At 37.1% G+C, this 72,089-nt stretch overlaps 3 protein-coding genes, 1 non-coding gene and 1 pseudogene across 4 annotated transcripts; 1 reads left to right on the top strand and 4 right to left on the bottom strand.

Moving 5' to 3' along the window:
• Positions 1-8,747: 8,747 nt before the first annotated feature.
• Positions 8,748-10,200, bottom strand: LOC132638276 (F-box/kelch-repeat protein SKIP25-like). Its single transcript, XM_060355221.1, has 2 exons — positions 9,974-10,200; positions 8,748-9,902 (listed from the first exon to the last, which is right to left on the bottom strand). The coding sequence occupies exons 1-2, from the start codon at positions 10,198-10,200 to the stop codon at positions 8,906-8,908; spliced, it is 1,224 nt and encodes a 407-aa protein (XP_060211204.1). The 3' UTR covers positions 8,748-8,905.
• A 26,061-nt stretch (positions 10,201-36,261) lies between these two features.
• Positions 36,262-36,368, bottom strand: LOC132638890 (small nucleolar RNA R71). Its single transcript, XR_009581950.1, has one exon. It is a non-coding gene; the product is annotated as a small nucleolar RNA R71 (small nucleolar RNA).
• Positions 36,369-53,496: 17,128 nt separating this feature from the next.
• On the top strand, positions 53,497-55,999 carry LOC132635533 (mediator of RNA polymerase II transcription subunit 28-like). Its single transcript, XM_060351965.1, has 4 exons — positions 53,497-53,652; positions 54,037-54,205; positions 55,360-55,472; positions 55,572-55,999. The coding sequence occupies exons 2-4, from the start codon at positions 54,046-54,048 to the stop codon at positions 55,704-55,706; spliced, it is 408 nt and encodes a 135-aa protein (XP_060207948.1). The 5' UTR covers positions 53,497-53,652; positions 54,037-54,045; the 3' UTR covers positions 55,707-55,999.
• A 7,622-nt stretch (positions 56,000-63,621) lies between these two features.
• Positions 63,622-65,631, bottom strand: LOC132635532 (polyphenol oxidase B, chloroplastic-like; annotated as a pseudogene).
• Positions 65,632-67,827: 2,196 nt separating this feature from the next.
• Positions 67,828-69,584, bottom strand: LOC132635531 (polyphenol oxidase E, chloroplastic-like). Its single transcript, XM_060351963.1, has one exon. The coding sequence runs from the start codon at positions 69,565-69,567 to the stop codon at positions 68,014-68,016; it is 1,554 nt and encodes a 517-aa protein (XP_060207946.1). The 5' UTR covers positions 69,568-69,584; the 3' UTR covers positions 67,828-68,013.
• Between the last annotated feature and the right edge of the window lie 2,505 nt (positions 69,585-72,089).

Here is a 72,089-nt window from a genome sequence, read left to right as displayed (position 1 = left end):
GATGATAATTCACAACATATTTCTTAGCTGCTTATTCTCTCCCCCTTATTTTAGTGACATATGTCCCCATTTTCTTTGGGAAAATCCATCTGTGTGCATCATGGTATATCCATTAATCATGTACCGCACATCAAATGCTAAAAGATGGAAATATCTAGTTCCTGACCCTGAACCAAATATGAGGGGAGAATTTATCAAAATTTATTGATCTGAAGCATACAAGTGCTGTTGTATGCAATATATCATATCTCAGACCAACATCTGAAACTCTGTTCTCATAAGCAATGTTTTAGCTGTATTATGGAGGCATCCAATGCCAAACCAACTTAGATATAAACCAGCATTATCAAGATGATTGTCTTGATTACATATTCTGAAAATTGTGCTTCCAACTCAATTATTTTGAGCAAGCAACTTTGTAAATGTCAAACTGCCAGTTGACAATAAACATACATGTGACTGTCTTAAATAGATGCATCTATTTAAGACATCACATTGTAGGTGAAGGGGCCCACATTCACCTTTTATATTTTTCAGAATTTTGAGGATTCAGTCCCAACATTAGCTGGTGTAATCAATTTATCATGAGAACAAGCAACACAAACAAATTCTTGAAGAATCTTCTAGTTCTTCAATATGTTTTTAATACTCAATTAGCACATCATATTTAAATCAGGACGATCAAAATGGTCTTGTCAACTGATAAAATTATCTGTACCCGTAAACTTCAAGTTTACTATGACGAGTGCTATTTCTTTTAATAAACTTCTGGTTTACTATTGCATGAAATTTTATGTCAAAACTTCTGGTTTATTGTGACATGCGATCTCATCATGCTCGGGTAACGCTTTACACACGTGTCCCTACCCGTAATAAGTTGGAGATATTCAATCTTCCAATCATCTGTAGTCTCAATATGATGATCATTTTTCTCGCTAGTAAACTTCAGGTTTACTATAATTTATTTTCCGATCGAAATAATTATGATCTGAGATGATTGGTACTATCATATATAAGCTCTTCGAGAGACATCAATTTGTTCACCTTAATCATATATTATTTGGACACTGCTAGTGTCATGATACTTGTAAATAAATAATTAGCTCTTCTGGAGCCTTTGATCATTAATTTCTATTACCAAATATTTCTTAAATACTTCTGGTACCATTAAAGCAAATTTCGACACTACTGGTGTCACGAAATAAACATTGAATTCTAAACTTCAATATTTCAAACATCTCCTTCAGGGAGATTCATCATTAACTGAGTATTTTGTATCTAAGCTCAAACACATAATAATCAAATCCTTCATAAAGAAATATATTAATTGTTATTTCCTTCAAGGAAATCAATAACAACTAACCATAATGTATTAATGTGGTTATAGGAGAAAGCATTCTACTCTACTTCCTTTTGCCTTAGAAATATGTTTCGACGTACGACAGGTACATGTAGCAATGTCTGAATTTCATACCACCAGAATATAACATCTACATTCCTTGTATTTTATCCCTCCAGGAGATAAGTTGTGGTATTTGTTCATTCACTTCGGGGAATGAAACCTGATTATTTAAATGTGCTTGAAATACGACGCTCATCAATAGCTCGTTATTTTTCTCAAACACAAGAAAGCATTGCTTCAAAGTATTTCTCAGATATTTTGGTAATTCTTTCTGCTTCAGGAGTAAAGTTTCAGAGTTTTACTGCTTCGGGAGTAAAGTTTCAAGTTTTACCACTTCAGGAGTAAAGTTTAAAGGTTGACTAATTCAGGAGTAAATTTCTGAATTCTACTACTTCGGGAGTAGATTTCAGAGTTGTTCAGGAGTAGAATTAAAAACCTTACTACTTCAGGAGTAAAATACATAGGCTTACTACTTCTGAAGTAGAATTCAAAGTTTGCTACTCGTGGAGCAAAATTATGAGTTTAGTACTTCGGGAGAAAAGCATATAATATTCAGAATATTTCTTCTTGTTGTGAACTTGAAGTTCCCACATCGCTCGCACACGGGATTGTGTACGTGCTTATAAGCTGGGCCTGAAGCCTTTACTTGTATACGCGTTTGAAAACCGTGCGGGGCCAGAAGTTCCCAAAGCGGACAGTTTATACAAGTGAGCTATGGTGCCTGGTGGCCCTCCTCCTTCGTATACGCGTTTTAAAGCCGTGAGGTGCGCCAAAGCGGACAATATTTACAAGCAGTTTATAACACGTTATCAGCACGATGCTCGCGATGAGGGGGTGTGTTGTGAACTTGAAGTTCCCACATCGCTCGCACACGGGATTGTGTGCGTGCTTATAAGCTGGGCCTGAAGCCTTTACTTGTATACGCGTTTTAAAGCCGTGAGGTGCGCCAAAGCGGACAATATGTACAAGCAGTTTATAACACGTTATCAGCACGATGCTCGCGATGAGGGGGTGTGTTGTGAACTTGAAGTTCCCACATCGCTCGCACACGGGATTGTGTGCGTGCTTATAAGCTGGGACTGAAGCCTTTACTTGTATACGCGTTATAAAACCGTGAGGAGCCTGAAGTCTCCAAAGCGGACAGTTTATACAAGTGAGCTATGGTGCCTGGTGGCCCTCCTCCTTCATATACGCGTTTTAAAGCCGTGAGGTGCGCCAAAGCGGACAATATGTACAAGCAGTTTATAACACTTTTCAATTATTCTACCTCTTCTGGAGATGGATCATGATATTTTCACAATCAAATGCACGTTTATATTTATAGGCTTTACCACATATTATCACATTCACTTCAGGGATTGGATCTATATTTATAATATTTATCAAAAGTTTTAATTCTTCAGGAATAAAACATAATTATCTGAACGCGCCTTAAGCATATCAAATCGTGATAGCTTATAGCCTCTTTTAAGATATTGCTACTTCAGGAGCAAATCGAGGCATACATTTAATGTGGAGAATTTTTCTCTAACACATCTTCAATCATAAACACAATAAGCCCGTAAAAATATTACCACTTCTGGTGTTCACGGATATAAACTCATTTAATCATTTCATATTTGCGAACTAACCTTCCAGTAGAATATTGGCATAAGGCCTTCAGCAACTTTGGTTTCAAGATATTTTGGCAAAAAGAGGCCGAAGTGTTATATTCCATAGTAATATTTAAAAAAAGAAAGGCCATGTTTCTTACTACGTTGATGGTGAGCTTCTCCCAAAAATCAGTTTAAAATTTTCGTAGTTGTTAAAGTCAACAACAATCAACCATCAAAACAAAGATAGAAAAATACTTGGAACATGTTACCTGAACTGTTTAGACTAAATAAGTACTGCAAGTCCTTTACTTTATCTCCAGTGAGGCAACGACTTGTACTCAGTGTAATTCCAAGAATTGCACCTTCGAGGCTTTCAAAGTATTTGCTCAAGATGGCTGAGGCTCGTGCTGATAACGTGTTATAAAATAAAACTATGAAGTAAATACACAGAGGAAATATGTAGAGAGAATATGTAGAGGGATATCAGATTATATTACTTCTGCTCTTTCAACATTGCATCTGTGCATCCTATTTAAAGGAGCAACAGGACATGGGATATTTTGAGATATTTTGGGATATTTTGGGATATTTATAACTTAATGGATATCCACTACTTAGGATATTTATAACAAGTAATAAATTGTAGAAGGACCCTTTTTTTTTAAAAAAAGGGGGGAGGCCCACGGTCAAACATTCCTTTTAGGAATCCAATGTATTATTTCATCAAAATGAGCTATATCCATAAAGGATTATGGAGAAAGCAACGTGTACATACGTTGCAATCAACATGAATTTCCATTTCTGGAAACAACACGACCTCCCTAAAGAGAAAGCAAAGTGTAATATTTGTCGAGAACTTTTTAATCCCGATTTTAATAAGTGCACGATTTTCTTGTAAATTATAATTAGTGTAGAAATATTAGTGGAGATTAGGGATTAATTAACTCTGATTAAATTATTAAGTGGGATTCATAATTAATTAAGCTAATTGGAGTGCTAAATGGACCCCATCACAACATGGTCAAATCTAATTGGTCCATGCCATAGTGGGACGTGTAGAATTAGTGGGCTGCATATATATATATATATATATATATGTGTGTGTGTGTGTGTGTGTGTGTGTGTGTCATTTGAAGACTAATGATGTAAGTGAATGAGTGGACATCGTCTACTTGGGAACAAAGGGACATTCATCATTGAACCTTATTAATATTCCATGTAAAGTTACATATGGAAAGAAGTATTAAATATATAGCATCAAACCATTTCATTTCCACACAATTCCAAAATACACAACTTTGGAGACTCTTCTAGAAAGTAATAAACCTACTTATTAAAGTCATAATAATATATATGTTTTAATGGAAAGGAGGGGCAGCAACATACAACCCCATTAGCTATTGTACATTTCTAATTTTTGGAGGGGCATTAATGTGCTTCCATTTACATAACAAGAACACAACTTTGAGTTTCTATATTAGCAACATGGTCTGCAAATCTAAGGGTGCTTCACGTGTGCAAAGGGGCAGCAACATAAGGAAATTTAATTAAGGAAGAAGAAGCAGTGTAATTGGTGCAAGTGATTATAGGATCTGTCCTAATTAAATTAAAACTTTGTCCGTTCGGAAGCACTTCAGAAGGAAAAAGCTTTGGCGTGGAAGTTCGTGACACCTGCTCGGCATTGAGGTAGGTTACAGCTTACTTTATGTCTAGACTCCGGTTAGCAAAACGTATGTAGATAGTAGTGGTTGACGGGAAAAGCATGATAGGTCTTCAGGCATGGTGTAGAGGTGAATTCCATCTAGGTTGGTATTGTCAGTTGTTATGTGGGCTTGTCACCATGGTTGTGATTTCATGTACTTGATATAATTCCCTCTCTCTTGTTATCTCACTGGTCATATGGAACAGGAAGGGTTTAACTGAGAATTGAATATTGAATTGCACTTCCTAATATGAATCTATGGAACCTATGACTGCGGTGATTATTGAGGTTGATTTCATGCGAGGCATGCATCCCATATTCTATGTGTTATTTGATGTAATTATCACCTAGTTGTATCTTTATCACATACTAGCTCACTCACCTTATGAAAAGGAAGGGTAATATTGATTATTGAGTCATGGACAATAATATGACTTGTACTTGTTTATTGCATAATGGTGATATAGTTGAGACTGATATCATGCATGACATGCTTCCATACTTGTACTTGTTTATTGCATATTGGTGATATAGTTGAGACTGATATCATGCATGACATGCTTCCATATTACTTTTATGTTGTCCTAATGGTGAGGAGAGTGACAGAGAGACTCCGAGGTCTTTGCCGGAGATTGAATATGATTGAGAGACTCCGAGGTCTTTGCCGGAGATTGAGAGTGACAGAGAGACTCTGAGGTCTTTGCCGGAGATTGAATATGATTGAGAGACTCCGAGGTCTTTGCCGGAGATTGAGAGTAATTGATAACCTCCGAGGTTTTTGCTTGAGAGCACGAGTGGTACATGGACTTTGCGGGTCCCCTATGGGTCATGACTATGAGACATTGCCATAGCATGTGTGTATGAGCATGGAGCGTGAGAGGTGACTACTGCATTGCATAACATTTACATAGCACAACATTGCATTGCATAACACTCCATTTGAATTGCCATTCATATCATTGCATGGCACATTCTCTGATTGATTCTTGATTTGTGAATTATTGAGTTGTTGTTTGTAAGTATTTATTTTAGAGGCTTGATGGACTCGAGGTTTATAGATTTCTCCCTAGGCTTATAACCTGAGATATTGAAATCCCTTTTGACTATCGTTACTGCAAGACTTTCATATGTGCTAGAGTTGTGACTGTGTTTGATTACTTATCTGTTTACCTGTTAGTTGCTTCCTGTTTATATGCATGAACTAACCATTGTTGGCCTATGATACCTACGAGCCTTGTGTTGTGCTCATACTACTCTTGCTACACTCCTTGTGGAATGTAGAGTTATTTTCAGGTGATGTTCGGAGTCTCACGACCGTTTCGAGGCATTCGTCAAAGGCGTTTGGGTGAGCTATTTGAGATCTTGCAACCCAGAGTCTCTCCTTAGATTTCTGTTGTTCTCTATCCTTAAACAGAAGTCGTATCCAGTTTGAGTCTGCTATCTACTTCAAATTGTAAACTTCTTAGAAGCTCTTGTATGAGTCTAGACCAGATTTTGGGAATTTCTTATAATAAAAGTATTTATTCCGCATGTTGTATCAAATTAAGGTAGTTACCTGAAGGGTTCGCCCACCAGGGAGGGTTAATGTGGGTGCCCGCATGATCCATGATTTGGGTCGTGACAACTATTTGCAGGTATAACCAAAAAACGCTCTTACTTCTAAAAAGTAACAAATAAATTGCACTCAATTAAAATAACGATGGGCCAAAAAAAAGGAAAAAGAAAAAGATTTTTTCATTAATCATGATGTTTATGTACTTAAATCGAAATTAGAGAGGAAGAAAAACTATTCCTTTAGACCTGTCCATCTTTTTTTCTTTTTCATATTTTTAAGAAGTTGCACGAGGAAGAAACTCATTCTGCCCTGAAATAATTATAGATTATTCTTCGGGTTGAACAAATTCTTTCAGATTTTGCTTTCAAAAACCTTTTCAGAAAAGATTATCCATATGAATATTGAAAGATAAAGCTCGGGGTATCAATGGAATTATTCGTTAAACAAAAAATAGAATTGGCTTAACATTTACTATCAAGTATTCGCTCTATCTTAATTTATGCGACATACTTTCCTTTTTAGTCAGTTCAAAAAAGAATGATACATTTTCTTATTTGACAACAATTTAACTTTAAACTTTACCTTTTACGTTTAACGAGATAATTTATGACTACACAAATATCTTTAACTTGTTTTAGACCACAAGATTAAAAAAAAAAACTATTATTTTTTAAATTCCGTGCCAGTCAACCAACATCACATAATTTGGAACGGGAGGATATTCAAATTGCTACACTTCACGGAATAAACTAACTAATCAAGACTTTATTCAAAGTATGTTTATGTTAGTTCGGCCAACACACTGATTCATGTGTGGTCATGGTCCATAGTCAAATCTTCAAACATTGCGCTAGGTCAATAGAACCTCGCCAATTTCTAAATCACAAACACAAGAAAAAATCTAGATATTTTTATTAGATTGCTTCTTTCTGCAATCCCTTTTTTATTGAATGCAATTAATTTATGTTTTAATAACTAAAAGACTTAAATACGTTGTATAGAGAAGTCATAGGAGAGACTAATCCGCAGCTTTCAAGAACTTCTCAAAAATAACAGTGAAATCATTCATATCCCAAATTAACGATACAAGAAAAATGTTGTAATTTTCGTGTAATGGTTCCTTTAGTTGGTGTTGGAGAAAAAAGTATCTAGACATGTTATAAAGGGTACTCACCAGTTGCTAGTTTGAGAACATAAGTAGAAGATACAAAATCGTTTTTTTTTACGACTGTGGTTTTACACGGGCATTTCACCTAATTATTAATTAATGAGCTAACTAATGATGATACACAAGATGAGATCTTTGGTGTATGAAATTTGCAGATAATATTGTGTCAGTTGACGAAATGACTGAATGTGTTAAAGAACTTGAATTATTGAGAAACACTCTACGGAGAAAGTATGATAAGTGGAGATAGTATATAGAGAACTAGAGGTTACTGTAAGATTCGCCGAGATTGTGGTGCGTAATGCAATATTAAAGTATCTATGCTTAATGTTGCAAGAGAAAGTATGATAAGGGAAGTTGTTACAGAAATTATAATCAAAGTTAGATGGGTGAAATGGAAAATTGCTATCAAAATGTTATGTGATAGGAGGATATATACTTAAATCACAAGTTTCTATATAACTGTTAAAAAATCGGTAATATTATGTTCGAGTGAATGTTTGGGACAAATTCACAAAATTGGATGTCGTAGAACTATAAATGTTAAGATGGATATATAGCCATATAATATTTAAGAAAATCTGAAATGACAATGTTCAATTTAAGCTGAGGAAGCACACAGTGCGTAAATTAAGAGAAAGTTGCTTGAGATGATTTAATTACACCCTACGTGAATCAGTCCATCGAAAAGATGTTACTTCCAAAGATCTACAGATTCATTCACGCAGATTTGGCAAAAGAAATTGAGAAAAATGAAAGAAGACAATCCATATATGAGATAATAATTCGTTGAGGTTAAGATTTATTTTGATATACTCTTGTTAGAAATTTGTATAAAAATGTACTCTGATCTAATTGACTACATATCTTAATCATCAAACACTGAATTGAGAGATATTGAACAAACATAAGTACTATTGTCATTTGTCAACATAGAAGGAAAGAGCATTGGAAATTCACCGGGAGGCGGATGGAGCACTATAACTTGAGGTTCAATTGAACCTCAAACTTTCGATGGGGAACATAAATTTATGTGTAAAATTTTTACTAAAATTACAATAAATATTATATATGAATCTATAACTTTAGAAATATAATATTTTAATACTAAAAATTTAAGATATTGAACCACTAAAATTTAAATTCTAGATCCGCCTCTGGATTCACATGTAATGTAGAATCTCATGAAGAATCACGAGCTAGGCGCAATGATCTTGAGGAGAATATCATATGGTCATTATGTAAATATGAAATTCACACATCAGCAGTGCCACTAGATTTATTTTTTCAATATATATATATATATATATACCAACCTAAAAGAATGTTCACATTTTTCTATGGCGAGAATTTATGTCAAATTGTATACATATATTTTTCCCCATTAAGAAAGATATTCATGTAAAGAGACATAAAAGAACCAACAAAAAAATTGACAAGTATCCCAAATTTACCTGAAAAAAATTGAAAGAAAAAAAAAAAACTAGTCAACATTCATCCTTGGCAAAATATGTACATCCAAAACCTGAAACCCTACCGGAGTTTCCACCACCACCAAACTCGGAGGCTCTGCCACCACATTCACCACTACTAGCCCATCACCGCCGCCATTAACGACGCACACTTTACCACCAGCAGCAGCCATATGTTGTTCACCTTTAAGCATCTCATTCTCAAGAATCTCAATCCAACTATCATTTTCTTGATCATATTTCCTCAATGCTCCTTTCGATTCATCCACCGTGTAAATTATTTCCTCCTCCATTGCAGCCGTTGGACCTCTCCAACCTACTAACATTCCCTCAGGCATCTCCTGCCACGTGTCGCTTTCGATGTCGTAGATTATTCCTTCCTTTGCTGCATCGCCTTTTACGTTTACCATACATAGCTTCTCTCTCCAACCTATTGCTTCAATCGCTTCCCTACTGAATTTCCCGTCTTTGAGACCACTCAGTTTTTCCCATTTCCATCCCTTGTTTTTAACCCCACATGTGGGATTATTACGTTGTTGTTGGTGGTGATGGTTACTGTTATTTTTTACTTCGCTTGTACAATTACACTGAGTATGTTGTGGTTGGTTATAACTGTTATAACTTTTGAGGTCCCACTTTTCAACTGTTCGAGCTACCTCGAGATTATAGTGGGACCCAATCCCACTCGCGACGTACACCACGCCCTGCGACGCGCCTGCAACGCACCAGCGTCTTGGGGTCGCGAGTGGGGGGCCATAAGTCCATTTGTGGGTGAGCGGGTTGAACACAAGGGGACGGAATAAGGCTCGGAGCATATGGTTAGTTGTCGCGATGAGGATTATTAAATTGCCAGAAATGCTAACCGATTGAATAGGAAGGTGGCGGAGAAGGAGACGTAGAGGTGGGTCAAGTGGTGGAGGAGGAAGCAACTGCCATTTTGCTGAAATCGGATCGAAATTCGCAAACTCAACAGAATTTTTCACTAGAGTCGAGGGTCTTTCAGAAATAGTCTCATCATCTTTCAAGATAGGAGTGAGGTTTGCGTACACTCTACGTTCGCCAGATCTCACGTGTGAGATTACGCTGGATAAAAAAGGGGAAAAAGAGGAGAATAAACAAGCCGGCGCCACGATTGACAAACGGAGTAAAGAGTCAAAGGTTCTTGAACAAGAGATAGACAAATTTGAGCTATATTATCAGGAAGTCCAGGGATCAAGGACTGATACTGATTATATCGGTGGAGCTTTTTACGGCATTTGACGGCAGCTTCGGCGGCGGTGCTAGTTATGATGGCGGAGTTATTCATTTGAGGGGGAAAGGGTAAGAACTAAGATGTGTATTAGTGAGAGAAAAGGCCATAAATAGTCTCTTATCTACGGGAGTAGGTCTAAAATGGTCCCTTAACTATAAACTTACCGGTTTTAGTCCTTTAACTATCCAAAAACTTATCAAATTTGGTCTCCGTCTATTTTTTTATACAAACAGCGTACAAACTCATAAACCTTCATGAGATTAATCGTTAAATCATTCCTCAGACCTATATTTCTCTCTCCCTGCTTCTTTTTCCTCAAGTCCTCTTGATAAAAGAAAAAAAGAAAAAAAAAAAGCATTCTGGCACTGATATTACTCTCGAGTCTCTAAAATTCGAAAAGACAAACTCAGGCACAAAATTTCTGCAACCATTCTTCTCAAACACTACTAAAAAACTGGTAAAAACCGACGAAAAAAACCCAATGGAAAAAACCGACGGAAAGACCGACGAATTCCGTCTGTTTTTTCAATAATTTTTTTAAATATTTTTTTTTAAGAAAATCGAAGGACTGCTTCGATTATTTTTTGCACAAAAATGCGCGAAAAAATATAATTATTTTTATATTATTTTATAAAATAAACCGATGAATTCCGTCGGTTTTTTTCCGTCTCTGTTTTTAGAGCGAAAAAACAGTATAAATTAAATCAATGTAAGTATATGAACAAAAAATATCAGTGGTCTAGTGGTAAAGCCCTTTAATGTCAAGGAACATACTCGGGTTCGATTCCAAGTTCCCACATTTCATTCTTCAATTTTCAAAAAAAAAAAAAAAACTGACGTGAGACTGACAGTTTTTTTAATTTTTTTTTTTTTTAACAAAATCGACGGACTGAGTCGATTTTCCGTCGGTTTTAACCGACGCAGACCGTCGATTACGAATCGCGAGAGAGAACTTGAGGAAAAAAGTTGAGGTTAAAGAATGAACTTGAGGAAAAAGAAGCAGTGAGAGAGATATATAGGTCTGAGGAATGGTTTAACGATTAATCTCACGAAGGTTTATGAGTTTATACGTTGTTTGTATAAAAAAATAAACAGAGATCAAATTTGATAAATTTTTAGATAGTTAAAAAACTAAAATCGATAAATGTATAGTTAAGGGATCATTTTAAACCTACTCTCACAGGACTATTTATGGCCTTTTCTCGTATTAGTGAGATAGGGCCTTAAAATAGGCTGAGGGATGGTTGAAAATTTTGACTTGTATAATTCATCACCAAAGTCTTTGTACTGTACGTCATTACTTTAATTGGCCAAAAAGCTAGTATGTTGTCATTCAAGGAAGTATCCCCAAGTAAAGAGAGAGAGAGAGAAGGATCAGAAATAAAAAGGCCAAAGTTGGATAGGACTTACAAATGTATATTTTATTATCGATAGGCGTATTCCGCATATTAAGTGTTACTTTAATTAAAAATATATATATTAAAAAATAATAATGCAATATAAAAATGATTAGATTATTTCTATGTAATAAAAATTAATTATTTTTTCTCTTGATTAGAACATGCACAAGTAGCAATTTTTTTAACTTTGAAATTCAATAATACCAAATTATTATGTGGTTTTTTCAATCACCATTTAGAAGTTACTTTAACTTATCAATTTTTGTATGAGGATATGGAGTACTTTATTTTTGTATGAGGATAGCAGCAGCTTGCAAGTAGCTTAAGCAGTCAGCTTGTCAATAATTTTCGAAAAGCCTCGCTGCAGCTTCCTAAAAAGCCTTGCATCAGCTTCTTTTCTTCTATAAATATGAAGTCAATTCAGTTCATTTGTACATCAAATGAAAGAGCAATAAAACTTCTCAACTTCTTTGACTATACTTTTTATTATCTTGTACTTTTAATATTATTTCATAAGAGTATTAATTAATTGTGTCCAATTCCAACTATGTAGAATGGTAGACAAGAAGATAAAGTAAAATCTAGAAAAACAAAAGAAATGAAGGGCAAGAAGGTAAGTTCAGCATGAGAAAGGAAAAGGTTGAATTGGAGTTTTGCAATCAATGCGTGGTGGGTGAAAAGGCGTGAGACAGAGATGCAATAAATGGATGGACGTAATGGATGAGATAATAGATATGCTAGAGCTTGCCAGGATCTTAGGGGGGTGGGCAATGGGGCCTCATTAGGGATGCATAGGGGATAGAATCATAAATGAGAAAAGGTGGTGTATATTTAATTCAACATCATCATCGAAAAGTATATGGAATGACTAAATTTCATATTATTAATAATAAAAAAAAAATTGAGCATTGAGAATAAAAAACCAGTAAAAAAATGTGATGCAACGGATGAACTGCTTCACCTATAATCAGAGTTTCTGAGCTGTGAGTATGAAAAAATCTTTAATAAGGAGTGCTTCCCCCAGAAATGAACCTTATGCGGCAGGTATTCGAATACACCCAGGCTCCAATCTGAATACCAGATACTGGGGGAAATCCAAAACAAAAAAATCTTGATAAAAATGCTTCTTCTTTGATATGTCATGTGCCGTACGAATTCAAATTATCACCAATACACGACACATATAAGAAAATAATCTTTTCATATCTCATGTGTGTTATTATCACATCTCTTGTTTTAAAAAAAAAAAAAAAAAAACTTAATGCATATGCGGCCCCCTAAATTTGTTTTTTTTTTTTTCATTTAGGCATCTCAACTAAGTATTGTTCCTATTGAACCCCTGAACTCGCCCTCAAGTGTGTCTATCCTCCTAAATCTGATTTTTATTAGAAGTAGAAATTACATTGGGGAAATGAAGGTGAAATAATATTTTAGACATGTGATAAGCTATTCTTTAGGTCATGGATGTGTCGGTTTCTGCTCTTCCACTGACAACTTAATTAAAAGTCACTCTTTTTTTTCTCTCTCAATTGCTGCTAATCTTAGCTAAAAGATAACATAATTAAATTAGAATATATATTAGCATGTTACTACATTGAAGATGAAATACTATGTCAGTCATATTGTGTTTAATAGACACACTTGAGGACGAGTTCAGAGATTCAATAAGAACAATATTTATTGAGGTGTCAAAATAAAAAAAAAAGAATAAATTAAGAGAGCCGCATATACATTACAAAAAAAAAAGACATAAAACTAATTTATACGGGACTACAAATTTAATTGACCCCCCAAAAAAAAAGGGTTGATGAGGGGGAAAGAGAAAATAGCACCGAGTGGCTTATAAAAGTAGCCTTTTTGGTACGCCATGCCAAATATTCTCACACACTTTTAACCTCCTCTTCATGTCTTTCTCTCAGGGGTCGTTTGGTTTAAGGACTCATTAGTCCCAGAATTATAATTTCGGGACTAATTTACTCCACTTATTGGATTATTTTATACCATCTAAAAGATGCTATAAAATAATCCCAGTATAAGTGGGTTAAGAAGGTATAAGCTGAGCTATCCCAGCACTAATGTTTATACCATATTTGGTACAAGGTATAAATTTATCCCAACAATAATTTATATCTTATATTAAAATGGTATAAAAATTAGTGCTGGAATAACCCAACTTATACCTTAAACCAAACCACCCCTTATTGTGCAAATTCCATGTTTCGTACCTTTCTTGACAACATATAAACTCAACCAACTTGTTATGTTCTATTCTTTTCTTTGGCTCTCCACTTCAAATTCCCACTTTTCTAATGAGTCGGTTGGGCTCACTTTCTCGTCGTCCGTCCCAATTTAATAAAAAAAAATATGGGCCCTATATATATTAAATAATAATTAATATTAAAAAAAATGTGGACCTCATAATTCTAATATATATATATATATATATATATATATATATATATATATATATATATATATATATCTGTTCCAATTTAATTTAAAAAATTGTGGGTCCCATATATATTAAACAACAACTAATATTAAAAAAATAGTGTAAATTAATAATGTCAAAAAAAAAAATGCATCCCGTATTAAAAATTAAACAATAATCATGTAATTTTCAAAGTATCTCATTAAGTCAATAATGATGGATTCATTGCCACGTGCGTATTCGTAGCAAACACTAATATTATAAAGTTTTAAATACGGAGCACAAACTACAATGTTATATTAATCGTGTTTTGAACATAGTATCCCGTATTGACAAAATCAAGCAATATATATATATATAAAAAAAAAGTGACTCTCATATTAAAAAAAATAAAAAATGTCAAAAAAAAAGTGCAGACTTTGTATTCGTAGCAAACACCAATATAATAAAGTTTTAAATACGGAGCACAAATTACAATGTTATGTCAATCGTGTTATATATATATATATATAATGTATAAAAATAGTGCAAACTAATAATGTCCAAAAGGGTGGGCCCCATACTAAATAATACCAAGCAATATAGAAAAGAAAAAAAACTAAACCCATGCTTCGTCGTCCATTGTCCCTTAAAAAAAAGGGTGGGCCCCATACTAAATAATACCGAGCAATAAAAAAAAAGAAATGAAACTCACCATCTCCAAACTCATGGGAAAAAAAAGTGGACCCTATATTATCAAAATCAAGCAATATAAAAAAAAAAAAAAGTGAACCTCATATTAAAAAAAATATAATGTTAAAAAAAAGTGTTGGCTTTGTATTCGTAGCAAACACTAATATAATAAAATTTTAGATACGGAGCACAAACTACAATGTTATATTAATCGTGTTTTGAACATAGTATATGTATATATATTATATGCATAAAAATAGTACAAACTAATAATGTCCAAAAAAAAAAAAGTGCACCCCATAAAGGGTGAACCTCATACTAAACAACATCAAGCAATATAAAAAAATAAAAAAATAAAAAAGTGGAACGCACCATCTCCAAACTCACTGTAAAAAAAAGTGGACCCTATATTAACAAAATCAAGCAATATCAAAAAAAAAAGTGAACCCCATATTAAAAAAAATAATGTAAAAAAAAGTGCATACTTTGTATTCGTAGTAAACACTAATATACTAAAGTTTTAGATACGGAATACAAACTACAATGTTATATTAATTGTGTTTTGAACATAGTATATATCTATATGCGCATAAAAATAGTGCAAATTAATAATGTCAAAAAAAAAAAGTGCACTCCATATTAAAAAATCAAACAATATTCATGTAATTTTTAAAGTATCTCATTAAATCAATAATGATGGATTCATTGCCACGTGCGTATCAATCCATTAGTGGGAGCAAATAAAATTGATTTTCTTCAAAAAGTTAAGTAGTCTAACCATACAGTTTTTTTTTATATTAGCCTGAGATCTAATCTAGATATTAAACTGTTGTATTTGCTATTCCGCCATGTCATTTTATTTGTTATGTTCACTAAAATAAATATACTTAAAGTATTTATATTTTAAAATAAGATAGAATTTAATTAATTTTTTATTTTTATTCTTACTCTAATAAATGTGAAAAGAGATTAATGTCGTAAAAAAAAATATATCAAATGGAGATCAAATAATGAATAAGGTAAATTAGTCAAATTATAATTTTAATCGACGTTTTCTTAAAAAACCATGCAAAAAACAACATGACAAGTAAAATGAGCTAAACCGAGAATATTTACCAAAAATTAAAAAATAGTATTTCTTCGTTTAAATAGAAAATAAATTTCTACTTTGTTTCGTTTTAAACATGTAAAATTAATTTAATAATTTGAATTAGAATTATCCAAATCAAAATTTGATAAAAAATAATAAGTATTTTACACCTTTAAATTAATCGAATTAAAATTGAAAGTATCAACTGATGCTTAAATATTGCTATTGTTTTATCTCAAAGAGAGGAAAATAGTTTCCTTTTAAACAAGTCTTCTCTTTTAAAAAATATTAATAAATTTGCCGATTTTGTATTCGTAGCAAACATTAATATAATAAAATTTTAGATATGGAACACAAACTATAATGTTATATTAATCGTGTTTTAAACATAATTTACTCTCTCTCTCTCTCTCTCTCTCTATATATATATATATATATATATATATATATAATCACTATTCAAAGACAATTACATACACATAGATGCATTATAATTTAAAGTGTTGGGCCCGTGCTGCTGTCTAGTATTATTAATGGACTTGATGTTTTCCCCTTTATTTAGGAATTTTGTGCTAATTGTCCTGTTCCAGAATTCAGCCTCAGCTTTTGCTTTCACGTCTCGCTCAAATTAGATTCATGAAATTTATAATATCCAAGTAGTTTTCCTTCAACTTTAGCATAATATTCGTCAACTAACAATTCTCACTATTTCCATCGGTTAACTTATTTTATATTAATAAATTAAAATCTTTAAACATTTTCTGAAGTCGAGCCTTCATGTCATATGATAAAAATGTTGCGCAAAATGCTTGGCAAAAGTTTAATGATATAATCCATCATCAACAAGCAAATGGTGAAAGGCGAAAAGCGATTACAATTAAAATAATAATTTAAAACTATAGATAATAATCTACCATGGAATTTAATGTGTCATATTAGAGGGACCTCTTTGATTTATTAAACCTATAGTTATAAACATCCCATCTAGTTTATGAAATTAATGCTTCCTGAAATCTTTTAACTTCCCTATGTTCATTCTCAAGTAAACATAACAAGTACCACTAAGGCCGTTGTAGGATGGATGGATCTCTCCGGTCTTAACAGATATTTCGTGTTTGAGTTGGATTTTTTTAGAAGAGAGCGCTTTTTGCATTAATGAGTCTTATACAGGCCAATTCAAATAAGTCGAAGTTCCAAAGCGAACACCAAAAATCGGATGAAAAAAGAAGAAGAGTAAACTCAAGAAGTGTTATTAGAGGGATTGAATGGAAAAGAAGTAGGAGTACAATGAAATATCTTCAAAACTCAAAACGAACAATGTTTTTTTTTTTTTTTTTTGTTCTGATTTTCAAGGGTCGAACAATTAATCTATATACAATGAATTAGGTCATTGTATGGACGGCGGGAATATCTTACAAATAACAAATGTACCTCAAACGATGTGATCTTCAATTCTTCATAAGTTAATACAACTATGTGAGATTAGTGTATTTTATTGGAGGAACTGCTATCACTAGGACTGGTGCCAACAAGATAGTCTAAACAAATAAGGATGCGACAAATTTGCCCTTTTCTTAACTAGATCTGGTTGGTCATCATTCTCATTAATATATTACGTATTATTGTTAATATATTATTTACCATCCATATATTGTTATATATGTAGATTTGACATTCATTAGAATATAGTTTCATTTGGCATCAAGCACGTTATTGAAATAGTTTCTTAAAGCATTTTAGAATCAGAAAAGAACTTGTCTTTCTCGAAACTTTCTGAAGCAAAATTAGGTAAGATTCCATACCATGATAGACTGGTTGATAAGTAATAACAAAATGATCTACATTATATATCGTAATAGTATACATTTTCTTATACGATCAGTGAATTTTAATATGTGATAACAAATTTGTTACATATTATTTTTGGTTTAAGAGCAGTTGGGGTTAAAATAAAGTTCTTTAAAGCAGGTCTTTTAAGCAAACCTATCCAAGTAATGCTTTAGTTAGTACTGGATGACGAAAGCCCGTGCTAGCACAAAAAATAGTACAACACTTTTTTGTTAGTCTGTCTAAAAAAGAATGATATATTTTTATGTTTAGAAATCATTTAACTTGAAATTTTCTCTTTTACCTTTAATGAAATGATTTAAATCCACACAAATATCTATGACTTGTTTTAGACTACCAGTTTCAAAGATTTTTTTTAAAAAAAAAAAAAAAACTTCGTGCCTAGTCAAACTATGTCACATAAATTAGGACAGAGAGAGTATCTTTTAGTAATATAATTATGGAATTTTTATTATAGAAAGTATTATAATTCAATTAACTGAAAATATCAATAAATTATTTTACATAATCCGCTTCTCCCATATATGACTTTCCTGGTTTGGTTCTCTCCTACCGAGTTTCATGCCATCATCTCTTTCTACTCAACAACACTGAAAAACGCTTTTATGTGTCAGCATTTGTTGTAGTCTTAAATTTTTAAGTATAGACCAACTTCATCATTTTAAGAAAATATGTGTAAACGTTTCTTGACCGTTTATATTTCGTCTTCTTGACGTTATTCCTCATTATTTGTGTGAGACGTATGTTTTGGGTATAAGTTTTAAATCTTTTGGTTTTATGACTTCTTTAGCGGTTTTTGTGTTCAATTTAAATCGTTTTTTTTTTTAATTTTCTCTAAGCGTCCCTTTACCATTTTATGAACTTATTATCATTATTTAAATGTACTTTTTTTTTGTTGCAATTGTCTCCTACTTTTTCACGTGGATCTCACCTTATTTTTGTTTATTTCCACTATTATAGAAGAGTGGGGCCCACCTTAATTTTTTTAATTTACTATTATAGATTAATTTAAATCGTTATTTCTTTTTTCCTGAATTTCTCTTCTTTAAATTTTCTCTAAGAGTACCTTTATCATTTTCTGAACTTATTATCATTATTTAAATGTACTATTTTTTTATTTTTTTGGTTATTGTCTCCTACTTCTTCACGGACCTCACCTTAATTTGTTTTTTATATATATTTTTACTATTATAGAAGAGTGCCCCACCTTTTTTTTTTTAATTTACTATTCTAGAAGAGTGGGTGGACGACGATCCAACCCACACTTCCAGTATAGTAGAAAAATCCCAAAAGTGGAAACTATATTACTGTTACGATTTGCTATTTCTATGTTGGTCCAGAACATAGTTGGAGGACAAAAGTTCTTGTGCCTAACTAGATTTGGTTAATTTCCAACTAAAAGAGAAGTTGTTGTTGACTAGATAAATCGTCCCATTAACAATATTAAGGAATTTATCCGGGCTTTGTGTAACGACCCGTTTAGTCGTTTAGCACCTGTGAACTCGTTTTCGCTAAAATTCCCTTTTCGTAGTTTAAAGGGTATTCTTGACTTGCGGGGATTGGTGGCACGGTGATTTAATTGGCGGGTATTTTTTTAAAATATCTTTTTATTTAATATGTGTGAATAGTTTATTTACAGGAATATGAGTTTCACACATATAAGGTCTAAGTTAGTAATTAACGTATTTGGCGGAAGAACTTTATTTTCCACAGGTGGTTAAATGAATAAGTAAATTGTAAGAATTAATGGGAATATTTGCACAATATATATAAGGCATGAGGTGAGAGTATTTATTTTATTTTATTTTATTTGGCTAATATACTAATGGATTGGTAGACTAAAGTGAAATTATTTGGTTATTAAATGGTAAAAGATGTGGGTCAAGCCCACCATTCCTTTTTTTTTTACGTCATGGGTATGTATTGGGATATAACTGAGCTTTTGTTTTGGCTTAATACCTAGATGAACCCTTAAACTTGGCATGTTTTGTAAGATAGGCATATAAACTTATAAGGTGACCAGATAGACACTTAAACTTACTCAAAGTGTATTTTTCAAGTTTTTCAGTTGTTTTGAAAACAAAAATTATATTTTTCAAACACTCACAATTTTCATGGCCAAACAAGCCCTAAATATATCACAAAATATTTTTTTTTAAATGCAAAAATAAGGCAAATGCATATACATGAGACTATAAATGTGCACTTAAACCAATAAATACTCGCTAATCGCAATTTTGCAGCTTTCAATTAACTTGGATTTTTTTTTTTACACTTGAATAATTAAAAAACAATAACTTTAACCAATAAAAATCCTTAAAAAAAGAAATTTCAAATTAAGAAATTTCTAAGTTCAGTATTTCAAGTGTAAAAGAAATTTCAAATTAAGAAAACTGTAAAGCCGAGAAGAAAATCCTTAAAAAAAAGAAATTTCTTAATTTGAAATTTCTTTTTTTAAAGATTTTTATTGGTTAAAGTTATTGTTTTTTAATTATTCAAGTGTAAAAAAAATCGAGTTAATTGAAAGCTGCAAAATTGCGATTAGCGAGTATTTATTGGTTTAAGTGCACATTTATAGTCTCATGTATATGCGTTTGCCTTATTTTTGCATTTTAAAAAAAAATATTTTGTGATATATTTAGGGCTTGTTTGGCCATGAAAATTGTGAGTGTTTGAAAAATATAGTTTTTGTTTTCAAAACAACTGAAAAACTTGAAAAATACACTTTGAGTAAGTTTAAGTGTCTATTTGGTCACCTTATAAGTTTATATGCCTATCTTACAAAACATATCAAGTTTAAGAGTCTATCTGGGTATTAAGCCTTTCGTTTTCTTTATACCTAGTCTGCTAATCAAAAAGAAAACCTACACATATTCGGCTAGGCTATAGAAAAATAGTACTTCAAGAGAGAGGGACCACCATTGCATCAGGTAAGAGAATCTTAGTAATAAATCTAAATTTGGGTCTAGATTAATGCTTTGAGACAACTTTCTTGGCTTTAAATATTATAATGTTTTATTGATGGGGAAAGAGGTCAACTCCTACTTATTTGACATTCCATGATCTGTTTGTTATTGGTATCATTCTTGAAATTAAATTTCATAAAAAGAAAGCTTTCCACACTTCATGTAATCTAGGAAATTTATATGACCATGTATGAATTCAGAGATGTTGCTATTTCGTGGAAAACTAGCAGTTACCTCAATTATAGGCAAATGAGAACACCTTGGAAAAATTAGAAGTCAATTTGATTTGGGGCACTAGAATATTCTTAATATATTCATATTGTTTTCACACTTTTGGATGTCATGATAGGGTAATAATTATGAGATGATTAAGAGTAGGATGCTTTTTAACAAATATTGTAGCCATGACCATTAATTTATAAAACTCAGTAGCAAAACGTGAAGAAATTATTGTAGTATACAATTTCTATTGTTGGCTACTGACGGAAACAATTAATGGCAAAAACGATCTGCTATAATAAAATTGTGATGTTTCTCTTGAGATACATGTGTATTCTTAAATTCATGATATTTGGGATTTGCAAGTAGGATTAGGTTGCAACTTTGGTTAACCGATCATTTGCGGGCTGACTTTGAATTGTCCGGAATGATAATATTTGGAAAGTGGTTTATTTAATGTACTTAATTGTTCCGAACCCATGATTGGTAGATTTCGATCGTTCAGAGGCTCTCCGCAAAGGGAAGGCGTTGGTTTGATAGTTCGTGGCACCCGCTCGACATTGAGGTAGGTTACGGTCTACTTTAGTTAGAATCTGATTAGAGAATCGTATGTAGTTGTAGAAAGTGACGGGGATAGCATGATAGGCTTTCGGGCATGAAGTGGAGGTGAACTCCAATTAGGTTGGTTTTGTCAGCTGTTATGTGGGCTTGTCGCCAAATGTGTTATTTATGTGATTATCACTTCTTTGTATCTCCGTCACATACTAGTTCACTCATCACATGAAAAAGAATGGTAATATTGATAATTGAACAGTGGACAGTAATACGACTTGTACTTATTGATTTATATTGTGATATTGTTGGGACTGATATCGTGCATGGCATGCTTTCCATATTATTGTTGTGATGATTGGTGAGGTGAGTGATTGAGAGACTCCGAGGTCTTTGCCGGAGATGAAGAGTGACAGAGAGACTCCAAGGTCTTTGCCGGAGATTGAGAGTGATTAATAGCCTTCGAGGTTTTTACCGGAGAGCACGAGTGGTACATGGACTTCGCGGGTCCCCCATGGGTCATGGCTTTGAGGCATTGCCCTTAGCATGTGTGTACGAGAGTGGAGTGAGAGAGGTGACTATTGCATTGCATTGCATTCATCCACTCATATATTTGACTGATCATTTAGTGAATTATATCTGTCTTGGTTGATTTCATGATTCCGTTACACTTTACTTGTATATGATACGTGACCATACCTGTTTGCTCTATATGCTACTTGTTGTTTCAACTTCTTCATGCGTTATCTAATCATTGTCGGCCTATGATGCTTACCGGTACAAGTGTTGTACTGATACTACTCTTGCTGCACTTTTGTTGAGTGCAGAGTACGATCGAGGCTCCAGTTCTACACCCCGTGGCTGATACGCGAGGGTGACATCTTTCAGTCATTCAGGGTGAGCTACTTGGTCATCCGTGGCCCCTGAAGGACCTCCTCTATTTATTTCTGTTTTTGTATTCGACAAACAATATGTAGCCTTTAGGTATTTTCAGACTTCTATTCCATACTATGTTAGCGCTCTTGTATCCTTTGACCAGATTTTGGGGTTGTCCTGACATTTCTAGTTTGATAAGTATTTAAGACTTGATAACTTATTCTTATTTAATTTTCCGCTTATTTAACTAGTTTTTAGTAATGTGGTTCGCCTACTTGGAGGGATAGTGTAGGTGCCACCGCGACTCGCGAATTGGGTCGTGACAAGTTGGTATCAGAGCTTCTAGGTTAATTGGTCTAATGAGTACAAGAGCAATGTCTAGTAGAGTCTTGCGGATTGGTACGTAGACGTCCGTACCCATCCTCGAGAGGCTATAGGACACCTAGGAAACACTCCACTTCTTTTTCTCTTTTCGTGCTAGTTCAATCCGATTGGTATCTGGTTTATTCCTTTCGTACAAGATTATTCAGATTGGTATCTTAACCTCATTTCTATGTTCTCTCACAGATGGTGAGGACGCGATCGACTACTACTGGAGGCCAGGAGACTGCACCTGCACCTGCACCCGCACCCACATCTATACCCGTGGCCCGAGCAACTGTCCGTGGGCGAGGCAGGGGACGTGGCAGGGGACGGGGCAGGGGCAGGGGCAGGGGACGGGGCAGGGGCAGAGGCCGTGCAGCTATTCCAGATAGGAACCAAGCACCAATACCTGCTCAGGACCCTGACATAGGGTTGACTCCGGAGCTTGACGACATTCCGGAGGAGGATATTAGGGCTGCTGAGGCAAGACCTGGGGTCACTGCTACTCCTGATTTTCAGGAGGCTGTGTTTCGAGTGTTGGGGTACTTTGATAGTTTGGCGCAGGCGGGCATGATTACAGTTGCTCTAGATGGCTCGCAGACTAGAGTGGGAGGTCATACTCCCGATGCTACAGTTGCTCCAGGATTTCGTACATCGAGGGTATTGCCGGCAGCAGCAGTGGCTCCCCGTATTGATACTACTCCAGCGCCTGATTTTGCTCTAAGGCCTATGGATGGACCAGTGTTGACTAGTGAGGAGCGAAAATTATTCGAGGGGTTTACCAAAATGTCTCCTCCTTGGTTCTATGGTACTTCCAGGGAGGATGCGTATGAGTTTATTGCTAGCTGCCACGAGATGCTTCATAAGTTGGGTGTAGTGGAGTCTCACGGGGTGGATTATGTTTCTTTCCAGTTAGTTGGGGATGCAAAGCAGTGGTGGAGATCGTACATGGAGTGTCGACCAGTTGGCTCGCCACCTTTGACCTGGACCCAGTTCTACCAGTTGTTTCTGGAGAAGTATGTCCCTCGTACTCTGAGAGACAACAGGAAGGATGAGTTTTTGACATTGGAGCAACGGGGTAGGTCAGTTGCGGAGTATGAGACTAGATTTCTCGCCTTGTCCCGTTATGCGACGACATTACTTCCCACAAAGGCTGAGAGAGTGAGGAGATTTGTGAAGGGTTTGGACCTTCCGCTTCGGCTGACGACCTTACAGTTGGAGGCTTCTGGGGCCTCATTTCAGTCAGTAGTAGAGCATGCCAGGAGGGTTGAGTCAGAGATGGGTCGGGCATACAGTGGGGGTGGCGACAAGAAAGCTTGTAGATTTGACAGTTTCAGGGGTCCTATTAGAGGTGAGGGACACCATGACAGGGTTCGTCATCATCCCTACAGCCGCCCCATCCAGTCATCACTACAGGCTTTGGTAGGTGGTTCTTCGGGTTATAGCGGGCACAGTTCTGAGCAGATTTCCCGAGGTTCTTACTCTCGATCGTCAGACCGCGAAAGATATTCTGGATCTTCTATGACAGTTCAGCAGCCTATGGCCAGAGGAGCATGTTTTGAGTGTGGCGAGACAGGGCATTACACGAGAGAGTGCCCTAGATCCAGGCAGGGTTCTTGTCACGACCCAACTAGGGGCCGTGACGAGTACCCGATACTTGTACCGAGCACTCCTTATCTATCATTTTACCCTTACCTCTTAGCGAGTCGTATGAACAGTGCCATTTTTTTTTGTTACTGAACATTTACATTAGCAGCGTCATCATAAACATAGGTAGTGAGCTTTGCTATCGCGTTATACAGAGACGCGGGCGATTCAAAATACAAGACATCTAGCTGTACATATCTGTCTACGAGCCTCTAGACATAGTACACATATACATAGAAAGGGCCGAGTACTGCCGTGCCCGAATATATACACAAAATAGTACCAAGGAAGTAAGGCTCCGGAACAACTGGAGCGCTGTCACATGCTGCTGGTAGGTCTCCTAAGAATCAAATCCGCCTGTCTGCTGACCTCCGCGGCATGAAACGCAGCGTCCACAAGAAGGGACGTCAGTACGAATAGTGCACCGAGTATGTAAGGCATAAATGATAATGCAAGCAGGAACATAGAGTATGATTAACAATATCATGAGGTCGTAGGACATATAATGAGGCTAGGAAGTAACCTGTGCGTAGGAACGCCCCTTTCAGGTCGGGTACCGTACCTGCTTGTCTTTCCCTTTTTAAAACGTTTCTTTTTCATAGGCATAGAAAATAGGATTTATATCATGTCATGTTTATCATATTATATAATATTACATCATAGCGTGTCGTATCATATCATGTCGTAGCATATAATATCATAGTATATCTTGGCATAGCGTATCATGTCATAGCATAGCGTGTCATGGCGTGTCATGTCATAGCATAGCATGTCATAGAGTATCATGTCATAGCATACCCTGTCATAGCGTATCATGTCATAGCATACCCTGTCATAGCGTATCATATCATATCATATCATAGTATGTTGTATCATAGAATGTTATATCATAGCATATTATATCATAGCATGGTAAATCATAGCATAGTATATCATAGCATGGTATATCGTGGCATGGTGTATCATAGCGCCGAACGATGTCGGCTCGCCCACATAGCGCCGATATATATCGGCTCGCCCATATATCCCGCGTCCGGGATAATAAGCCAGCTGACCAGGTGGCAATGAAACATGTTTCCCTTCCCATTCCCCCATATATCCCTTCCCCCCATCCCAGGTTCATATACATATCTTATATATATATATATATATATATATATATATATATATATATATATTTTATATACATATACATATCTTATATACGTATACATATTTTATATACATATACCTATCTTATATACATATGTCATGTAAGCACGCAAGAGAGCCCAAAGAAAAATCATGTAACCATCGGATTGACGTAAGGTCGGTGACCTCCGATTACATTATGGAACAATCGTGGTCGCTTTGTCTCTTCTTGAAGGGACAAGTATTTTAAGGCGAGACTACCAACGGAGAATAACATTAGCAGTAAGCATAGAATACAATCATGGGCATCATAGACGTCAACTCATAGGCTTTGGAATCCTTAGGAAATAGTGTCACAGCTAGGAGATAGAAATAAGGTTCAAAAACTAGTTTATCACTTTCATATTCACGTTGAATCCTTAGCTTAGAGATCTTAGCCGTAGAATTGTTCCGGTCGTACTTATCATAGGCATATTCTCTTGTCTAACATCGTCATTATCATTACCATCATAGAAGTATCCTCGTTAGAGTAGTTATAGTACTTATCATTCGGTAACGAAATCGGGATCAAAGGTTCCCTTTGGATTCAACCTAAAGTAAGTCAAACAGAACTATAGGGAAAATCCGAGAACAGTGGGCCCACCTCGGGCCAAATGAGGTAGCGTATACGATTTGCATATGTTACATGTAATGGCGTTACTTGTGAGGGTTTTAGGGTATTCGGGTCCCATTTATGCAAGTTCTAGGGGTTTAGGAGGTCTTTCCAACATTTCGCACACTTTCTAGTTCAATTCTACTGAAGGAAAAAGGGGAAACTTTAGATGCGGATTCCGGGGAATAGAGTTGTCCCCGAGGCTCGTACCCAACTTATTACGTCTAAGAGATGCCATAGAAGGAAGGGTGAAGCCTTACATACCTCTTTCTGCTCCTTACGCTATTCCAAATTCACGTTGCAATTCCGTCAAAATCTGCAAATTGGTCACATTTACCAAAACTTTTATTAGGGCATTTAGGATTGGATTCTTAAAGTAGCACTTGGCTACCGAAATTTCGGCAGCACTTCCTCTGTAAATATACCATCCTCGACATTCAACTTAGTCAAATTCTAATCAATCACAATCCGGGAATTCAAACCCGGCCAAACTATCAACATAACTCAATAACCACACTAGCGATTCACATATCCAATTCAAGGTACATTCCAACACTTCAATTAGCATTCTACTTCCTTCAAGACTTTCCAATTCCAATAAAACAACAATAACCTTATAATATATATTCCAACAACATCATACTAATATCATTACGTACCATCCACACAAGAACATTATTTTCAATTTACACAACTTCCAACTACTAACACTTCACCAAGCTTATCAAATCTTTATTTGCATTATAAAATCCACAATACAACGGCGAACATACTAAATAAAACTTGCTCACTATCCATTCACCATACATCACACATATACGGCTATATACATACCACACACTACACAGCTTCAACATGCATGCACAACTACAATCTTTCCAAAATCATTCAACTTCCATTATAAACATCTCACTCACAACAATAATAACCAAACACTAGATAAAATAATTGAAACATGATTTCTACACATACATACACATATTACACCTCACAGCCACATCCCATATTATTGTTCTTCATGAATTTTCACTCACTTTTGCATACCACAACATGCATAAACATCTATAACATGTAAAAGAACACAAGTTCTCACCTTGCTTCTTCTCCACTTCTTCACTTAGTTAGGACTTGAAACTTGCATGAATATGGATTTCTCTTGTTCCAATGACCACTCTACCTTGTTAAGGACCCTCTACTTGGTATGAAATGATTTTTGAAAGAATTTTTGTCAACTTTTCTTGTGGAGTTCCTCTATGGCCGAATGGCCCTTAGGTTTTGCTCCTCTCTCTCTTGTTCTTGCTTTTCTTGAAATTTCTAGAAAATTATGAGATGAAGATGACTTAGTCATCTATTTAATTGGTGAATTAAATCTCCACATGGGCCTAGCCCATGCCATGGCCGGTTGGGCCTCATTTGTTTTGCTTAAAATTTCAAGCCCAATTATATTGGTTAGTTCTTGTAATTCATGGAAGGTATTTTTCCAATTTCCAAATTTGCCCTTCGTCTTCTTCCATATCCCCACGAGCCATATTGCAAATTTCCCTTCATGCTCTTGACCTTCCTCATTATTTTCACTTCTAAATTTTTCATAAGCAACTCATGTGCCAACCAACATAAAATATGGCCTTGCTTGTCGTCTTCCCGCGATTGTCTTGAATTATCCGATCGCACAAAATGCGGGATATAACATCCTCCCCCCTCCCCCCCTTTAGAACATTCGTCCTCGAATGTTAGACTGGCCTCATAGCGTAGTATAATACTTCGGGGAGGTCTCCTTCATAGATACCTCACATGTCGCTTAGCATATCCATTTCAGGAGCTTAGGTTGCCTTTATGTCATAGGTCATTTAAGTTAGTTCCGAATACTGGCCTTACGTTAATAAATCCCCTTTACTGGACCTTGAATCGTCATAGTCCATCTTGGGTCTATCATGCTCTCCCCTCCTTTATTAAGGGGTCAACGCACGCCTACGCCCTTTAAATAACTGTCGCCTTTTGCGATCTTTACAGTTGTTATTCCTTCTTCGTGGAGTCTGCCTCGTCTATCCCCTCACTAGACGTGTTCCCGCATATCGCCGTATTAGGGCCTTCTAATATCATCTAGTACGGATTCAACATCGGTCTTACCTTGTAACTCCCGTATTTGTTTCTTCATCCCCAAAGCTTTGGCATGCCTCCTCCCTTTCTGCTAGTCTAGTCCGTCTTCACTTACCCGACTTCTATGGGGTTTCCAACCACTTCATACGCTATAATTTACTTTAGGATACCTAATTTCGCATTTGTCTCTTGTTCCCGTTCTTATGGAATTTTCAACATATTTCTCAGGGGGTCACCCATCGTGATATTGCTCTCACCCTAGCACGCTTAACCTTGAAACTTTGGTGCATTTTAATACGTGAATGCTGGTATAATTATATCGACTGCCCCGCACGACCTTTGTCACATCATTTAAAGTAAGTCGGGGTCTTAACAGCTCCCAAAACGTCCTCATGGCGGGTCCCACCCCTATCTTCACTTCCCTAACCATGCAACTTCCATATTGCCTCTGCTTAAATCTCCGCTATTTACTCCCATCCATACATATAACTATCTTTTATCGGGGTTTCTAAATTCATACTGGTGGCGGGGACATCTCAGTCGCCATTACTTATAATCGCAAAGTCTTTGACCCCTTTTGAATTTCTATCTGCCGTTATTAATTAGTATTCCTGCAGAGATTACGTATACATAGAAAGTTTTAAAGAAAATCTCATATACCTGTAGCCGATCAATCTCGAGCCTGGCCCGGGGAGCTACCATGTGGAGTATGTTCTTCATTCTCGTCTGTCTGCTCATCGCTTGTTTGGCCCCCGTCATTTCTCGCATCCGAATCCGAAGAGTATAGATAATCAGGCGATTCCTGGTTCACTGATGGCCAGGACAAGGTACAGGAGTAATCCGTAGCACTCTCCGAGGTGGCCGGACTGGCATGGTGCTCCATCACGGGAGTAACTGGCGTATCCCCGGAAGCCTCCTCCTCCGTCGTCCCAGAAGAGTGCTCTGACGGGTCTGTGCCATAACTATACTCCTCCCTGGAGGTAAGAAGCTCTGGAGGAGTCATCGTCGGATCTTCTGAGGGATCTGGAGGCTCAGGTACTGGAATCTCAGGAGCCGGCGGTGAGGCCGCCCCCTGATCTACAGCTGCGGCTGCTCCAATCTCCTCCAGTGGTGGCGGTGTAGAAGAGCCCTCTGACTGGGGCATACGCTCGGGAATAATCAGCGCATGGGCCCTGGTAATCCTCTGGGCCTGACTAGGCTCCCCTGCCGCTACTGCCTTGCCCTTCTGGGCAGCTGTTGCCTTTTTTGGAGGCATGGCTGAAAACAAAACAATTCGTTAGGGAAGAGTCGTCCTGACAATACCGCTCTATCGCATGATCTAAGATAGAAGAAAGGGTAACATCCTAAATGCCTTGTAGCCTCCTGTTGATAGATGTGGTGCACAACACACCGATAAACAAGACTCTACTAGACACGGTCTGTAGACATTCCGAGAACCCAAACCGCTCTGATACCACTTTTGTCACGACCCAACCCCGTAGGCCGTGACTAGTGTCCGTGCTGGACACCCAAACGTACCCAATAACCCAAACGAGCATATTTGCAGAATATATCAATATAAAAGTCAATTGGCGCTACTAGATATTGCAGGTGAACAGATATAGCACGTGGAAGCCGATAAGGCCGTCACAGATCATAGTAACCCAGAAACATATACAGAACCCACACAAGTATATCTCCAGACCTCTACAAATCATAACAGAATCATAAGACGGGACAGGGCCCCGTCATACCCCTGAATAGCGTACATATATACAATAGTAGAAGACTGTACCAAAAGATGGGCTCTGGATAAAAGAGCGCTCCAAATGGCATAATAGATGTCCTAGGCGGGCGGGTCAGCAAACCTGTCGTCAGTACCTGCGTGGCATGAAAACGCAGCCCCCGAAGAAAGGGGGTCAGTACAAAATATGTACTGAATATGTAAAGCCTGAATCACAGAAATAAAATCATAACCGGTACAGAACGTACAGAAAAGTGAGTGTAAAATCCAAAGTATCAAATGCATATTTTCAAAAACATACAGAGTGTGTACGGAAACATATGCCATATCATATCCGGCCCCTGCCAAGGGACTCGGCAGACAGAACGTGGCCACCCTCCCGACGCTGGTGCCACAGCACAGAGGAATCAGAACAAGGGTATAACCCCGTAACATAACATATCGTATCAGATGGACATATCATATCATATCATATCATATCATATCATATCATATCAGAGTGTGTACATGGCACAGCATACTCCACAACCCATGTACATGTATACCTGCCCCCTCACATCGAGGCACGGCGAACAATGCAGTGGAATACGCTTGACAACATATCCTGGCCCGGGCTCAGTTTGGGAAACATTGAGGCATCCACGAATGGAGTAGTGAGAAACTAAATGCAATAAAAATACCATCTATTTCCAGAGACTCAATGAAGCATATCGAATAACAAATCGAAATGATAAAACTGGGCGGAACTATAGTAAGCATATTTCGGATGTCATAATGGATTACAGATGTATAATCTTTCTGAAATCATTTCCAAGTTTCAAAACAATTTGCAAGACTTAACGGAATATTTAAAACGATACTTAATTAATAGTTAGAGGAGTAGTTAAAACATTTCCTTTAAAGCTGCTCGTAGACAAGTCGTAAACATAAAAGGGTAAAATCGGAAATAGTGAGCCCACCTCGGGACAAACGAAGCGGTGGGCTCAAATTACGTATTTTAAGCTTATAAAGTCACATACGGAGGTTCTGGGGGCATTACATAATTTTCTAGACAATTTGCGAGAGTTTGCATAATTCTTTCAATAAAGCATACTTATAGGGTTCAATTCCATTGAATGAAAAAGGGGTATTTTCAAATGCGGATTCCGATGAGCTGAACGCTTTCCGAGGCTCAAATCCAATCCTAGTACACCTAGGGCATGCCAAAAGAAGAATCGGGATAGCTTTACATACCTTGTATGCTCTTTACGCCTTTCCAAATTCAATTCCCATTTCGCCCAAAATCTGCAATTGGTCACATTTACCAATTCTCAATTTCCAATCTTTAAGTATTCAATCTTTATTCATAATTGCCTACAGAAATTTGGGCAGCATCTCCCCTATACATATAGCATCCCCGAGAATTTAACTCGGCCAAAACAATCAACAACAACCCAACAACAACAACACCACCACCAACAATTAATATATGACACAATATAACACAACTAGCCTTCTTTCCGACATAATGCAAGAACTTTCATTCCGACTTCCTATTTCCAAACCAATCTCAATGTTTTCATATTCATTATTAATCTAGATTATCACAATATAATTTAGAAGCATTTCACATCATTTCCACAAAATATTCACAAGATATACAAAATATACAAACTTTCCACCAAAGTCATAATTCATCCAAAACTTCTAATATTCAACCTACATATCCATAACATATTTCCATCTTCCAATTTCATCAACCATAATCATAATTCACATCTTAACAACTTCATTTCCATAATATCACAAAATCATTCTAAAGTGACATAATCTTCTACATTCCAACTTCAACCAAAATTCATTCAACTTTCATTCCCAATATAATATTCATCATAACCACAACTAGAATACAACATAAAATTCAACTCATATCAGATATACAACAATATACACACACGGCTACATACATATATACATACCCACTTTGCAAACTTTCATATTTCCATAATTTCTACTCATTTTCACATACCACAACATAAACAAACCTTCATAACATAAGAAAAATGAATTGATTCTTACCTTTTTCTCCAATCTTCTTTACTTGTTCAAAGTGTGAGATTGATGAAACTAATGCTCAATCTTCCAAAACAACTACACCAAGTTGTAGAGGACACTTATTCAACAAGAAAATAATTTTAGAGTCAAGATTTTTTAGGGTGATTTTTCTATGGCCAACCCGAAATGGCTCTTATGTTTGCTCTTGGTTTTCCTCCTTTCTCTTCTTTCTTTGCTTCTTGAAAATTCTATTAGATAATGACCATTTATAATTAATTAGCACATGGAAATATTCATTAAAGCCATGGGTTGGGCCTCACTTGGCCGGCCACCCCTTAAACATTGGGCCAAAATTTTCATTTTATTTTTTTGGGCCAACTCGGTTGGTCCCGAGTTGGGCCTAGCCCACTGACCTTTCGACCTTAAAACGTTCATATCTCCTTGTACCGACGTCACCTGGGAACCCACGACCTATGGATGGAAAGCTAATTCAATTATCTACAACTTCTATTTCTTGGTCTTTTTCCAAATTTCTAACTTATAATACCGTTGTTGCCCCTCAAAGTCAGGTCACCCGAAAACGTTTTCTTAAAAATATTCGTTTGGAGGGCTTCCACTTTGATTTGGCCCAAGGGTACTTCATGAGTTGTGTTTAACTTTATATATGTGATTCGTATGACTTTTTAGATGTTCCAAAATAATCTCGGTGTGTGGGCCCCACCTCAGCAGATACTCCGAGGTTCAAAAATACGAGATATAACAGTTTATTGATGACATCTGGGTGTACTCTCGGAGTAAGGAAGATCATGAAAAGCATTTGAGGATCGTGCTTGGGCTATTGAGGGAGAAGAAATTGTATGCCAAGTTTTCCAAGTGTGAGTTCTGGCTCAGTTCCGTGGCATTTTTGGGACATGTTGTGTCCAAGGGCGGGATTATGGTTGATCCTAAGAAGATCGAGGCGGTTAGAGATTGGGCCAGGCCTACTTCGGTGACTGAGATTCGGAGCTTCGTGGGCCTTGCGAGTTATTATCGCCGATTTGTGAAGGGGTTTTCATCTATTGCTTTCCATTTGACTAGGTTGACTCAGAAGAATGTGCCTTTCCAGTGGTCCGATGAGTGTGAAGAGAGATTTCAGAAGCTCAAGGCTTTATTGACTTTAGCCCCGATTTTGGCTTTACCTGTGGAGGGAAAGGACTTTACTGTTTATTGTGATGCTTCTCGAATTGGCTTGGGTTGTGTGCTAATGCAAGAGGGTAGGGTGATCGTGTATGCTTCGAGACAGTTGAAGGTTCACAAGAAAAACTACCCCACTCATGACTTAGAGTTGGCTGCAGTAGTCTTCGCTTTGAAGATTTGGAAACATTACTTGTATGGAGTCCATTGTGAGGTGTTCACGGATCACCGTAGTCTTCAACATGTTTTTAATCAACGGGACCTGAATTCGAGGCATCGTAGATGGATGAAGTTGCTTAAGGACTATGATATCACCATTCTTTATCATCCAGGAAAGGCAAATGTGGTAGCTGATGCGTTGAGCCGAAAGGCAGTGAGTATGGGTAGCTTGGCGCGTTTGATTGTGGGAGAGCGTCCTTTAGCCATGGAGGTGCAGTGTTTGGCTAATAGTATGGTGAGACTCGATATTTCAGAACCTGGTAAGGTTCTATCTTGTGTGGAGGCGAAGTCGTCTCTTTTAGAGCAGATTAGGGCCCAGCAGTTTGAGGATGTGAAATTGTGCAAAATTCTGGATAAAGTGCTAAGTGGAGAAGCCAAAGAGGCTATTCTTGATGATGAGGGTGTTTTGAGGATTAAGGGGCGCATTTGCGTTCCTAGAGTTGGTGATTTGATTCTGTTGATCTTGAAAGAGGCTCATAGTTCCAGATACTCCATTCACCCAGGAGCAACAAAGATGTATCGTGATTTGAGGCAACACTATTGGTGGGGTAGAATGAAGAGAGACATTGTGGAGTTTGTTGCGCAGTGTTCGAATTGCCAGCAGGTTAAGTATGAGCACCAGAGACCAGGTGGTGTGCTTCAAAGGATACCCATTCCGGAATGGAAATGGGAAAGGATTGCTATGGATTTCGTGGTTGGTCTTCCGAAGACTTTGGGCAAGTTTGATTCGATTTGGGTTATTGTGGATAGGTTGACTAAATCTGCACACTTCATTCCGGTTCAGACTACTTATAACGCGGAGAATTTGGCCAGGATCCACATTCGAGAGATAGTGCGATTGCATGGGGTTCCTATTTCCATCATTTCCGACAGAGGCACTCAGTTTACTTCCCATTGATGTGCCGTGAATTTTGGCACATTTTATGCCTTTGTAACTAGAAATGTTGCTTGATTTTAAGTGTTTTTATATTGTTTCTTATGCTATTTTTGTGTTTTATAGGGTTGATTAACTAAGGATCGAAAATGAGAAGTAATGCTGGAAAAACGGACAAATTTGAGCTAAGCGACGGTCCGTAACTCATGTTACGGACCGTAACGGTGTCCGTAACTCATGTTACGGACCGTAACGGTGTCCGTAACTCATGTTACGGTTCGTACCTTTGAACCGTAACAAGGCCTGAATTTCCAGAAAGTTTCATTGAAACCATCAGTGTTACGGTGAAGTGTTACGGTCCGTAACTCATGTTACGGTCCGTAACATGTCACCGTAACATGAGCTAAATTTCCAGAGAGTTTCAATAAAATCTTCAGTGTTACGGTTTAGTGTTACGGTCCGTAACTCATGTTACGGTCCGTAACCCTTCACCGTAACATCATCCAAAATTCCAGAGAGTTGCCAAGTAATTGTCACCACTTACGCTTCAGAAGGACGGACCGTAACACGGGGTACGGTCCGTCGCATGGTGGTCGTAATGTCGAAGTGGTCAAATGACGAAATGAAGGACGGACCGTAACCTGAGTTACGGTCCGTAACAATGCGGCGTAAGGGCATTTTTGTCCAGAAACTTGGCGCGATTTTTGGCTCTATAAATACATAATGTAGGGTTTTAATTCATTATTCAGATTTTATTTTGAAGGCACAAACCCTAGTTCTTAATCTTAGAAGTGGTTGGAGCATTTAAGGCAACAACTTCACTCTCATTCCATCTTGTATTAGCATTGTAAGTGTATTATGTTAATCTTTAAGCTTTTTCTGTCAAGAAACATTATGAGTAGCTAATTTCAATTCTAAGGTTGTGAATCCCATGATGGGTATTATGTGAATGAGTTTCTATTATTGATATATGCATAATGGTTGTTGTTATTTATTCTATCTTTGTGTTGTAACGTTGGCTAATGATTGCAAGAATTAGCCGAAGCCATTATATTGACTTTTCTTGGGAAAGAGAGTCAATATTGGTAAGATTGAATAACAATGACTCGAGGCGTTAACCCTCGTTTAATAGACTAACTTAGGAATAAGAATAAGTCTAAATTGGCATTATTGGTCGCTCTTCGATTGTAACTCTTTTATATTCGGAAGAATCATAAAGAGGAAATACTACTTAACTGTTGGGAAACATTAAGAAGTCTTTAAGAGATCAAGTGCATATTCTTAGAACAACCATTAGAAGTATATCACATTGAAACCCGAAGCATAATATCTAATCAAATTAGGAAACACAACCTTAGTCTCTCTCTCACATTAATTACATTCTAAGTCAAAGTATTCAATTACATTATTCAACAATCAATTCAAACTATCCGGAATAGGATTAAAGCATTTAAAGATTGGTATCGCATACGATTAGTACTCTTTTCTCTCCATATTCCCTGTGCGATTCGACCCCAACCTTGTTAGGTTACTATATTTGACAACGTCCGCTTTACGCCATTAATAGGTGTAATTTGAGCGTATCAAATTTTGGCGCCGCTGCCGGGGAATACGGTTTAGAAATTACTAATTGTTGTGTACTATTCTTTAAAACTTTTTCTATTCCATCACACCTCGTTTGCTGTTTCGGTGAAACAGATAAACATGGCAGGAAGACCCCATCGCAATCAAGGAAACCAAGGGGGAATCCAAGTGAACCATCCTGCACCAGAAGAAGAGGATGATGAGAATGTATTCGCGGAATTCATCGACGAAGCTGATTATGCTTCTGCTGTAGTTCCTCCTAGAACAGGAAATGCAAATTTCAAAATTGATAGTTCTATCTATCAGCTATTGAAACTTGAAGGCTATTTCAGAAATTCTTCGGAGGATTGTCCACTTCGACACCTGAAGAATTTTGTGCATGTATGTTCTCAACAATCTCAAGGTGTTGTTCCTGTTGATGCACTGCGATTACGGGTTTTCAAGTATTTCTTGGCTGGCCAAGCGAGGGAATGGTATGAAAAGCTACCCAGCAATAGTATTCACACTTGGAACGAGTTGGCCAATATATTTTTAAAAAAATGGTTTCCACCAAGCAAAAAGGCTGAGCTTAGGGACAAGATCTTTGAGTTCAAACAACTTCCGGGGGAACAATTATATGCAGCGTGGGAGCGTTTCAAATATTATCTCGCTCAATCTCCGACTCATGGATTTCCGGATGCAATCCTCACCGAGAAGTTCTACAAGGGGCTAGATACCATGAATCAAATAGCTGTCAATACTGCTGCTGGGGGATGCTTCACGGACAAATCTTTTGTCAACATAATCAGATTGCTTGACAAGCTTACTACCCACAATCAAGCCTGGCATTCGAGTGATAGCGAAGTCCTATCATATGGTAGTCCCTCTGCTGCCGCGGTGGCCAAAGAAAATCATGAGCGAGATCATGCATTCGCTCAATTGCAAACCACCGTGGATTTATTATCGAAAAGGCTTATGGAGAAAGAAGCCAAAGGTGTGAATGTTGTCGATGAGATGCCACCTCATGTGCTCGGAATGTACCAAGTCTCTGACGAAACTTATCTAGAAGGGCAGCCACAATATGAGGATGCTAATTATGTCAATAACTCGCAAGGGGGTTATCAACAGCAAAATTATCAAGGTCCCGGTAATCACCCATGGCAAAAACCTCAACAACAATTCCAAGGGAATAATTATGGAAGAAATGATCAGGGCAATCCTAATCAAGGGAATTATAACAACTATAATTATGGCAACAAGAGCTCCAACCCCTACATTCCACCTAGGGGGCAATCATCCAATTCCCAACAATGGAGAGATAATTCAGCTAGCAACTCTGCTGGCAACATATCTAATGACTCTGCTGAATTAAAAAGTATGATGCAGAAAATGTTGATGAATCAAGACAGAACAGAGAGCACAATCAAGGGAATGTCTCAGGTCCAACTATCTCATTCAGCCTCCATTCAGAAGCTTGAAGCACAATTCAGAGACCTTTCCCGAGAAGTGCATACTCCTCAACGGGGACAACTACCGAGTGATACAGTTCCAAATCCTAAAGGTAGTGGAGTAAACTCTGTGGAGAATGTACTTGCTATTAGCACCAGAAGTGGAAAAATACTTCAAGATGCTAATAAAAAGGTGATTGAGCTTGAACAAATTGTTGAAGAAGAAGGGCAGCCTGATGTATCTAATGATATCGTGGAGAAAGAGGCAGGGGAGGAAGTCCCTATTGTAGCCGAAGAAGAGCAGAATCTTGATAACCCCAAGGTACCGGTGGAAAACCAGGAAAAGGGGAAGGCAAAACTTTCCGGTGCTCTTCGCCCTTTGAGCCAATTGTTTAAATCTTCACCGCCTTTTCCTCAAAGGCTGGTGAGAAAAACAGAAGATAAGAAGTGCTTGAGATTTTATGATCAACTCAAGCAGTTGACGATGAACATTCCTTTCATGGATGCTGTTAAAGAAATGCCTGGCTTTGCTAAGTATTTGAAGGATCTTTTAACAAAGAAGAAAAAGCCATTGAAACACGACACTGTGGGTATCACTCACCGCGTTAGTGCCATTCTTTCCAAAACCACTGTGCAAAAGAGGGAAGATCCTGGAGCATTCACAATTCCATGCACCATAGGGCAGCAAAATTTTGCCAGGGCTTTGTGTGATAACGGGGCTAGCATAAATCTTATGCCCCTGGAAATTTTTAAGAGATCGGGGCTAGCTATGCCAAGGCCAACTACCATGAGGTTGCAGATGGCTGACAGATCGATAAAAAGGCCAGTTGGAGTAGTTGATGATGTGCTGGTTCAAATCGGGAAATTTCTACTGCCGGCAGATTTCGTGATTCTTGATTGTGCTATTGATCAAGAAATTCCTATTATTCTGGGAAGACCTTTCCTTGCCACAGGGAGGGCTCTTATGGACTCCGAAAAGCACGAAATAAAGTTCCGGGTGAACGATGAGGAGGTGACTTTTCACGCTAGTAAAGGCATGAAATTACCTAGTCCTTATCAAAGCATTTCAGTCATAAACTCTGTTGACGAGGTGGATGAAGCAGTGGAATTTAAAATGGAGGAAGAATGCTTGAGCGAAGCATTGTTGGCCATCTTGGTGAATTTTGATGCCGACCAAATGGAGGGATATAATGAGACAGTGAATTCACTCACAGGTCTGGGGTCTTACTCTTATGAACCCAAGAAATTGTCTCTTGATCTAGAGAAACGAACAACTCCTCCAGCAAAAACATCAATTATTGAGCCACCGAAACTGGAACTCAAGAAACTGCCATCACATCTTAAATATGTATTTCTTGGAGAAAATGCTACTCTTCCAGTTATTGTGTCATCGCTTTTGAATGAGGGCCAAATTCAAAGACTCATCGTAGTCTAGAGAAAGCATTTAAGAGCTCTGGGTTGGACTATTGCAGACATCCGGGGGATTCCCGCCGGAATTTGTGAGCACCGAATACAGTTGGAGGAGGAAAGTTCGCCGAGTGTTGAGCATCAGAGAAGATTAAATCCACCGATGCAAGAGGTGGTGAAGAAGGAGATCATTAAGTGGTTAGATGATGGGGTGGTTTACCCGATTGCCAACAGTCCATGGGTAAGCCCTGTTCAGTGTGTGCCAAAGAAAGGGGGCATCACTGTTGTCCCTAACTCGAAAAATGAGTTGATTCCAACAAGGACTGTCACCGGTTGGAGAGTGTGTATGGACTACCGGAAGCTGAATACCGCATCTTGCAAGGATCACTTCCCTATGCCTTTTATTGATCAAATGCTTGATCGGCTAGCCGGAAGATCTTATTACTGTTTCTTGGATGGGTACTCAGGATACAACCAGATCAACATCGCCTTGGAAGACCAAGAAAAGACCACTTTTACTTGTCCCTATGGGACATTCGCTTTCAGCCGGATGCCATTTGGTCTTTGCAATGCACCAGCTACCTTCCAACGATGCATGATGTCCATATTCTCTGATATGGTTGAAAACTTTCTTGAAGTTTTCATGGATGATTTCTCTGTGGTGGGAGATTCATTCGATGAATGTTTGGGTCATCTTGATCGGGTGCTACAACGGTGTGAGGAGACCAACCTCGTGCTCAACTGGGAGAAGTGTCATTTTATGGTCAAGGAGGGCATTGTCCTTGGCCATAAGATTTCAGAAAAAGGGATTGAGGTTGATCAAGCTAAAATCGAAGTGATTTCACAACTCCCTCCGCCCGTTTCAGTAAAAGGAGTTCGGAGTTTCTTGGGGCACGCCGGATTCTATAGAAGGTTTATCAAAGATTTCTCCAAAATTGCAAATCCCATGTGCAAACTCTTGGAAAAAGAGTCCAAATTCAATTTTGATAAGAAGTGCATCAAGGCGTTCAACGAGTTGAAGCTGAAATTAACCTCCGCACCTATTGTTGTGTCCCCAGATTGGTCACTTCCCTTTGAATTAATGTGTGACGCCAGTGGTCTTGCAATTGGAGCTGTGCTTGGTCAGCGGCTAAACAAAATCCTGCACCCAATTTATTATGCCAGCAAAACATTGAATGGAGCTCAGCTGAACTATACAGTAACGGAGCAAGAATTACTTGCTATTGTTTATGCTTTTGAAAAGTTCCGGGCTTATTTGTTGGGTGCCAAGGTAGTGGTTCACACTGACCATGCTGCATTGCGCTATTTGATGGCGAAGAAGGATGCTAAGCCCCGGTTGATAAGATGGGTTTTGTTGCTACAGGAATTTGACTTTGAAGTCAAAGACTGAAAAGGGTCAGAAAATCAAGTAGCTGACCATCTTTCCAGACTTGAAGCACCAGGGAGACCGAGTGATGTGCTAGATATTGATGACACTTTCCTGGATGAAAGAGTTTTGGTCATTTCCAATGATGTGGCACCATGGTATGCCGATATTGCCAATTATTTGGTAACTGGCATCGTTCCTGAAGAGTTGAAGACATATTAAAAGAAGAAATTCTTGCGAGACTGCCGACAGTATTGTTGGGATGAGCCTTACTTATTCAGAACGTGTACTGACAATATGATCCGGAGATGTGTGGCGGAATCTGAGGTGATGGACATTTTGAAAGCGTGCCATGATTCTCCAGTTGGTGGACATCACAGTGGAAATCGAACAACAGCCAAGGTGCTAGAGTGTGGCTACTACTGGCCAGCCATTTATCGTGATGCAAATATGTTGGCACGCTCTTGGGATAAATGCCAACGCCAGGGCACAATAGGTCGGAGGCATGAAACTCCGATGAACTTTGTTCTTGAGGTGGAGCTATTTGATGTATGGGGAATTGATTTTATGGGGCCCTTCGTGAGCTCCTACGGCCTGAAATACATTCTTGTCGCAGTGGATTATGTCTCCAAATGGGTGGAGGCGGTGGCCTTGCCTAACAATGGTGGTAGGAGAGTCAATGCGTTTCTCAAAAAGAACATCTTTACTAGATTTGGCACTCCTAGAGCTATTATTAGCGATGGTGGATCTCATTTCTGCAATAAACCATTTGCTGATCTTCTTGAAAAATATGGCGTGCATCACAGGGTTGCCACTCCATATCATCCTCAGACGAGTGGTCAGGTTGAGGTCTCAAACAGAGAAATAAAAAGCATCTTGGCAAAGACGGTCAATGTGAATCGCACTGACTGGTCTAAAAAGTTGGATGATGCTTTATGGCCATATCGCACGGCATTCAAAACGCCTATAGGGACTTCACCGTATAAGTTGGTATTTGGGAAGGCATGTCATTTGCCTATTGAGCTTGAGCATAAATCCCTTTGGGCATTGAAAAAGCTGAATATGGATTGGCATAAAGCAACTAAGCTGCGGTTGTTTCAAATCAACGAGATGGATGAATTTAGGTACAATGCCTATGAAAGTGCAACACTGTACAAGGAAAAGATGAAATACTATCATGACTCGAAGATCCTAAAAAGGGATTTTCAGCCAAAAGACTTGGTCTTGTTGTACAATTCACGCCTGAAGTTCTTTCCAGGCAAGTTAAAGTCTCGTTGGTCTGGTCCTTTTGAAATTGTGAGTGTGTCCCCAAATGGAAGCGTCATTGAGGTGAAATCCGAGGATGGCACTCGGACTTTTAAGGTGAATGCACAAAGAGTGAAGCATTACTATTGGTGTATTGATGATGGTAAGGTCGTGGATAGGTATCGTTTGAAATATGGCTCCTGAACTCGAAAATGAGGTACCACGTCGAGCCGTGACATTAAACCAAGCGCTGTGTGGGAGGCAACCCACATTTACCGCTTTGTAAGTAGTTTAAAGTTTGTATTTTCCTTGTATTCTTTTGTGTTGTTGATGTGCTAATGTGGTGGGATTTTGAGAACTGAAGGGACCAAATAACTGCTGAGTGATCCAAGGCGAGACGCTCCATGTTACGGCCCGTAACTCTTGTTACGGTCCGTATCATGAAGCGTAACAGGCAAAAAGAAAAAAAGAAAAAAATCACTGAAGGGTGAGGAAGAGTGTTACGGTACGAGTTACGGTCCGTCGTACGTGTTACGGACCGTAACACTGGGTCGTAACTTTGATGAAAAATCTGGGCTTCACTGGAAATTTTCAACATGTTACGCCAGGTGATACGGACCGTAACACGAGTTACGGTCCGTCGATTGGACTGCCAGGTCATTAATAAATAAACGAAACGGGGTCGTTTGATGGACCGTAATACAAGATACGGCCCGTATCCTATGATACGGTCCGTAACAGGTAACGTAATTGTCGGAAATGTTTAAATACATTACCGACGGTTCCCATTTCAAATTATAACGATTCTTCACACGTTTTCAACTCCCTCTCCCTCATAAATCCTCTCTTTTCTTCTTCACATCCTCCTCTCTTCATCTTCCATTCTCCCCCATATTTCTCTAAAATCTCATTACTATTTTCTTATCCACAATCACTGTTTTAAGTTGAGTTTCATCCTTACAATCGCCAACGATCAGGTATTACATGTCTTTACTCTTTTCTTTTAGCTATCAATGCGAGTTCTATGATGCTCATGAGTAATTTCATATAATATGTGTTGAAATTCGTGTTTTGGGCTGTGTTGATTGAGTTTGAATTTAAATTGATAAGTTATGGGGGATTTGATAATGGTTGGGGGTTGGGATTGGTATTGGTACTGTTTAAAAGAATCGTGGGTACAAGCAATTGCTTCCCACTGAATTGGAGGTCAAATCCGGTTGAAGGTTTCATTCGTGAAATTACTAAATCGGTTTGCCCACCAACTGTTCGATACAATTCCCCAATGAAAACTTTAATAAAACCGGGTGAAGTCTGAGTAACCCGAGGCATGTGAGGGGATATAATATTGTTTCACAACATACCCATAGAACATTAAGTTGAAAATCTTGGCCTCGTGCTTAAAACGATAAAATTTGGCCAAGCCATTTGTTTGCTACTCTACTGCCCGTCATTATGTGTTACGGACCGTAACATCTCACCGTAACACCGATAATTTCATGAAAACTTTCTGGAAATTTGGCTGATGTTACGGTGGGATGTTACGGACCGTATCCTATGTTACAGACCGTAACACCACACCGTAACATCGATGGATTCCATGAAAGCCTTCTGGAATTTTGAGAGACGTTACGGTGAGGTGTTACGGACCGTAACACGAGTGACGGACCGTAACATCATACCGTAACACCTCTCAAATTTCCAGTAACTTTTCTGGAAATTTTGATCATGTTACGGTGAGACGTTACGGACCGTATCCTATGATACGGACCGTCGACTGTGTTACGGTCCCTTTGCTTAATTGAACCATTTGAGTTACGGTTGAAGATACGGCCCGTAACACCATCGACGGTCCGTCGACTGTGTTATGGTACCTGGCCTAATTTAAGTCCATAGCTTAAATTCATGAGGTGTCTAATTTTATTTGTAACAACTTCTCTTACATCATATCTAACTTTTCCTTCCACAGGTATGGGTAAACCACGACAATCAAAGAAGGCTTCACCTAAAGTCGCGGAAAAAGGAAAAGGTCGTGCTGCGAGCACGGTAACCTCACGGCTGCGCGACGACGATCTGATCAAGGACGCCAGGAGTAAAAAGAGGCCGGTCGCACCTAGCAAGCCACCCCCACCAGTTGCACCCAGCCAACCAGACCCAGAATCAGAAAGTTTCTCCTCGACTGAGGAGTTGAGAGAGTCGAGCTCGTCGAGTTCGTCAAGCCATAGTGATCCCCAGCGGGCTGTCATACCTACACTCTGACCGCAACCACCCATCACACAGCCTGCTGCGGAGGAGTGCGAGCAGGAAAGGCGAGAAACCGACATTCGAATGCAGGCTGTGTATGAGCAGGCCCTCCGGTTTCCTGTGGAAGGATCTGAGGATTTATACAACAAGGGGTGTGAGCTGGTAAAAAATGAGGGGACAGACCCAAGGCGGAGTATTTTCGAGGAACGGAATGTCATTTTCGATGGTCTAGAAGGATATACCGGCATTCATGATACTATCCGATTCCACAAGCTGGAGTTTTTGAAAAACCCCGTGAGGTCCTACATCCCGGTTTTTGTTAGGGAATTCTACGCTTCGTATGGGGCTGCTGTATTCAAAGCTGTGAAGAAGGGGCAGCGAGCAACTCAAGTGCTGGCAATGAAGGAGGTAGTATTCCGAAAAAAGAAGATAGATGTCTCTCCGTCGGCCATAAATAAAACACTATTCGGGGAAGATTATGTAGAGCCTACAACAGCGGAAGAAGGGGAGTTTGCCTACAAAATTGAATAGAAGGATACAATCCCCGTCCGAAAATGGGTAGCTTCTGTTATTGCACGGACAACAGATCCTGAATGGGCCATAGTGCCAAAGTTGACAGCCACCACGCGGATTTGGAAAAACACCCTAACGCCAGAGGCAAAGTTTTGGTGGCAGATTGTTCTGTTCCGCATCCGTCCGACCCAATCAGATAATTATTTGACTCCAGACAGGGCTGTTCTTGTGGCTTCCATAATGTCGTGGTATAAGATCAACTTCGGACGACTGATAGCCGAAGACCTCTGAGAGAGAGCCACCCAGCCGGCCACTTCCCTCATTCATCCATGCCTGCTTACGCTACTGTGCTTGCGTGCAGAACCAGAACCCCTACCCCATATCGATCACAGTGTGATTGCCAGCCATATTTATGACATCACAAAGGGGAAAGATGATGTGTTGGGCAAGGGTTCATTGCCCTCTGCATCGGTTTCTGAGGTGCCGGAGGGGCAAACGGGGTCAGATGTTATACCCTTGGCTATCATGGGTGATGAGGGAGCTGCTGCGGATCAGCCCACAGATTCTGAGGCTCCACCGGCTGATCATGCTACACAGCCTATGCCACCTCCAGCCGCACCTACTTCGGGTGGTCCTATCTCTTCCACTGGAGCAAGCCCAGCACCACCGCAGGCAATACCAGGAGTCCCACCCGAGCTTGCGAGAAAAATGATGTTCAACCAGGACAATTTTGGGGCAGTGGTCCTGCAAGCGGATCGCACAGATAGGCAGGTCAAGCAGATCATGACTGAGCTAAAATTATACACAAAAAGGGCTATTGATGCAGCGCTGCGACCGATAAAAGAACAAATGGCTGCGGACCACCTACAAATCCACTCCCGGATAGATGGTATTGAGAGTAGGATGACTGAGCTGACTAGGACACACCCTACATTGGAATTGGGCGCTATTCGGAGTGAGTTGCGGTTTGTCAAGGATGATGTGCAAAAATTGAAGGCCCAGGAAGTGGCTGTGGCGACAGACCAGCTTCCTAAAGTACACACAGAGTTGGTACAGAGCCTATACCAGCCGGTTCAGAGCCTACTAGGGGATGATGACAACGAAGACACGGTTGAGGAACAACACGACGAGGAGTTGGAGGAGGATATCCCCTCTTTGGACAAAGGGAAGCGAAGCAGAGCCTCGCCAGATCTTGAGCCCATTCTCCAAAGTCTTGATCCATATGCTGAGTTGCGCCCACAGAATGAGGAAGAGGAGAGGCGTACTTTGAAAAGAATCCGCCAGGAATCCCGGTTAAGTTCTGACACCGCAGGAGCTACTTCTAGCTCAGCTCAGCCCATTGAGCCGGCTCACCGTATTTCTCCCCCACCCACTGCTCCACCCCATGATGCTGCGACAGATCCGAGTGCCTAGTGCGCTCCAGGGAGGCCCTCCAATTTTTTTAATGCGTTATATTGATGCTTTGAGGGCAATGCATGCTTTTAAGTTGGGGGTGTGGTATTTGCTGATTGGTTGTTGGGATTGCTGTTTTAGAATACTGGATATTGTTTTTATTGTTTTTGTTTTGGTAAATATCTTATCAAAATTGTGATAGTAAGCATGTGTTTAAGACAATTGTTATTGTTTTGTTTTGTTGGTATTGTTTTTATTAGCAAGTATGTGTTAGGACGTTCTTCGGCTGTTCTTTGCTATGTGTTTCTATTCCCGAAGAATGTTGTGTGTATGTTGAACCTAGCATGTTTAGGATGTTTAATGTAGAAGTAAAGTAATGCTGACTTAAGTGGTGGTGGTCCGTGTTTCTAGCATAGATAAAAATGGTTTTTACAAGTTCAATGATATCCCTCCGAAAACTAATTTGTGATGTACATCAAAACTGAGTTGTTGATATTGATATGTATGGTTCTTTTAATTACATTGCAAAGAAAGGGTGTTTATGCATGTGAAATCTTCAAACGGAAATGAAGTCGGAGTATTTAAACAATCCTTATGCCATTGTGTTGTGAGTTTTTAGCTTCTATTTGCATATAATGCCTGCAATCTAGAACTTGCCCGGTTGGTCGTGCGTGAATTCTAAGGAGAATTAGATTGTGAAGTGATCTTAGGCTTTCTTTGTATTAACCCCAAAATATCTTAAATGAGCCTGGCCCGTACAGAAAATGATCCCTAGTCTCCCATTTTTGAGCCTATAGACTTTTTCTACGATTAACCATGAACTAACCTCTTTCCCCTCTGTGAATAAACCCATTTGGCACCAAGTCCCTCCTTGACACGGAAGATTGACAAATGAGGCTAAAAACCTAAGTTGGGGGTGACAAGTCAAAAATGCGGAAAATGAGGCTAAAAGCCTAAGTTGGGGGTGATAAGTCAAAGATGAGGAAAATGAGGCCAAAGGCCTGTTGGGGGTAATCACGAATATAAAGGGACATAATTCAGCGTGGATATATATATATATATATATATGTAAAAAAAAAAATTAGATATATAGGTATATAAGTTCTAAATAAATCCACGCTAAAAATGGAGGGTCGGAAATGATAGGAAGAATGGTGAATGAAGTCAAAAAGAAGTGTCGAGGAGAGTGAGTCACCGATACCCAAATATTCATCCTACCCGTCCCTAAGCCAATGTTACAAGCCCAAAAAGTCCTAATGTGATCACGATCAAATTGTTCAAAGTTGAATGCATGGAAAATAAAGGCAAGCCTATGGTATGTGCACGCATGGTATGCAAATTTCTTTGTGAGTGTGAGTGTTCTTCTGTCTCTTTAGTCTTCTGTCCCATTTATGTCGTAAATGTGTGTTGGGACATTCTTTGGTCTATGTGAGGGCATAAGGATTGTAGGTTTCAAAGTAACTGGCTTTCCGGAAGTTGAAATTCATGTGCATAGAGGCCCCCGTACTATGATTATGTCATTAATTGAGGTTGCATAGTGAATTGAAATTTTTCCGAAATGTGCGTCTTGTGTCACAAATAGGAGATGGATAAAAGCCTAAATATTTTTCTTGAATTGAAGAGTCCGTGTTAGGAACACATGCCAAAACCACCGTAGTCATTCTTATTTTGCTAAGATGTCGTGTGTTAGTAGTGAGTATTGTTGTAGTTGCTTGAGGACAAGCAAAAGCTTAAGTTAGGGGTGTTGATGTGCCGTGAATTTTGACACATTTTATGCCTTTGTAACTAGAAATGTTGCTTGATTTTAAGTGTTTTTATATTGTTTCTTATATTATTTTTGTGTTTTATAGGGTTGATTAACTAAGGATCGGAAATGAGAAGTAATGCTGGAAAAACGGACAAATTTGAGCTAAGCGACGGTCCGTAACTCATGTTACGGACCGTAACGGTGTCCGTAACTCATGTTACTGTTCGTACCTTTGAACCGTAACAAGGCCTGAATTTCCAGAAAGTTTCATTGAAACCATCAGTGTTACGGTGAAGTGTTACGGTCTGTAACTCATGTTACGGTCCGTAACATGTCACCGTAACATGAGCTAAATTTCCAGAGAGTTTCAATAAAATCTTCAGTGTTACGGTTTAGTGTTACGGTCCGTAACCCTTCACCGTAACATCATCCAAAATTCCAGAGAGTTGCCAAGTAATTGTCACCACTTACGCTTCAGAAGGACGGACTGTAACACAGGGTACGGTCCGTCGCATGGTGGCCGTAACGTCGAAGTGGTCAAATGACGAAATGAAGGACGGACCGTAACCTGAGTTACGGTCCGTAACAATGCGGCGTAAGGGCATTTTTGTCCAGAAACTTGGCGCGATTTTTGGCTCTATAAATACATAATGTAGGGTTTTAATTCATTATTCAGATTTTATTTTGGAGGCACAAACCCTAGTTCTTAATCTTAGAAGTGGTTGGAGCATTTAAGGCAACAACTTCACTCTCATTCCATCTTGTATTAGCATTGTAAGTGTATTATGTTAATCTTTAAGCTTTTTCTGTCAAGAAACATTATGAGTAGCTAATTTCAATTCTAAGGTTGTGAATCCCATGATGGGTATTATGTGAATGAGTTTCTATTATTGATATATGCATAATGGTTGTTGTTATTTATTCTATCTTTGTGTTGTAACGTTGGCTAATGATTGCAAGCATTAGCCGAAGCCATTATATTGACTTTTCTTGGGAAAGAGAGTCAATATTGGTAAGATTGAATAACAATGACTCGAGGCGTTAACCCTCGTTTAATAGACTAACTTAGGAATAAGAATAAGTCTAAATTGGCATTATTGGTCGCTCTTCGATTGTAACTCTTTTATATTCGGAAGAATCATAAAGAGGAAATACTGCTTAACTGTTGGGAAACATTAAGAAGTCTTTAAGAGATCAAGTGCATATTCTTAGAACAACCATTAGAAGTATATCACATTGAAACCCGAAGCATAATATCTAATCAAATTGGGAAACACAACCTTAGTCTCTCTCTCACATTAATTACATTCTAAGTCAAAGTATTCAATTACATTATTCAACAATCAATTCAAACTATCCGGAATAGGATTAAAGCATTTAAAGATTGGTATCGCATACGATTAGTACTCTTTTCTCTCCATATTCCCTGTGGGATTCGACCCCAACCTTGTTGGGTTACTATATTTGACAACGTCCGCTTTACGCCATTAATAGGTGTAATTTGAGCGTATCCCATTTCTGGAGGACTTTGCAGAAGCAATTGGGAACTCAGTTAGATCTTAGCACTGCGTTCCACCCGCAGACAGATGGTCAGTCCAAGAGGACTATTCAGGTGCTAGAGGACATGTTGAGGGCTTGTGGTATTGATTTCGGTGGTCATTGGGACAAATTCTTACCCTTGGCAGAGTTCACGTACAATAATAGCTACCATTCGAGTATTGATATGGCGCCATTCGAGGCTTTATATGGTAGGAGGTGTCGTTCTCCTATTGGGTGGTTTGATGCTTTTGAGGTTTGACCTTGGGGTACAGATTTGCTGAGGGAGTCTTTGGACAAGGTGAAGCTTATTCAGGAAAAGCTTGTGGCAGCTCAGAGTAGACAGAAGGAGTATGCTGACCGGAAGGTTCGTGATATGGAGTTCATGGTTGGTGAGCAGGTCCTATTGAAGGTTTCACCCATGAAGGGTGTGATGCGATTTGGGAAGAAGGGAAAATTGAGCCCGAGGTTTATTGGCCCGTTTAAGATTCTTCGTCGTATTGGCGAGGTGGCATATGAGTTAGCTTTGCCACCAGGTTTGGCAGGTGTTCATCCGGTATTCCATGTTTCCATGCTGAAGAAGTACCATTCAGATGGGTCTTATATCATTCAGTGGGATTCAGTATTATTTGATCACAATCTGTCTTTCGAGGAAGAGCCAGTAGCAATCTTGGATCGGCAAGTGAGAAAACTAAGGTACAAGGATATTGCATCAGTTAAGGTACAATGGAAGCACCGTCCGGTTGAGGAGGCCACTTGGGAAACCGAGGCAGATATGCTAAGTAGATATCCGCAGTTATTCGACAGTTCAGGTACCTCATTTTCTCCACCTTTACCCTTGTCGCTCGAGGACGAGCGATTGTTTGATGGGTATCTGATGTAACGACCCGTTTGGTCGTTTAGCAACTGCGAACTCGTTTTCGCTAAAATGCCCTTTTTGTAGTTTAAAGGGTATTCTTGACTTGCGGGGATTGGTGGCACGGTGATTTAATTGGCGGGTATTTTTTTGAAATATCTTTTTATTTAATATGTGTGAATAGTTTATTTATAGGAATATGAGTTTCACACATATAAGGTCTAAGTTGGTAATTAAAATATTTGGCGGAAGGACTTTATTTTCCACGGGTGGTTAAATGAATAAGTAAATTGTAGGAATTAACGGGAATATTTGCACAATATATATAAGGCATGAGGTGAGAGTATTTATTTTATTTTATTTGGCTAATATACTAATGGATTGGTAGACTAAAGTGAAATTATTTGGTTATTAAATGGTAAAAGATGTGGGTCAAGCCCACCATTCCTTTTTTTTTTACGTCATGGGTATGTATTGGGATATAACTGAGCTTTTGTTTTCTTTATACCTAGTCTGCTAATCAAAAAGAAAACCTACACATATTCGGCTAGGCTACAGAAAAATAGTACTTCAAGAGAGAGGGACCACCATTGCATCAGGTAAGAGAATCTTAGTAATAAATCTAAATTTGGGTCTAGATTAATGCTTTGAGACAACTCTCTTGGCTTTAAATATTATAATGTTTTATTGATGGGGAAAGAGGTCAACTCCTACTTATTTGACATTCCATGATCTGTTTGTTATTGGTATCATTCTTGAAATTAAATTTCATAAAAAGAAAGCTTTCCACACTTCATGTAATCTAGGAAATTTATATGACCATGTATGAATTCAGAGATGTTGCTATTTCGTGGAAAACTAGCAGTTACCTCAATTATAGGCAAACGAGAACACCTTGGAAAAATTAGAAGTCAATTTGATTTGGGGCACTAGAATATTCGTAATATATTCATATTGTTTTCACACTTTTGGATGTCATGATAGGGTAATAATTATGAGATGATTAAGAGTAGGATGCTTTTTAACAAATATTGTAGCCATGACCATTAATTTATAAAACTCAGTAGCAAAACGTGAAGAAATTATTGTAGTATACAATTTCTATTGTTGGCTACTGACGGAAACAATTAATGGCAAAAACGATCTGCTATAATAAAATTGTGATGTTTCTCTTGAGATACATGTGTATTCTTAAATTCATGATATTTGGGATTTGCAAGTAGGATTAGGTTGCAACTTTGGTTAACCGATCATTTGCGGGCTGACTTTGAATTGTCCGGAATGATAATATTTGGAAAGTGGTTTATTTAATGTACTTAATTGTTCCGAACCCATGATTGGTAGATTTCGATCGTTCAGAAGCTCTCCGCAAAGGGAAGGCGTTGGTTTGATAGTTCGTGGCACCCGCTCGGCATTGAGGTAGGTTACGGTCTACTTTAGTTAGACTCTGATTAGAGAATCGTATGTAGTTGTAGAAAGTGACGGAGATAGCATGATAGGCTTTCGGGCATGAAGTGGAGGTGAACTCCAATTAGGTTAGTTTTGTCAGCTGTTATGTGGGCTTGTCGCCAAATGTGTTATTTATGTGATTATCACTTGTTTGTATCTCCGTCACATACTAGTTCACTCATCACATGAAAAAGAATGGTAATATTGATAATTGAACAGTGGACAGTAATACGACTTGTACTTGTTGATTTATATTGTGATATTGTTGGGACTGATATCGTGCATGGCATGCTTTCCATATTATTGTTGTGATGATTGGTGAGGTGAGTGATTGAGAGACTCCGAGGTCTTTGCCGGAGATGAAGAGTGACAGAAAGACTCCGAGGTCTTTGCCGGAGATTGAGAGTGATTAATAGCCTCCGAGGTTTTTGCTGGAGAGCACGAGTGGTACATGGACTTCGCGGGTCCCCCATGGGTCATGGCTTTGAGGCATTGCCCTTAGCATGTGTGTACGAGAGTGGAGTGAGAGAGGTGACTATTGCATTGCATTGCATTCATCCACTCATATATTTGACTGATCATTTAGTGAATTATATCTGTCTTGGTTGATTTCATGATTCCGTTACACTTTACCTGTATATGATACGTGACCATACCTGTTTGCTCTATATGCTACTTGTTGTTTCAACTTCTTCATGCGTTATCTAATCATTGTCGGCCTATGATGCTTACCGGTACAAGTGTTGTACTGATACTACTCTTGTTGCACTTTTGTTGAGTGCAGAGTACGATCGAGGCTCCAGTTCTACACCCCGTGGTTGATACACGAGGGTGACATCTTTCAGTCATTCAGGGTGAGCTACTTGGTCATCCGTGGCCCCTGAAGGACCTCCTCTATTTATTTCTGTTTTTGTATTTGACAAATAATATGTAGCCTTTAGGTATTTTCAGACTTCTATTCCATACTATGTTAGCGCTCTTGTACCCTTTGACCAGATTTTGGGGTTGTCCTGACATTTCTAGTTTGATAAGTATTTAAGACTTGATAACTTATTCTTATTTAATTTTCCGCTTATTTAACTAGTTTTTAGTAATGTGGTTCGCCTATTTGGAGGGATAGTGTAGATGCCACCGCGACTCGCGAATTGGGTCGTGACACTTTGCGCGGTTATAAAAATAAAAAATAATTTAAAAATTAATATTTGCCATAAATTAAGTATGCTATTACATGAAATTATGAAGAACATTTTTTTGACATAAATAGCTCATGCAGCAAAATTGCCAAACTATCAATAATAAACTTTCTAAGATTGATGTTTCATCCCTTATATGACTCACAAGATACTACCCATCTTGTATAAAGATCATTAGTTATATCTAATTATCACAAAATTGAAAAGTTCATTTGTCCGGCCAATTGATTGAAGCTGCAAAAAGCTGGTTTTATCGTTTTGCTAGGATTTATTTAATCATTTATTTTTGTTGTGATCTTCTAAAATGACGCTGCGCTATGAATATGTCACGTGACCGGCACGATGAAATGGCTCTTTTAACTTTTTAGCGCCTCCTATCCATTCAACAGAGCCACTGTTTGACCAGCTTTTCTCAAATCTCTGCGGCGCTCTTCACATGCCTCTCCGACATTTCCACGCATGCATAAAGCAAAAGTCTTTTGCTCACATTTCAAACAATCTCCTCTCTCAGTTTCATAATAAGTAATTTTTTAGCTTCATGCACACGTTTTAAAAAGTTTCTTACTCCTAAAAATTTAGGAGTATTTTTATTAACTTACCTCTAATTAAGTTTTAATATTTTTTTTTTTAAAAAAAGTAATTAATAAATCTTGACTATTTAAATACGAGTAATTTTGAAAGAATCTAGTCAAAGTCTTTTTGAAATTCTAAAACACTATTTATTTTGAAAAAAAATTGAAAAGCCCAAAAAATCACTTATTATGGAACGAAGAGAGTGGTGTTTTTATGAAATTATGACTTTTAAATTTAGTTTTTAAGTTATCACAACAACAACAACAACAACAACAACATACTCGTGTAATCTTATATATTGAGTGGATTTTAAGGGTAGAGTGCAGACCTTACCCTATCTTGGGAGGGTATAGAGATTGTATCCGAAAGACCCTTGATTCAAGAGAAAGCATGACAAGGACCTATTTGACAGACTTTCTCCATCCCAATTTAAGTGTTTTAGTCGACTGAGCACAAAATTTAAGAAATAAAAGGGGCAGTTTTGAATCTTGCGGTCTTAAAGTAAACATATATATTGTATTTTATATTTTGTGATCTTAAACTTGTCATTGATATGTAAAATGTTATTTGAAAATATATTAAATATAAAAAGAGGGATTCTTTTTAAAACAGAAAAAAGTAAGAGACTTAAAATGATAATACTAACGGTTGCCACTAATACATTGGACTGACCAACTTTGAGCTCTTTTTAAAGGTGAATTGCAGGTTGTAAAAGTGATTGAAAAAGTGACATGTACATGTGAATCATTTGATACCAGGCTTGTATCCCAACAAGATGGGCTGGCTGTATTGGGCGAGGTAGACATTGTGAGCCCATTCATTCATACTATATATCAATATTACACAAAACCCGCACGACAAACCCATTACAGTACCAGGCTTGTACCCATTCATTCATACTATATAACTATCAATATTTTCTTGATTATCTTGCCCCATTTAAACCCTAAATAAACCCAGCTCAAATTATTGTAAATCCCAGTTGAAGTGTCACCATTTTCGATTCTTGGGTTGGATTTCCTAGCATCTCATTTTAAAATCATCTTCATACATTCAAATTTACCGCTATTGCACATGGTTCTTGTTGCATTTGATGTAGTTTTATCCAATTATATTTGAATTGTATACTTTCTTTTGGTAATTTCATGCTTTTATTAGTGTTCGGTTTGATGGGTTTTCGAGCGACGGATTAAAATAATATCATTGAAATGATAAAAATTGCAACAGATTGTTTCTTGTATAATTCTGAAATGTTGAAATTCTTCTGGAAAATAGTTTATCTATGTGGGATGTAATTAGTCGAATTTAACCCTCGAAAATCGACAAGGGATTGAAGTGGTTGTGCCCTTGCTTTTTCATCAGGAAGAAGTCTTCATTTACTCTTTGTTTTTCAGTCGAAACACATGGCTGATCGACAGCAAACTCCAGAATCACAGATGCAATCTCCTGCTTCAAGGGATGACATGATTGCCTGTGTGATGGCATTAGAGGCTGCTTTGCTTCCCTGCTTGCCTGCAAGAGAGCTCCAGGCAATTGACCGTTCAGCCCATCCTTATCATCAGAGTGAGTAACTTTAGGCAAAACATATACCCCTTGTCTTTTTGCTTGAAGATCTGGAGACTTGTATCTACTAGTATTCTTTGAAGGATGACATTAGTAGTAATATACATCAACCCAGAAGGACACTCTGTCTGCCTACTTCTGTTTGCTTTGTTGTTGTCAATCTACTTTGGGTCCTCTGTGTTAACCCTTATTAGTGTTGGAACATTTAAGCTATTTGATGATCTAAAGCTATTTGGAAACATTTTGTTTTAGACATATAATCTGCTGGATTGATACGGGTGTTCTTTAAGTAGTGCAATTTGTGGAAACTTCTTAGATCCAATGAAGCTTTTTCTTGTTGGAGTTGGCTTTATGAATCCGTGATACGGGTCTTTGAATATTGCAATTTACAGAATCTTCTTAGTCAATCAATCAGTCAGCTATACCTCACTCTCCTACTAGTTTGGTTTGGCTGTTTGAATATTTTTTCGATTGGCTGTTTGAGTATTCCATGTCTGTTCCAATCTATTTGGTCCATATCATTCTCATTCTCAAAGGACTACTTAAGATTTAAAGATTAGAGGTTCTATATATAGTTACCTTTTTCTCAATTAAAAGAAAACAAGAGGTTCTTTATATCTCACACTTATCTAGAGTGCTATACAAATCTCCAACGAAGCTAAAGATTCTTTGCAAACACAGGACCTAATAAAAGCAATATAATAACAATTAAGCCTTCCCAGCCTTTAGCAAAAATGGCTCTTTGTTACCTTTGTAATTTACCCGAGTCTACCTCTATTACTCGTCTCTAAAGTTTCATCATATGATTCACAAGGTTAATACTACAACTATTCGCAAGACTCTTAGATCGATTAAGCAGATTACGATGTCCTCCCTAGTTCTTATTGTCTCGGTTTCATTGAGTTACCTTGTGTTTCTCTTGATGTGAGTTTGATGAAATTCCTGACATTTAATGTCATCTAGATGGTGACACGTTCAGGTTCTGATTGTTCCCTAATACTTGTGCAGGAATAAAGTTTGGATTCTATGCTTTTGTCTTTGTTTCCCTCTTTCCAGTTTATCTTATTCTTGTGCTTATTCAGGCTCGTTCAAGTGTAGTAATTTTAATTATTCCTTCTTTTTGCTGAATGAGTTACAAATTTGTTGTTCCCCAGTTGATGTTGAGAGGCATGCCAGAGATTTCATGGAGGCAGCAAAAAAGCTTCAACTTTATTTGATTGGGTTGCAACGCGAGGATTTGCCTTCCAAGCCAGATATGCTTAGAAAGGCAAGTAAAATAAAAGATAAAATTAGAGTTCCTAGTACTGTTTCCACTAATTTTTGTCATTGCTAATGGAGTTTTGTGGGTTCCAATTAATATGAATAGGATATTGCAAAAATGGAACAAGAGTTGAAAACAAAAACGGAGCTTATAAGCAAGCAGGAGAGACTGATCCAAGAATGGAGGAAGGAGTTGAAGGACCAATTAGACAAACACAACATGGAGTTGGAAAGGGTGTAAACTACTGCAGATCTATGTTGATGTAAACAACTGTACAAATTTTTCTTCTTTTGCGAGGTCCAGTTTTATTATTTTCTGTTGCTCACACATCTCGTAGCATTCTGTATTTGAAGGTGGTAGAAGATAACGAGCTCACTACAGAGATGACTTGTTGCTACTTTTTTTTAAATGAGAATACTTGTCCCTGTACTGTTCTCAACAGCGATGTGAATTCCCGTGCATCTGATTTTGTGGATGGAAAGAACTTTGTTGAGCTTTGTGTATACTATTAGAAGAGGTTCAGTTTGATTGAATTTCATCTTTATGGTTTACTCGTTATTGTAATTAGAGATAATAATTAGTATAATACTAATTACCTTCTTTAATTTACTTCTAATAAAAAACAAAGATATCAAGTTGAGAATTAATCTTACATCTTAAAAGAATCAAAGGTGTAAAACCTATCCCTGTAATATAGGAAAAAACCTATCTCAAAAAGCATAGCTAGAAAACGTTAAACTTGAAAAATAAGTAAAAGTCTTTCCAAAACTACCTAATAAAAATAAGGCAAAAAGTGGCAAATTAGCACAAAAAAAACCCACGCCTTTTTTGCTCCAAATTTGGGCATGAATCAGCCCCCTTTAGGCCATGTGAGTCAGCCCATTATGAATTTCAGCTCATTATGGGCAGAAATTTCATCCACTTTCTTGGCATTATCAGCTCCTTTCTTGGGCTCGATTTGGGCTCCTCTTGGACTTGGATTTAGATCATGAAATTATGTAGGGAAAATTACGTGGGTAGATACTATAGGATCGATATTACTATTATTATCTACATTACTATTATATATAAAGGAGAATACCAATTTTTTGTAGTCTTCACATGAATTTGTTGTCTTTTTTTATTCCTAATTAAAGTTTTTGTTACTTTGTGAACTCTTACAAATTTTGGTAAATTTTGAGAACCTTAAGAGCTTTTTTATGTCACTAAATATGATGATGATGTCATGAAGTTAGTGGTCCCCACATGCTTATACATCTTTTATGAGAAATATATTAAATTTGTTTAAAATTATATTTTTTCCTTAAGAATAGACACTTAAAGAATATGATTATCATGTCAATCAAATTCTATAATATGACCTTAATTATTGAATTAAAATATTATTTTTATAAAACTATTTATTATTTGTTGATGTTAATTACCAATTATCATTTGCTATTTAAAAAAATTATTTGTCTGGTTATAGATAAAGTTTTTTATTTTTTCTTATAATTTTGTGTCGTACATGCTGGTAAAAATAAGTAATTAACAAAGATTTCACTTAAGGTAAGACTAGGTTTTAAATCAAAATAATAAATACAAATGGACTGTCATTGTTAAATATACTTAAAAATGAATCGAGATTGTAAATTATAGTCCGAAGTACGTTAGTTAATTAATCAAATTTTACGTGCGCACGCTTTCAACATAAAACTTTTCTAATAAATTACTATATTAAAAGAGTAACTATAAAATATTATAGTTATAAAAACATTGTAGTTAAAGAAACCAAACAATAATAATACTAAACAATTGCATAAAGTGAGAATATTTTTTTTACCATTTTAATATTAAAATATTTTGCAAAATACTGTATAATCAAAGACAAAAAAATTTAAATTCAACATGAAAAAATTATTACAATGTGAATTTCATAAAATGATTTATTAAATTAAGAAAAGAAAAAGATGTTATTTTTTAACATGCATCTTTTGGAAGGAAAATGAAAGCTTAAAGTCAGAACAATTTACTTTTCTGGACTTTTAATTTTATTGATTTCATCATATAACAATATTTTTTCGCAATAAATATTTTTGACATTAATTGATTTTTGTAATATTTTTAGGTAAAAAATAAGTAATTTTAATTCAAAAAACAAATGAAATTAATTTAACATATGAAAAGTCGAATTTGTATCATCGTAGATTTTAGTCTAAAAATATTTAAGTAAAATGCAATTAGAAAAGCCAATGTTTGATTTTTTTTAAATCTAATATATAAACTAAAAAGTCGTTTTCCCTTAATTTTCGGATAGAAATCTATTGAAAGTATCAAATTGATGTTATAAAAACAAAGAAACAATAGTAGGAAAGATTTACAAAATATCTACAAATTGAATTTTGTAAGATCAGTTTGGGCCCGGACTTAGCACGGGCCAACTGACACTAGTTATTAAATTGGCTAATATTACTAACAATTCACCAATTGTTCCAAATATTGACGTTTCTCCATCTCCCCCTTTTTTACCCTAATTAAGTGGTAACTACAGATTGTACCAAAATTAAATCCTCACCCATCTCCCCCTTTTTTAGCCTAATTATGTGGTAGATTTACATATGTATATTTTATTATATTTACTTTGTGTAAATTCTCGTTAATTTTTTTTAAATTATTACATAGGGGGTGGGAGAAGGGGAAATGGGAAGAGGATAACAACGTGAGGATTTGAACCCTCACTAATAAGGTGAAAGTTCAGGTAGCTAACCAACTGAGCTACTAGATCCCTATAAATGCCCGTTAATTATGCTATACACTCCAAGGTTTTTATTTGTCTTTTTTCATTTCGTGAAGGTTTTAAATTTTTAATTTTTTCCATTTCAGTTACAACATTCTTATTGTATGTTTATTCCATTATAATGTATTTGTGTTGTATATATTGATAATAGGGTAAGTATTTTTTCACATTGCAGTATATCTAGCTTTGATTTTGTATTTTTACTCTATTTTTTTTTTGTATGTACATTACATCAATCTTCTTCTAATAATTTTTCAGCTACCTATGTATGTTCATTTTTTTTATAGAAGAGTTTTATAGATGTGTTTTGTATTTTTAATACATTTTGTTGTATATTAAACGCAAGTGATAAAATTTTATGGGAATACGTTATTGGACAGCAAAATTTGTTACTAGAGGAAGATATGAATAGCAAAAGAAGGTAAATGGTAACAACATATCCTTTAAAATAAGGTATCATTAAGGGAATTCTATTCAAGATAAACTTATATCATACCCCTATTCATTCTATTTGGTAGTTTTGATAATCAATCTATCATTATTTCCAGTAAATTTGATTTTAATGGTACTATAGGTAAATAGCACTATAATATTACAAGTACACGAAATTTTCCCAAATATGTATAACACTTAATTTACTTCTTGTCATGATTATTTAGCACATGCTTGAGCTCTTCTTCCACTAAAAACACCTTCATCAACCTTATCTTGATCTCCTTAGCTTCCAAGTTCTTTAATGGAAGTATGTCACCATGAATGTTATCACCCTTCGTAGGAGAGACTTTCAGAAGTATTTTCTCACTATCCATGAACGTCAAATCACAAACCTTTCAGTCACTCTTTTGCATGCTTTATGTTGTGCGAAATTGCTTTTGAATCAACTTGACCTTTTCCAAGGCCTGCTTCACTGGATCTGTACCCAAGGATTTTCTTCTCGGCTTTACAGTTTTCTTAATTTGAAATTTTTTTTTTTAAGAATTTTTATTGGTTAAAGTTATTGTTTTTTAATTATTCAAGTGTAAAAAAAAAACTGAGTTAATTAAAAGCTGCAAAATTGCGATTAGCGAGTATTTATTGGTTTAAGTGCACATTTATAGTCTCATGTATATGGGTTTGCCTTATTTTTGCATTTAAAAAAAAAAAAATTGTGATATATTTAGGGCTTGTTTGGCCATGAAAATTGTGAGTGTTTGAAAAATATAGTTTTTGTTTTCAAAATAACTGGAAAACTTGAAAAATACACTTTGAGTAAGTTTAAGTGTCTATCTGGTCACCTTGTAAGTTTATATGTCTATCTTACAAAACATGTCAAGTTTAAGGGTCCATCTGGGTATTAAGCCAAAAAAAAAAGTTAAGAACCAAACTAATACCAAAAAAAAAAAAAAAACAGAAATAGTATTCACGCACGAAATTCGTGCGTGAAAGGACCAAAGTGCAAAATTGCAATTTGACCCTTTCACGCACGAATGAGACCTCAACATTATTCTACAAAGAATTGAAAGTATTGAAAATAAGCAGCAATTGGTTATAAGTAGACAAAATGACAAAAACTTTTTGATTATGTGACCCCTACTGCCCAATGACAATAAAGTAGCTATATTTTGTTTGTGGACAAGAGATTAGTTCAGAGTCCGGAGCCTAAAGAGTATAAAAATATACGGTATAAATTAAAAGGGGTAACCAAAAATTTACAAACCAAAACGGATATAACGTGGAGCAGTCCACGTTATACCCCACATTTTTTTTCCACTGTCAGAGAATGATCACTAAAAAATTAAAAAAAATAATAAAAGGTATAACGTGGACTGATCCACGTCATACAAATAATTTTGTATAACGTGGATCAGTCCACATTTTACAAATATATATATATATATATATATATATTGTAAATTGTGGGCTGTCCAACAGTCTGAGATAATATTTATCGGAACCAGTACCAAAAAAAAAAAATTGGCCAACTTTATTTTTTGAAACACTTAGTGTTTTTTTCCATACTTTGACCAATGATTAGTCGTGTCTCAAGACTCCAAAACGTCAATATTTTATATAGAGCATGATATTTTTTTCTGCGTACAATAATGTAGGCTCAATACATCAAAGATACGTATTCGTTCAGATCATCATTTTAGGTGTTGAAAAGGTGCCCGTTTTCAAACAAAACTTACTTCGGGCACCTTTTTAACACCTAAAATGACGATCCGAACGAATACTTATCCTTGATGTATTGAGCCTACATTATTGTACGCAGAAAAAATATCATGTTCTATATAAAATATTGACGTTTTGGAGTCTTGAGACATGACTAATGATTGGTCAAAGTATGGAAAAAAACACTAAGTGTTTCAAAAAATAAAGTTGACCAAATTTTTTTTTTGGTACTAGTTCCGATAAATATTATCTCAGATTGTTGGACAGCCCACAATTTACAATATATATATATATTTGTAAAATGTGGACTGATCCACGTTATACAAAATTATTTGTATAACGTGGATCAGTCCACGTTATACCTTTTAATTTGTTTTTTAATTTTTCAGTGATCATTCTCTGACAATGGAAAAAAAAAATTGGGCTATAACGTGGACTGCTCCACGTTATACCCGTTTTGGTCTGTAAATTTTTGGCTACCCCTTTTAATTTATATCGTGTATTTTTATACTCTTTAGGCTCCGGACTCTAAACTAATCTCTTGTCCACAAACAAAATATACCTACTTTATTGTCATTGGGTAGTAGGGGTCACATAATCAAACAGCTTTTGTCATTTTGTCTACTTATAACCAATTGCTGCTTATTTTCAATACTTTCAATTCTTTACTTTCAATTCTTCATGGAATAATGATGAGGACTCATTCACGCACGAAATTCGTGCGTGAAAGGGTCAAATTGCTATTTTGCACTTTGGTCCTTTCACGCACGAAATGGTCAAATTGCTATTTTGCACTTTGGTCCTTTCACACACGAATTTCGTGCGTGAATACTATTTCTGTTTTTTTTTTTTTTTTTATTAGTTTGGTTCAACTTTTTTTTTTTGGTACTACAAAAGTCGCGGATTCTATTAACGACTAGTGAAGTAATTATTCAATATATATATATATATATATATATATGTTCCATTAGCAGCTACATTAGTTTAAGGTTACTGTTATTTTCTAAATCCACATGTTAATTATTGTTCCTAATCTTATCCCTATATATTTGCTTAAAAGCTCAGGAATCTCATGTAAAAATTATCCCTATAACTTAGCTATGAGTAGTTCAAATCTGAACCTGGATACTAACTAGGAGTAAGATGTTAGCTTAGCGAAAAACTGGATATGTTTTTTCACTAGAAACTTATATTTGAAAAGAAAAATAAAAATGAAAGCTTGAGCTGCCTGATAGGATGGTTAGAAACTTCATAATTTTAACTTCTACTAATATTTAAAAAGCGCATTTTTTCAAGTACAGTGCAAGTAGTGGCGGAACCAGAATTTAAATAAAGAGGGTTCAAAAATATAAAGAAGCTGACAAAAGAAGAAGCCAAGGGGTTTAATGTCAACTATAGATACATAAAAAATAATTTTCACATTATATATAAAGTGTAATTCGAACGCCTTTAGCTCTTACTAGCTCCGCCACTGAGTGCAAGCAGGAGCCTCCAACTTGTAAATTTTTTAACTCTGGCAATTAAATCTCATGGTTTACCTTTTTACTTTTCCTATTTAAATTGAGAGGCAAGTCTAGGATTTTAAGCTATATGGTTTAAATTCTTAAGGCTCTTACCATTGAATTCATTATATAATTAAAATTATAGATTCATTCTACTATTTGTTGTAATTTTTATTAATTTTTACACATAAATTTATGTTTCACGTAAAAAATATTGAGTTCAGATGAAACCGGTATCAAAAGGCTACATCCACCTTAAGTTGGAAGAAAATGGAGAGAGAGTAACATAATTGTAACACCAGTAAGTTAAGAGGCTCACCTACCACCACGCTCCAAAATATATTCGGAACGTAGTCGGTGGGAGATTAAGGATAGTAAGTGGAGGGAATTTTTAATAGTATATCATTGAGTTTTTATTCTTAGGAGATCTAATATTAGACGAATCAAATGGTACTTGTCTAAACAGAATGATAGTTTTGGTAATAACATTGGTGTAGATCTTTTGGCTATTTGCACGCCAATATTCTTCATCGATGAAGTCTAAAGAAAATAGTGTTAGTCAGGATGTCCATGTGGTTGCCCCCTTGTACATGGAGAGCTTCGTTGTACCTGTTAAGATTACTGGAAATGAAAGCATAGACAGTTTTTTTTTTTTTTTTTTTTTTTGAAAAAAAAAAACATAGACAGATAATTGAAGTATTTTTGGATTCTCATAATAGCCAGAGATTTCACTAAAAAAAATTAAAATATAAAGAAATAAACACGCCGACGACATTCATCTATATAGTGTCAAGATCTAATTGATCGTGTAGTTTTTCACAAATCCAATATACCCGATTAGTACCTCATAACAATACACTGCAATCCCTAATTCTTTTGCTTCTTGTGTAATAGTAATTGTAACTTTGCAGCAAACGAGTATCCAATAACATCTCTTGTATAAGGGTAGCTGGCTGCTTGCCAAATCGATTCTATAGATCGAAACAAGTCAACATTGGTACTTTTATAAAGCAACTTGAGGGTTATCCTAGAATATCAAATTAATTTTTCTAATAATACAATCACTACCGAATATATCCTAGAGTATCAATTTTGTTTTTTTTTAAAAAAGGGGGGTAAAGGTTAGCCATAACCCCACAACCGCCGTGCATACACATTTTTAATTAAAATCATAAACTCTATCAACTGCTCCTTTATTACCCAAATCATCCATTACCCCACACGTTTTTTAATACCCTAAAGAAAAAGTCTTAGTCATGAGGATCCGATATATAACTGTGGTTTCCCCTTCAGAAATCTTTCTTCGTTATCATTTTCAAGATTGCAATTGTTTTTTTCACTCAAAAGAATGTGACTCACACTTTTAAGGAATTTCCGTTCTTCCTATTAGTTTTAGCACCTATAAAAGGATATTAACAAGTTCATGTTATTACTACAATCCTAGAGTAATTATACTGCAAGGCAGGGGCGGACCCATGTGTAAAGTTTGGGTGCTTCGGCACCCATTAAACTTAATCACGGAGTGTATAATTGTATAGAAAATATATAAAGGAAACAGATATAAATAGTTAATAGAGCACCCCGAACTCAAAATTCCTGAGTCCAGCACCCCCGAACTCAAAATCCTGGGTCCGCCTCTGCAAGGAATTTGAGTTATCATATAATCGAAGCTACCTTTATCTTATAAAGATGGAATAATATATATATATAGAGAGAGAGAGAGAGATAATTGTAACACCAGTATGGTACTGATTTATTCATAAATAACAAGAAGGAAATCCAGCATCAAGCTGATTTCAACATGAAAAGTAACATAGAAATGCAAATCGAGACCATTAAAAAAACACAATAAGGAAACTTGCAGAGACCATCATAGATCAACAAGCTTCAAGTGTAATCTCAGCAGATTCAATAGCTACTAATTAGCTCCCAAACAAGGACTTAACAACCCACAAGCTTGATCTCCGCACCTTGAATGGAGATGGTTTCGCCACCTGCCTTTGGAACCACAGTTACCGCAATAGTATCTTCATCTTCCAAGCCAATGTCCTCCAACAGTTCAGTGATTGCCAGCTGGAAAGGAACACCCTCGGAAGAGGAATCATGATTTGCGTGAACGTGTGGCAAGCTGGTGTAGCTCCCTGCAAACTCAACCTTGTCAAGCTCATTCGCATTCACAGTCTTGTCTGCGTTGAGGAACACATCAAACCTTATATATTCCCTATCATCATACTTAACACCATTGAATGTTAGCATCTCCTCTTGTTCATTTTTCTCCTTTTGAGTCCTTGACGAAGCCGGCCTATTGATGGAAAAGGAAATGGCTTTGTCAAGCTTAGCGACTGGGAATGCCTTGCTGGTTGGTGGAAGTGAACCTGTATTCACTTTCCCTGTTGTGGTCTTTCTTACTGGCTTAAAGTTACGCCACGGGGTGGGCATTGGTGCGTAATCGTATCCCATCTTTTTAGTGTCCAAACAGTCTCGGACTCTCACACGCCATGGGTTTTGGTTTTCGTCGTAGAAAAAGAACTCTGAATTCAACCAATCTTTGTCTGTGAGATCCCTTCTTTTTCCTCCTGTTTGTTTCCATTCATTCCACATCCGATCCACATTGCCATGGTGGCAATAGAAAACCGGGTCCAAACCAGCTGAGTAGAAATTACCCATATTCTCACCGTTTGACTTGACGCCATTACCCAAATCTGAACCTCGCACTGTACCAGTCCAAATGTGGACAGGAGTATGAGGGATATTTTCAATTGTTCCCTGACCTGGGTTGGGATCAGTTCCCTTAACGTAACGCGCACCGAAGAAGAGCATCGGGCATGGAGAATTAGTTATCATTTGACGATACATATGAGTTAAGTTATTCGTCATCGTCTGGAGTTGAGTGGTTTTGGTTTCCTCGCCGAAAGAACCAAGATCGATTATGGTTCCGTTACGGACGTGTGGGTTACGCCTTTCGTCGTAAAGGGAAGAGCCTGGAACATCGAACATGGGAGGCAAACGCATGCCCTTTGGATGGTCCCAGTTCCAATATGGCAAACCAAAAGTTGGATCATCGATAAGGGATCCCAAGATTCTCTCATAGAAGTACAAGTACCACCTATGGAATGGGAAGAAAAGCCATGATTCATGAACTTGTAACTTTTTGCCATCAATCATGTAAGCACCGTTGCAATAAGCACAATGGATATTGTGCTTGTTGCTTGAACCCACGAGGGTCATTAGGGTTTGTGTCAAGTTCCCTCATTCGGCTAGTGGCCAGTTTGTACTTGGCAATATACTCCTCATCTGCAGCATGAGCAGGCGGTCGGATACGGAGCTTGGTCATTGAAGGGAACTTGTAATATGGAACTTTGTCCAAATCATCTGGCTTAGGAGGGCAACAAAGATAGGGTACTTCTGGACCACCAGGATTTATCTCGGCTTTACTACAAGATTTGAGATCAGGGGCTGGTACAGGAGCAGCTGATGCCAATGGCACTGCATTAGCAACACCATAGAGACCTCCTAAACCAAGAAGCACATTTCTCCTATCGACTGAATTTGTTTCAACGTTTTGGTTTTGGTCATTGTTTGAGACCTTGCATGACACTTTGAAGGTTCGGTTACGTTTCCCATGCAGAAAAAGTTGAGAGGGCTTAGGAGTGGAAGCTAAAGAAGATGACTTTGTGGATGAAGTAAAGGGAGTGTTGAGGGTTGTACTATTGCACACACTTGCCATAGCTATGTTTTGGCTGAAGATTCTTAGTGTTCCACCTTGCCTTATATAGTATGTTAGCACCCAATAAAATATACCCACATGGAGCAAGTTGAGAGGCTCACCTACCTGCACTCCAAAATAAATTCGGCACGTGGTAGGTGGGAGATTTAAGGATAATAAGTTGGGGGAAAATCTTAATGGTAAAAATTTAAAAAGAATCGGGTGTTTACACCTAATTTAGTTAAATTAACTATAGTTGACTAACTCAAATCTATTAGGAATTCTACTTTTAATAAATAGATAATTTAAAAAGAAACTAAAACCATAATACTGTAATGTCAGAAAGCTTAGGGTTACTATCAACATTGTCCCTCTTTTAGTTCTTGTAATTTGAAAATATTTCCTCATTCTTTCATTCGCCCATTAGAAATCAAAAGGCATAATTTCAAAATTACCGCGTGATTGAAAGTTCTGATTAAGAGCTTATAAGATGTGCTAGAAAGAATTATAAAACTAATGAGTATATCTAGTTCATTTTGAATAGAAAATCTTGCATGACGAAAATGTCAAGTACAATTTTGTGAAGATTTTTTGTATGTGTTAATCTTTTGATGTGTACTGAGGATATATAGAGATAAGTGTATTTTTTTGGTTAGGGTTAAAAATGTTTATTATGCTACTGATAATTACATCAGAAGGAAAAAATTTATATCGCAATGGCCTGTGAAGAGGAAAAAAGAAATGACTAGTGATGACCTTTGATTTTGAGATGTTATTAGTGGCATTAAAAGGACAAGAAGACACCAGTGAGGCACTGATCGACTTAATTGACTTTACCGCTAAGAGGACAAGTGAGAACAGCAAAATATTAGGTACTTTTTACATTAAGATCATGTGCAAAATACAGAATCCGCGACTTAAGTAGTAAAAAAAAAAAATTGAACCAAATTAGTATAAAAAAAAAAAAAAACATAAATAGTATTCACGCACGAAATTCGTGCGTGAAAGGACCAAACTGCAAAAACACAGTTTTGGCCTTTCACGCACAAATTTTGTGCGTGAATGGTGTCATCAAAAAAAAGAAGAATGGGCTCATCCAAAAAAACAAAGGACAAGCTTTCACGCACAAATTATGCGCGTCAATGGTGTTGCTTTTTTTTTTTTTTTTTTTTTTTCATTACCTTTCCAATCACGTTTTTTTCCATACTTTGGGCAAAGATTAGTCATGTTTTAAAATTCCAAAATATCAATATTTTATATAAAATTTAATATCTTTTTTTGCGTACAATAATGTCGGCTCATTACATCAAGTCCACCTAAATGTTTGGATCGTCGTTTTAGGGGTTCTAAAGTGCCCCGAAGCAAGTTTTGAAACTTGTAATATTTATAGGGTTTTGATTTAAGTGTTTTATTATATTTGAATGTACAAATTTAAATATTTGATTTAATAATAATTCATCCAATACGAGAGGTCTATACTAATTTAGTATACTAATTAATATTTGTATTGCTTTGAATTAGTATTGTAATTAAATGGAATGAATTATTTTTTAATTAGTATAGACCTCTCGTATTGGATGAATTATTATTAAATCAAATATTTAAATTTGTACATTCAAATATAATAAAACACTTAAATCAAAACCCTATAAATATTACAAGTTTCAAAACTTGCTTCGGGGCACTTTAGAACCCCTAAAACGACGATCCAAACATTTAGGTGGACTTGATGTAATGAGCCGACATTATTGTACGCAAAAAAATATATTAAGTTTTATATAAAATATTGATATTTTGGGATTTTAAAACATGACTAATCTTTGCCCAAAGTATGAAAAAAAACGTGATTGGAAAGGTAACGCAAAAAAAAAAAAAAAAAAAAAAAAAAGCAACACCATTGACGCACATAATTTGTGCGTGAAAGCTTGTCCTTTTTTTTTTTTTTTTGGATGAGCCCATTCTTTTTTTTTTTTATGACACCATTCACGCACAAAATTTGTGCGTGAAAAGCCAAAACTGCGTTTTTGCAGTTTGGTCCTTTCACGCACGAATTTCGTGCGTGAATACTACTTATGTTCTTTTTTTTTTTTTGTACTAGTTTGGTTCAACTTTTTTTTTTTTGTACTACTTAAGTCGCGGATTCGCAAAACACATGATAGTTAACTATAGTTAAGTACTAAAAATTGAAGTTAAAATAAGTGACAAGTGTCATTTATTTATTGGTCTGGTGTGGGGTAAGTTTTTACCAATTTTAATTTTACATCATTGGGTTTTTATTCTTAGGAGATCTATAGTAGACGAATCAAATGTAGTACTTTTCTAAACAGAAAGAAAATTTTGATAATAATGTTGGCGTAGATCTTATGGATACTTGCACACCAAATACTCTTTATCAATTAAATAAAGTATTAGTCAGGGTATATGTCCATGTGGTTCCCCCTTTGGACATGGAGATCTAGAGTTGCGTTGTACATGTTGAAATTGTTGGAAATGAATGCATAGAAAGATTCTATCATCATATTGTATCTTGTTGAACGTTAGCATCTCCTCTTGTTCATTTTTCTCCTGTTGAGTCCTTGACGAAGCCGGCCTATTGATGGAAAAGGAAATGGCTTTGTCCAGCTTCGCAAGTGGAAATACCTGGCTGGCTGGTGAAAGTGAACTTGTATTCACTTTCCCTGTTGTGGACTTTCTTATTGGCTTAAAGTTACGCCATGGGGTGGGCATTGGCGCGTAATCATACCCTATCTTTTTAGTGTCCAAACAGTCTCGGACTCTCACACGGAAAGGGTTGCGGTTTTCGTCGTAGAAAAAGAACTCTGAGTTCAACCAATCTTTCTGTGTCAGGTCCCTTCTTTTGCCTCCTATTTGTTTCCACTCGTTCCGCATTCGGTCCACATTGAAAACCGGGTCCAAACCAGCTGAATAGAAATTACCCATGTTCTCACTGTGTTTCTGTCTAGGATTATCACCGGTCCAGATGTGAACAGGAGTATGAGGAATGTTTTCAATAGTTCCCATTCCTGGACTGGGGTCGGATCCCAGAGGGTAAGGCGCACCAAAAAACAGCAAGGGACATGGAGCATTAGTTATCATTTGACGGTACATTAGAGTTAAGTTGTTTGTCATCATCTGGAGTTGAGTTGTTTCGACCTCCTCACCAAAATGACCAAGATCGATTACGGTTCCGTTGCGGTGATTTTGGTTACGTTTCTCGTCGTAAATGGAAGAACCTTCACGATCGAACATGGGAGGCAAACGCATGCCCTTTGGATGGTCCCAGTTCCAATATGGCAAACCAAAAGTTGGGTCATTGATTAAAGAGCCCAAAATTCTCTCATAGAAGTACAAGTACCATCGATGAAATGGGAAGAAAAGCCAAGAGAAGTGCACTTGCAACTCTTTGCCACCAACTCTGTAAGCACCGTTACAATAAGCACAATGGATATTGGCTTGTTGCTTGAACCCAAGTGGATCTGTTGGATTTATGTCAAGTTCCCTCATCCGTTTAGTGGCCAAATTGTACTTGGCAATATACTCTTCATCAGCAGCATGAGCAGGCGGACGGATGCGGAGCTTGGTCATAGAAGGGAACTTGTAATATGGAACTTTGTCCAAATCATCTGGCTTTGGAGGGAAACAACTGTATTCCACATCGTCTTTTTCATCTATATGGGCTATACTACAAGAAGTTAGATCAGGGGTTGGTATAGGATTAGCAGTGGCTAATGGTACAGCATTGGCAACACCATAGAGACCTCCTAAACCAAGAAGCACATTTCTCCTATCAACTGAATTTGTTTCACCGTTTTGGTCCTTGTTGGAGACCTTGCATGAGATTTTGAAGGTTTGGTTACGTTTCCCATGCAAGAAAAGTTGAGAGGGCTTTGAAGTAGAAGCTAAAGAAGACTTTGTGGATAATGTAAAAGGAGTGTTGAGGGTTTTACTATTGCATACGCTTGCCATGGCTAATTAGTTTTGCTTGATGTATAATTCTTAATGTTCCACCTTGCCTTAAGTATTACTGAGGCTCACCTACCATTCGGGATGCGGTAGGTGGAAGATTAAGGCCAATAAGTGAGGGGAATTTTTTAATTGTATATCATTGAGTTTTTAATCTTAGGAGATCTCTAGTAGTTGAATCCAATAAGTATAGTACTTTCTTAAACAGAAAGATAATTTAATAATAATACTGGCGAAGATCTTTTTGACACTTAATTGAACACCAATATCAGTCAGGATTTACATGTGGTCCACCCTTTGGACATGGATAGCTTTGTTGTACCTGTTACACCTCGTGGATTTTCGTGTTGTTGTAAGCAAATTAACGTGAGTTCGGAGAGGCTATGTGTTACACCTCGAATTTTTTTTCGTTCATGCACAGTGAATTGACTGACGAAGGGCATGATGCATACGATGTTTTGATAAGTAAGAAATAATATTTAATAATTCTAAATGAGATTTCAAAGACATTTGAGGTAGGAGCCGAAAGTTGTTAAGGAAAGCAAGGTATATGTTATGTGTCGGGCAAGAATTTCGAGTATCGAATTAATGATGGCTTAATGACATTTTGGAGAAGAGTTATAATGTCCCTTATATTGGTAATGAAGTGTTAAGTAAGTTTCGGGAAGGATCCATAAGCCAAGTATGGGCATAAGCCATCCCAAAAGGGCGATTTAAGGAAACATTTTCGGATGATCTGATTTGGAACCAAAACGCCATTATAAGTTTGGAATTTGGAAAAAACACTAAGAATGAAAATTGTAGATAATTGAAAGAGCTTTCCAACCATAGGTCGTGGGCCCTCACAGCATATCGGGATCAAAAGTTATGGCCATTCTACGATAGACTGTTTGGGTCGAATATCACATTCTGGCGCACTTTGCGGCGCATGATGCGGCCCGCAAACATGACATGCGGCCACGCAGTTGCGCAGCAAAGTGTACCAGTGAAATTTCAGTGCTCTTGCATGATTTGCGACACAAGATGCATTTAGCAAAGCATGCTTTGCGTCCCGCAAAGTGTGCGGCATGTTGTGTCGGTCCAGAATATTCTGGACCACTTTAAATAGACCAAGCTCGACCAAAAATCATATTTTTCACCATTTTGGACATAGAAACCTCTAGAATACTCTCTAACCTTCATCCACACGAAAATTCCAGGGAAATCCATGATCAATAACACCAAATCCATGAACCTAAGTGTATGAAACCTAGCCTAAGTCCATCTAATTCAAGAAAACCCAAGGGAAGTGAAGTAGGGTTTTGGTGCTAGAGGAGTAGCTCCACTAAAGACTTATTCAATCACTATCTAAGGTAAGTTTCATGACTCTCTCATGATGATTAAAGTGTTGATAAGTTAAAATGCTTGGATTGAAGAAAAGTGTAGGAAATGGGTCATGAAAGGTGAATAGTGACATTGTTGGATGAAGGTTTGAATTGAATCATGAATGTTAGTGTGTTATGAGTATGAATACGTTATAAATGACATGTAAACCATGAGATAAGTGTGATGCATGAGAAAATACGATAGCAAACCCAAAACCATAAATGTGGGAAAAATAAAGAGAAATGGTGGATCATGGCCATTGTATATGAATGATGATTGTTGATTGCTATATGGTGATTGTTGTTGCGAGTGTTGGGAGTCGATATAGAACATGGGAAAAGTAGTATAAACAAAGGAAGTGCTGCCCAATTTTCTCTAGAAATAGTGGTACGTTCTTATAGTTGATTAACTAATGTTAGTACGAATTCTCTCTTGAAGGTAGAAACGTGACATTGAAGGAGAATAAGCGAACGCTAAATTGCTTAAACGAGAAAGGTATGTTGAGGCTCGTCCCTTTCTTTAAAAGACATGATTCTTATGTTACGATTTCATAAATTCTTTCATGACCTCTTTGTTTTAAAAAAAAATTAGAATTCTATGATTCCTTGCCTAATAACCCATAAATGTTTTCCAAAATGTCCATATCTTTCCAAAAAAAAGGTTTATGATTTGTAAGATTTTATGATTAGAATGACGGACATGTTTTTGTAATGACAATGATGATGTCAAAGATGAGAATATTTTCCTACTTGATTATGACGATGATGATTCCGGGTTTAAAGGTTCCAAGTTTATGATTTCAATAACGATATAAGAATGTTGAGCTAGTTATTGATTTCTCGATTTTTTTCATGGATGATGACTATTTTTAAAAGATTCCAAAGTATGTGAATTGACACCTTATGAAATTTATGACTTTATTCTATGTTCTCCTAATGCTATTATTCATTGATAGTCTCACCTTATAATAGTTGTTCCTTCAAGGTGAGACAAAGCCATGATGATTATTCCATAATACAATCGGAGGTTACCGACCTTACGTCACTCCGATAAAGTGCACTTTTGATTGGGCTCTAATGCACGCTACGTATATTATATGTGTATATGATATGTATATGTATATAGGGGACATGAGGAAAAGGTGAGGCGCTATAGACGCA

This window comes from Lycium barbarum, chromosome 4 (assembly GCF_019175385.1).
Source record: "Lycium barbarum isolate Lr01 chromosome 4, ASM1917538v2, whole genome shotgun sequence".
Classification (NCBI taxonomy): Eukaryota; Viridiplantae; Streptophyta; class Magnoliopsida; order Solanales; family Solanaceae; genus Lycium; species Lycium barbarum.
Note: the sequence above shows the minus strand (reverse complement) of the source record. Positions and strands in the feature narration are given on the sequence as shown.

Excerpts from the sequence above, each read along its gene's own strand:
- LOC132638276 (XM_060355221.1), bottom strand. The coding sequence starts at position 10,200 with ATGAATAACTCCGCCATCATAACTAGCACCGCCGCCGAAGCTGCCGTC. Across the intron at positions 9,903-9,973 it reads CCCCTTTTTTATCCAGCGTA|TATTTCTGAAAGACCCTCGA; the intron begins ATCTCACACGTG and ends AGATGATGAGAC.
- LOC132635531 (XM_060351963.1), bottom strand. The coding sequence starts at position 69,567 with ATGGCAAGCGTATGCAATAGTAAAACCCTCAACACTCCTTTTACATTA.
- LOC132635533 (XM_060351965.1), top strand. The coding sequence starts at position 54,046 with ATGGCTGATCGACAGCAAACTCCAGAATCACAGATGCAATCTCCTGCT. Across the intron at positions 54,206-55,359 it reads AGCCCATCCTTATCATCAGA|TTGATGTTGAGAGGCATGCC; the intron begins GTGAGTAACTTT and ends GTTGTTCCCCAG. Across the intron at positions 55,473-55,571 it reads AGCCAGATATGCTTAGAAAG|GATATTGCAAAAATGGAACA; the intron begins GCAAGTAAAATA and ends TAATATGAATAG.